Below are 72,089 nucleotides of genomic sequence, written 5' to 3' on the forward strand. Positions count from 1 at the left end.
AAGCATAAACAGCCACTAAATTAGGGTCAACGTCTATAAAGTCTATTGTAACAAACACCACCATTTATACATTGGGGTGCAAAGGAATAGTAGATATATGAGATTATTATATTTTGGTTTATTTGTTTATTAAAAGATTAATATTTTGTCAGATAAAATATGCCTTTTAGCATCAGTGCCTAAATTGCAATTTATGTTTTTAAAAGAGGGAGCTCAATGAACTCCCATTGACGAAGTCCAAGATTAATACCACATGCATTGGATGAAAATTAATTATTTAATCCTAGAAGTTCCACAACCTTCCCATCCATCCAAGAACTCGAGTAACGATTCTATAATGAACAGATTTTTCCAGATTCACCTTCATAACAATACCACCAAAAGAATCAATAGTAAGTATACAAAAACAGAAAATAAAAAATAATAACCGAAAAATAATAACTTTAACGAAAAATAGAAAATACAAACAATGTTTCAACCCTTAATGTTTGTTGGTCACAAAATTTTGTAAGTGGGATTCTCATAGGTCTTCTCAAACAATCCTGAATATCTGAAAATGATTTAAAAAGAGAGGTTAGAAATAGAACTTGATATACATACATTCCAACGATCTGAAAATGAATTAGAAAAAGAAACTGAGATAAAAAAATATACCCAAATAAATACCTACCAGATTAGGTTTAGGCCACAGCATGACGAAAAGGAGGTGGGGAGGCAGCAGGAAATCAGATCTCTACAGTCAACTTACATCCATCATTTTGACGTCGAGCATCCATCTTCTTCCATGGAGGTGCGTCGGCTTAGCTCGAAAGGGAGAGAGAGAACGAGATCCAAGCAAAAATGGTTGCCAGTACCAGATCTGGTAGCCGGAGGCGTCGTTGAAATCAGATCATTAGATCTAGCCCTACTAGTGAGGACGAGAAGGAGAGAGCACTCTGAGAGAGGAGGGGAACCGAGAATTATGGTTGGTTTCCAAAGATACAGATTATCAATTGTTCTTGTTTTATACAAAGAGAAACTACAACACACGTATTTCAAGACTACCAGAGCCGTTCATTTGATATTTTTATTATTACTTTTTAGAGAAAATGAGCCTTTTAAAAGAAAGTTTTAAACTCCAACCAAAAAATAAAAATTAGAAATTAAAAAAAAAATTCTAAAAAGATAAAGCAAGAGAAGAGACAGAGAGAAGCAGGGAAACTTTTTGCCAGGTTTAAGAGTGAATCAAACTCCCATAAAACAACTTATGAATCCAGTAAACAAATCTCTCGTGGACTCAGCCTTTCACATCCCAACAACTTTAAAACTCAGAGAGCGACAAAAACACAGAGGACTACATGCATATTGTTGACGACATGCGGATGAGAGGCTGCTGATCTAGAGGACGACATGCAACCGCTTGGGGTGTTGGGAGAAAAACTGTAGAAGCTTTTACGAGAAGAGGAATCCGGAAAGTGATATGAAAAGCAGTGAAGGTGAAATGTTGTTTCTTACTTTACTTGTATGCTCCAGTCCATACTTGGTAATAAAAAAAATTTGAGAAACACACAGCCACAAGGTTGGATTTAGAGAGAGCGTTACAATGACTTGGTTTCAACAGTATGAAATCAATAATTATATCTACAGCATCTTTTGTATTCCAATTTGTATGCAACATCAAATCGGTTTGACTATAAAAGTTGTCAGGGCAGGCTCCATAATCCATATAGACACCAGTAAAAGTTAATAATTTCCAAAAAATATGTTTTTTTTTTGTCAAATATCTGCTGGGCACCGTTTTTCAGTGTAAAAAATGTAAAATGCACCAATGTTTTTTCACGGTGACAACTTTCTTCAAATATGCACGATTTGGGAATAGTGTCTCAAGGACGGTGTCCCATAGCTCTATTTTTAGTAGTGTGGACTTAATACGTTTATGTAATATTAAAACGTCATTGTACTAACCTTGTGAAGACATCCTTCAACGCACAGCAAGCACTAGAACAGCAGCGAGCACACCAAGACACCTAGAACTTGAGGAAGGTTTTCTGCACACTCACCATGACTGTATTACTCGAATTTATGGGGAGTTCTCTAAGTATATGTTTCAGTGGTGTATGCAAAGACCTTCCTTTGGTATTTATACTCCTAAAACGCTAGTGCATATTCCCATAATCATGCACTATAATTCTTTATTGTACAAGGATACAAGCTACCAAATCTCAGTCCTAATAGGATAGTATCAAGAGCCCTTATTCTCCAATTATAACGGAATATATACTTTACTTGGAGTCCAAGTTATAGCTTATAACTAAATCCTAATCGTACTTACATTCCACATCAATCCTTATTAAATATATTGACCTATTTGCCATTGGATTAGAGTCTTACATCCAACACTACTGACTGTAGCATGAGACTTTCAGAAAGGGAAAAGTGAAAATATCACAACTGCTTGCATGATCACTTTAGTGCGTGCGTAACATTTAGTGAACAAATTGAGACTATGTACAATACAGACAAGTAGGAAAATAGAAAGAGTGAACTATGCGTCTAGAGTAGCTGGTTTAATTTGTTCATCAAATTATGTGCCAACATATTTATCACTACATTAAAAAAAAGTTCAAATGAACTCAATTAGGATTCATTATCAAATTAAGTAACGACATCACTTAGTGCATGTGTAAAATTTGGTGAATAAATTGAGTGTCTCTAATCGTCATATACTTGTGTGTGTGTGTGTGGTGGTGGAGTGGGGGGGGGGGGGGTGGTGGGGGATGGAGTGTACGCATGTTCTTGGACGACTTTTATTTCATATGAACGGTTCAATGAAATTTGGGATCATATATTTTGATTTGATTTTAAAGCAAAAACAATGTGCACCAGCTAATTGTGCAGAGAGATTAAGACTTCCAATATACAATATGTAAAACAAGGACCTAAGTAGCAGGTAATGTTTTATAGTGCATGATGGTAATCAAGTGCAGCACAGCAATGAGATCGAAGACCTCATTGACCACGCCAAAGCTAGCTGAGTTCCAAATGATATAAAAGCTCAGCCGCAGTGTTTGTTACTAGCTTAGTGTGGGTACGTATATGTAGTGGGTCTTCACGTGCTAAGGCACCCTTCTCTACCTAAACCTTTACGCAAATGGGACCAATCCATCTTAATTTGCTTTGGCATGCATATGTATGTATGTATACGTCGGTTACAACCTCTTTCCCGTACATCATTATGACGCATGAAAATTTTCTAGGGAAATTAGCTATAATAGAAGGATTTTATATTTATAACCTTAACTTTGGGTCACATAACAAACTTAAACCTCATCTTTCAAACATTGTAATGCCATACATCAACTTACGAATTAGTTATTACGTCAGATATTCATTAGTAAATCCATTTGTTTGATCGTTAAGTGATGATTTGGCAAAAATAAAATCCACATTTATGCTCATGTGAATGTCAAAATTTTACCATATGGAAAATCTATTAAGAAAAAAAAAATCAATTTAAAAAGAAAAAAAAAATAAAAACAAAAAATCAATAAAAGTAAAAAACATAAAATTCAAAAATTTTCCACTCTTTCTTGAGCTCGAGCTATCGTAGAAGACTTTCCCCTATTAGAGTATCAGTATGAAACCTGATTAAGGGTTAGCTAAAATGTTGAATGAATTCTTGTTTGGAATTGTCTCGGTAGTGTGCTAGAAAGAATCCCTTTCCTCGTAGGATAAGTCTTTTGGTACTGCATTGTGTGAAGGATTTAGATTCTGCATAGATTGGTTTTATACAATTGTAGTATGATAAGGTTTGTTCCACACGAGTTCTAATAAGAGAATGAGTTGGATTAATACTATATATAACCTCATTCACTACTCTTGCAAATACGATGCTCATCTTGCACTGAATACCTATTGTTCAGAGAGCACTTTTGTTTTGTAGAGAGGAGAAGATTGATTGGTTGTGAAGCTGCTATGGCTTCTTTGAGTTTGAATTCTGCAGGTATGTTCACCGCAATCTTTGTTCTTGGTTATAGTCTTATTGCATGGTTTGTTTTGGAGTGTAGGTAATTCAATTGACATGTCAATGATTTGTGATTAAGTTCTTACATGTGGGATCAAAGCAGAGGTTGAACATTGTCATTGAGGTCAATGTTTTATACGAGAATCTGAAACAAAAGCTAAGAAAACTTAAAGTCTGTCAAACCCAGAAACGCATAACCTTGTTCTTAAATATAGGAAGAACGAGACCGTTTAAACTCGTTTAAACTTTGTTTTGAATATAGGTAGAAACGACATCGTTTAATAAAAAAAAAAAAAAAAGAAAAAAAAAAAAGGGTTTTGACATATAGCCGTTATAACTTTTAAACGTTTCAATCGTTATGTTTTCTGGGCTTGTTTCTGTGATTGTATTGATTCCAACACTCTATGCTTCTGGGTTTTCTTGATCAATCTTATTCACGTTTTGGATTAAGATTATTACATCTTTCGATTGTTCCAAAAAGGTATGTTTATTACTTTAAACTCAAATTTAGGTTAAAATTATTTTGAATTAAAGAATGCCATGTATCTGCATATAATTCAGATTTAGATTAGGATCTTGTTTATTCGAATTAGGGATATCAAAAATAGTAAACTAAATTGACTATTAAGTCAAGTTTTTGCTGCTGTTTTATATTGAGTTTATTGAATTTTTTACTCTTGATATATGTATGGTGTGATATGACACAAATATGTACATTTGAACGTGATTCTTGGATGCAATCTTTTGTGAGTTATTTGCTCTATGTATGGTTATCTTTGTTAAGATATGAGACCATGTGTATGACAAAATTGACTCACGATGAGGATTACATGGTGAAATAGATAGAAATCATGAATCCCAAAAGATTCAAAGTGTTGATTTCATTGTTGTCTTCTATAGTTTCACTAAAAACAATGAATTTGGCTGTTGTGCCTATACTCACTGGTGGAAGCAATTACAGAAAGTGGAGAAGGGAAATTGAATTGCTTTTGACAATGAATGAGTATGACATAACACTGGAAACACCACAGCTTGCACCTCTTACTGATAAGAGTACAAAGGCTGAGAAGTTACAGTTTGAAAAATGGATAAGATAACAAAGTGGCATTGTTAATTTTGGAAAGTGGGATGACTGACACTGTGCGTGGATGCATCAAAAGGTGTGATCTTGCAAGGGACTATTTCAAAGCCATTGAGAACAAGTTCAAGGAATCATAAAAGGCTGAAATTGCTCAGTGTATGACTCTTCTCATAACTTACAAGTTTGAAGGGGGTAGTTCAATAAGAGATCATATTATGAAGATGACAAATGCGGCTGAAAAACTCAATTCATTAGACATGAATATTTTTGAAAAACAGTTGATGTTTATGATCCTGCAAGCACTTCCTTTGAAGTTTAGTCAACTGAAAGTCTCCTACAATGCTCAAGATAAGTCATGGTCAGTGGATGAGCTTATATCTTAGTGTGTTCAAGAGGAAAATCGACAGAAGATGGACAAAGGAAAAGAAGTTGAGGCTGTCAACTTTGTGCAGACATCAAGGAAGAATGACTTCAATGCAAATTCTAGTAAAACTTCTAAACCTAAATACCCTAATAAATCTTATGTGCCTGCTAAGAATTTAGAAACTAAAAATTAAAGAATTTTAAGGTGGGTACGTATATGTAGTGGGTCTAACAATTTTAAGGTCAAAACTAAAAACATAGAAAAGGTTAAGTGTCACCATTGTAAAACTAAAGGTCATTATAGAAAGGATTGTGAAATATTTCAGGAATGGCTGAGGGCTAAAGGTAGGACTAATGTATATGTCTATGAGGAATCAAATCTCATTGAAATTCCTGCAAATTCTTAGTGGTTTGATACTGGTGCATTTGTGCATATAACAAATTCACTACATGGTTTTGAGAAACAAAAACAAGCAAATTCATATAATGTTTATGTTTGTGAGGGAACCAGAGTCATAGTTGAGTCTATAGGAAGGGTAAAACTTAAGTTGTCTTTTGGTTTTGTGTTAGAATTGTCCAATGTGTTGTATGTGCTTGCAATGAGGAGAAACCTACTGTCTGCATCTAAGTTAGTAAATGAAGGTATCACTTTCATAGGTAATAAAGAATGTATGAAATTTTTCAGTAAAGGGTCTTTAATAGGAAAAGTTGTTTTACATGATCACTTGTGGAAAATGCAGTGCACGGTATTGAACAATGAGTTAAGTATTTTGAACACAATTGCCAAAAGAATGCCTAATTTTGACAATTCTTATATGTTATGGCATAAAAGACTAGGACACATTTTCAAGCATAGGATCATGCAGTTGTCAAAGTTGAGTTTTATACCTATTTTGAATTCTGACAGTGCATCTGAGTGCATTGATTACATGAAAGGAAAAACCACCAATATTAGGAAAATGGATGCTAATAGAAGCAAACACTTACTTGAGATTATACACATAGATGTTTGTGGACCTTTTCCTGTTAAAACCATTTGTGGAAATTCATATTTTGTGAGTTTTATAGGTGATTACTCCAGACATGATCACATATTTTTTTATAAAAGAAAAATAAGCAGTCCTTGAATATTTCAAGATTTTAAAATTGAAGTAGAAAAACAACTAAACCTTGTAATTAAGATTGTTAGAGCAGATAGGGGAGGGGAATATTTTGATAGGCACACAGAGGTAGGGCAACAGAAGGGTCCTTTTGCACAATTTCTTGAGCAGCAAGATATTGTGGCCAATACACTACTCCAGGCACACCCCAACAGAATGGAGTAGCAGAGAGAAGAAATCGAACCTTGATAGGAATGGTTAGGAGTCTTATTTCTAGTTCAAAGCTACCTGGTTTCTTGTGGGGAGAAGCATTGAAGACATCTAACTATGTGTTGAACCGGGTACCTACAAAGTCACTACCAAGGACACCTTTTGAGCTATGGACTGGTAGAACACCAAGTTTTGATCATTTTCATGTTTGGGATTGCAACGCAGAAGCTAGGTTTTACAATCCAAATGAGAAGAAACTTGATTCTAGAACCAGTTCATGCTACTTTGTGGGATATTTTGAAAAATCTAAGGCCTTCAAGTTTTATTGTCCTCAAGCAAAGACAAGAATCCAAGAGACTCATAATGCAGTTTTCTTAGAAGACCAAGATGTATCAGATCTAGTTCATGACACTTTTGAGTTTGAAGAATATGAACAACTTGATGGTTCAATTCCAATGGAGTAATCACATCTCAGTGCTACCAAGAAATCATGTAGAGGGAGATGATTTTGATGAAGAGATAACACTCAATATAGGTGCTGATATGCAAGTTGGACATGAGTATACTTCTTATGCACAAGATATATCTCTTAATGCTCAAAGTTCTCATATTGAGATAGATACTGGCCTTGTAAGTGATCAATTGAATATAAGGAAGTCTAGTAGAGTTAAAAAAACCAGTTGTTTCAGCTGATTATGTTTATCTCCAAGAAGCAGAATTTGACATAGGGGACATTAATGATCCTGTTACCTACCAGCAAGCAATTTAGTGTCCTTAAGTTGCATTATGGAAGAAAGCAATGGAGGAAGAGCTAGATTCCATGTTCAAAAATAAGGTTTGGACACTTGTGAACTCCACTTCTGCTACAAAACCAATTGGTTGCAAGTGGGTTTACAAAACTAAAAAGGATGCTATAGGGAGAATAGAGAGATATAAGGCACAGTTGGTAGCCAAGGGCTTCACTCAAAGAGAAGGGATTAACTACAATGACACATTTTCATCAGTGTCTTCCAAAGACTTTATGAGAATCATCATGGCTTTGACATCTCATTTTGATCTGGAACTACACCAGATGGATGTCAAAACTGCCTTTTTGAATAATGATCTAGAGGAGGACATATACATGGTGCAACCTCCTGGATTTAATGAAAGGGGAAAGAAAACATGATTTGCAAATTGAATAAGTCAATCTATGGACTTAAACAGACATCAAGGCAGTGGTTTCTCAAGTTTGATCAGGTGGTAACAGCTCATAGTTTTGTTGAAAAGAAGATGGATGATTGCATCTATTTAAAGCACATGGGATCGAAGTTCATCTTTATGGTGTTGTATGTGGATGACATTTTGTTTACAATTTCAAATACCCAATTGCTTAAAGAAACCAAGATTGTTTTAAGTACTCACTTTGAAATGAAGGATTTAGGGGAAGCACATTATGTTTTAGGGATTGAGATAACAAGAGACAGAAAAAGAAAGCTTCTAGGACTATCTTAGAAAGGTTATATTGAAAAAGTATTGAATAGATTCAACATAGAGAAATGCAATAAGGCAGATGTTCCAGTTAATAAAGGTGACCAGTTTACAAGAGATCAGTGTCCAAAGAATGACAATGAGGTCGAGTTAATGAAGTTGAAGCCTTATGCCTCATTGGTTGGAAGCATTATGTATGCTAATATTTGTAGAAGGCCGGACTTAGCATTCATTGTTGGAATGTTAAGAAGGTTTCAATCAAATCCAGGAGAATCTCACTGGTTGGTTGCAAATAAGGTATTGAGGTATATGCAAAGAACAAAGGGTTATCATTTAGTTTATGGCAGAGATGATAATTTGGAGTTGATTGGGTTTACAAATTCAAACCTTGTTGGGGATGTAGATGAGAGGAAATCAACTGGGGGTTACATCTTTATGCTAAATGGTGGTGCTATCTCCTTGAAGAGTGCTAAGCAAACAAGAGTATCCACTTCTACAATGAAGGCTAAATTTGTTGTATGTTTTGAAGTAATGAAACAGGCAGTGTGGTTGAGAAATTTTGTTGCTGAGATGAGAATTGTTGACTCAGTTAAAAAGCTTTTGAAGATGTTTTGTGACAATAATGCTGTTGCGTTTTTCTCCAAGAACAATAAAAGAACTTCGGCTTCAAGATTAATGGATGTGAAGTTTCTTAAAGTTAGAGAGATGGTGAAGAAATGAGAGATCGAAATTTTGTATTTGTCTACTGAGAAAATGATTGCAGATCCCTTTACTAAAGCTTTGCCAAACAATGTTTTTATGGTACATGTTACAAGAATGGGAGTTCTGGAATCTTTTAATGAGTGAGAGTGAGCAATAATCAGATTTGGGATTGTTTTGAAACTGCAATGCAATTTGTGTTGCTACAGTTGAAGGTTTCTTTAGTTTAGTTAGTTATGACATGCTGGTATTATGTTTATTAGTTTTCTAGCTTAGCTTTTGTTTTGGTATTCAATTTTTCCATTTTAGTGATTGATTGTTTCAGAAAACTAGTTTTGTAGTGAATAAATAGTTTGAGTTTGCTAGTAAATCAATTTGTGATTTTACTGAGGTATATTTTGGAACTATTTGGAATACTATTCTGTTTTGAATGATTTCTTCTCTGATTATTGGTTGAGATTTTAACTATAATTAAGTTAAGATTGGCTTAAAAGAGTGGGAGTAATGAAGTGTTGGCATTACTGAAATCATTGTTCGCATAAGTACAAGATGCAAGTTTTGATATGTTGTGATTTTGGGATAAAGTTTGAAATTGTTCAGATGAAGTCCTTGAGTTCCATATTTTGAATTGCATAGGTAAATTTGAATGCAAAATTTAAAAGTGTTATTGTTTTAGACTTATTCATTTAGTTAATCATTGTGGTTCATACTCAAGTGAGAGAATGTTAGAGTACGAGTATGAAACATGATTGACGGTTAGCTAAAATGTTGAATGAATTCTTGTTTGGTATTGTCTCGGTAGTGTGCTAGAATGAATCATTTTCCTTGTAAGATTATAAGTATTTTGGTATTGCATTGTGTGAAGGATTTGGATTCTGCACAGATTGGTTTTATACAATTGTAGTATGATAAGGTTTGTTCCACACGAGTTCTAATAGGAGAATGAGTTGGATTAATACTATATATAACCTCATTCACTGCTCTTGCCAAAACGCTGCTCATCTTGCACTGAATACCTATTGTTCAGAGAGCACTTTTGTTTTGTAGAGACGAGAAGATTGATTGGTTGTGAAGCTGCTATGGCTTCTTTGAGTTCAAATTCTGCAAGTATGTTCACAACAATCTTTGTTCTTGGTTAGTCTTATTGCTTGGTTTGTTTTGGAGTGTAGGTAATTCAATTGACATGTCAATGATCTGTGATCAAGTTTTTACATCCCCATCACCAGCAGCAACAGCATCATTGAGACAAGTAATCAACCAGAGACAATGTCGTCATGACTCATGAGCTAACCTTACTTCTCCCCTAGCATAGCAGAACACCCTCACCCTTCGCTCAGCTCTAACTTAAAGCAGTTCTCCTTAGCCCATAGTACGGCTTAACAACTCATCAATTTCTTTAAGCTCGAGTGCTCCAGCTGTGCGCTACCTTCGTGACATCAATAACCCCAACTCGTCAAGTGCCACGCATTTTAAGGAAATTTGGGCCTTACCTCAACTTCTGGTGCACCAATGTTGCCCTCTGATTCTACTTGGGACTTAGCATGCTCGTGGTATCTAAGTTGGACCTCTCCATAGGCAATTAAACCCACGCTTCCTACCTTTTATGCTCTAACTGTTGGTATTCAGACCATCTTCATCATTAATAAAACTAGAATAAAAATGAGAGAAAGAAAGAGATTTGAGTAAGAGGCACCAGCAGGGCAAACAGAAATAGAGAGCAAAGAGCTAGTTTTTCACACATATTTTTCTGATTTGGATTAAATGTCCCAATACATGGGACAACTGCTAAGGTAATTGGGCAACCCTTTACAAAAGATCGAAGCCATACATGTGGCAATAGATTAGAGAACCAAAGCATTTCAAATTACATAAAAGGACATCAAAGTTAAACAGCAAAAACAGAAGCAAATGATTAACTTTAACACTCCCTCTTAATGTTTTGTTGCTTCATTCCCAAAAGTTCTCTTAGGTAGATGAATTTGTCCTTTGGTAATGCCTTGGTGAAGATATCAACAACTTGATATTTTATCCTGTAGTATACCACATCCACTTCTTGTCTTCCATAACACCTCTGATGTAGTGATACTTTAGAGCAATATGTTTTGATTTTCCATGACATATAAGATTCTTGCTCATGGAAATAGCTAACTTGTTGTCACAAAGGATATGAGTTGCTGATTCTTGTTTCTCACCAAAGTCTTGCATAATTCTTCTCAACCACATTACTTGAGAAGTTGCAATTGAAGCCGACACATGCTCAGCCTCTGCCGTTGATAGTGCAATTGATTTATGCTTCTTAAACGCCCAAGAGAATACACCAGTCTCTAGTGTAAAGGTATAACTAGATGTGCTTTTCGAGTCTTCCACGCTACCTCCTCAATCACTATCACAGAATCCAAACAATTTTGGCTCAACATTCCTTTCATACATAATACCAATGTCAAGTGTACCTTGTATGTATCTTAGGATCCTCTTTATAGCTCCATAGTGAATGAGAGTGGGCTTATGCATAAATCTAGACAACAAGCTTGCAGCATACATAATATTGGGTCTAGTCCCTGTCAAATACAACAAACCCCCAACTAAGCTTCTACACACATATTCACCATTATCACCACTACCATCTTCTCTTTGAAACTTTTCATTCACAACTAGCTGTGTTGCAACAGACTTGCAACCAACCATTTTGATTTTTTCTAGAAGTGTTTTTGCATACTTCTTTTGAGTAATAAAGATACCATCATTTGATTGAATGATACCAATTCCCAAAAAATAATGCAACATGCCTAGGTCACTCATCTCATATTTCCTCATCATGTCATTCTTGAAATTCAAGATCATGCTATCACTACTTCCAGTATAAACCAAATAATCAACATATAAGGAAACAATAAGGATATCTGAAGTACCTTCGGTTTTGACATAGAGGGAAGATTCATTCTCACTTCTTTGAAATCTCCTTTCATTGAAATATGAGTCGATCTCTCCATACCATGCTCTCAGAGCTTGTTTTAGGCCATAAAATGCCTTCTCAAGCTTGTACACCTTGTGCTCTTGTCCTCTAAGAACAAATCCTTGAGGTTGATCAATGAACACATCTTCTTTTAAGACTCTATTTAGGAAAGCGGACTTGACATCAAGTTGGTGTAGAAACCACCCCTTCAGAGCAGCTACAGAAATAAGGCCTCTGATTGTTTCATGCCTAGCTACCGGTGCAAAGGTTTCTTGGAAGTCAATCTTGGGTTTCTGAGAATAACCATTTGCTACCAATCTAGCTTTGTTCCTTTGAATGGAACCATCTTGATTGAGCTTAGTCTTATAAATCCACTTCACTCCAATGACGAAATTGTCACAAGGTCTGTCCACTAGTTTTCATGTCTTGTTTTTCACAATAACATTGATCACCTCTTACTATGTCTTTTGTTTCACTACATCATCAAAGTTTTTTGGTTCTACAACACAAAAATTGTAGCTTTCATAGACTTCATTTAAGCTTCTTAACCAAACCGGCATTGAACTTGGACTCGAAGGTGTGGGAGAGTGAACTTGAGGACTGTTTTCAGATGGATATTATGGACTATTTCCTCTCGGATGGTTGCTTGATTCCAATCCCAAGAAGATTTCTCACTAAAGAGAACATCTCTACAAACCACAACTTTCTTCTTTTCTAAATTCTAGAGCCTGTACCCTTTTGTGTGTGAAGCATAGCCTACGAAAATGCATCATTCACTTGACTCATCAAGTTTTTGTCTTAGTTCTTTCGGAACATAAGCAAAGTAGATTGACCTAAACACTCTCAAGTGATTCACAGAAGGCTTTCTTCCACTCCATGCCTCATGTCTTACCTTCAACTGCCAATGTCGGATGCCTATTCATCAAGTAGATCGTTGTATTAACTGCCTCACCCCACAAATATTAAGGCATTCCCTCATTATGCAACATTGCCTTAGCCATTTCAACTATGGTTCTGTTTTTTCTTTCATATACTCAATTTTGTTGTGGAGTGTAATTGACAGTTTGCTACCTTTCCAAGCCAATATCTTGACAAAACTTATCAAATTCTATGGATGTGTACTCTCCTCCTCTGTCACTTCTAAGAACTTTGATTAGATAACCAGATTGTCACTCAACCATAGCTTGAAGCTTCTTGAAGATTGGGAACACTTTTGATTTCTATCTTAGAAGGTATAGCTAAGTCATTCTGGAATAATCATCCACGAAGATTAGGAAATACTTGTTTCCCACTTGAGTAGAGGTCTTCATGGGTCTGTCAACATCTGTATGAATAAATTCCAATGAAGCTTTTGCTCTCCAAGCTTTACCATGTGGAAATGAATCTCTATGATGCTTCCCAAATGCACAACCTTCATAGATTTCTTCATTTTCTTGGATACTCGGCAACCCAGGCACCATTTCTTTTTCTTGTAGCTTATTGAGACTTTGAAAATTCAAGTGGCTAAGCCTTTTATGCCATAGCTTTGAATCTTCTTGCACTTCCATCATGAGTGCAGATTGAGTTGCATACTCAATTACAAGAGGAAAGCTTTTACTCTTCCTTATCTCAATCTTGGCCAAGAGTTGTTCATGATTCCTCCTATCATATATCTTGCAAGTATTGTCTAAAAAATACAAGTAATAGCGATGCTTAATGAGTTGTCCAAGACTTAGCAAATTTTTCTTCAAATAAGGAACTAACATGACATCCTTGATGAACATATTTTTGTATGCATGTCAATAGTACCTCTTCCTAATGTATGTACTAGCTGCCCGTTACATCTTTACTCAGGTTGGGTTTGTAGTGTCATTGTTATGGAGAATGTTCTTGTTCATCGTCATATGATTACTACAGTCGCTGTCCAGAAACAAAACTTTATCTTCTTCTTAGATGGTTGTGTCATGACCAACATAAAACATATTGGTCTCTTCACCTTTTGCTTCGGTGTAATGAGCTAGCTGATTATCCTTGTAGGTACAATCCTTTTGCATATGCCCAAATCTGTTACACTTGTGGCATTTCACTTTTCCCTTGAACCAACATTCACCGAAATAGGCTTTGTCACAAATTTTGCACTTTGAAGTTTACGAACTCTTCTCAACCTTTTTCTTCTCTTCAAAATTACCATTTCCTTCCCACTTTTTGTTTTTGCCTTTCCAATTCTTGTAGGACTTGGCCTTGCTTTGACTCGAACTAGCTTCAGTTTTTGGATTCACTATAAGCATTTGGAAAGCATTTTCTACATCATTGTTGTCATGCCTGAATAGTCTTTGAGCAAAACCTTTGAGTGAACCAATCAATTCTTCAACACTCAAAGTTGACAAATCCTTAGTCTTTTCTATGATTGAAACTATGTTGTCGTACTTTCTTGGCAAGCTGATTAGATACTTCTGAACTATTCTCTCATCAAACAAGGTTTCACATAGCTTTTCATTTAATTAATAATCTCAGACAATCTACTCAGGTAATCATCTAGCAATTCATCATCTTTCATTCTTATGTACTTAAAATCTCTTCTTAAAGATTGAAGTTTGATTGCCCTTACCTTAGTAGAGCCTTTGTAAACTTTCTCCAGCACATCCAAGCTGATTTGGCACTTGTCTCATTCAGGATTCTTGGAAAAATTTCATCTGAGATAGCATGTTGAATGACCCCAAGAGCTTTTGCATCTCTCTTGATGTTTTCCTTCAGTTCCCTTGTTTGAGCCTCTGTCAAAGCCACTATACTTAGGAGTACCATATAGCCATCTTCAATCAAGCTCCACAAATCATGAGATACAAAAATTGTTCTCAACTTTGTCCTCAAGAAGTCATAATTCACTCCACTGAATATAGGAGTTCGGATCTCTCCACTGCTACTTGAACCAACCATGAATTTGAAAATTTTGATTCTAGGGTTTCACTTAGAATTTTCCCCCTTTTGAGAATCAAAAAACGCTCCACTCTTTGATTAGATTGGCTTTGATACCACATGTTGATATTCAGACCATCTTCATCATTAATATAACTAGAATAAAAATGAGGGAAGGATGGAGATTTGAGTAAAAGGCATCAACAGGGCAAACAAAAATAGAGAGAATGACTTTATATAATTCTCAATCCACTAGTGTAAGAAAATGTGAAGCAGAGAGCTATTTTTTCACACATAGATATTTTTCTGATTTAGATTAAATGTCCCAGTACATGGGACAGCTGCTAAGGTAATTGGACAGCCCTTTACAAAAGATCTAAGCCATACATGTGGAAATAGATTAGAGAACCAAAACATTTCAAATTACAAAGGACATCAAAGTTAGACAGCAAAAATAGAAGCAAAGGATTAACTTTAACACTGAGGACCTCTTCACATTTTTGCTGGGAATTGGGCGAGGGAATGGGTTGATGTAAGGCATAAATTGAAAATATATATTTTTATTAGTTTCAAACATTTATAGATAATAATTTTTGTTAGTTTCTTGTCCACGCTGCCCAGCTAAATGTCCATATCGGCAAAAATGTGGTCTTATATTTGCCACGAAATTAATTAATAGCTAAATTGATAGAAAATTTAACGCATGTCTAACTTTGCAACAAATGACATGAATGATAAGGGATATATAGAAGGATGATAATTTCTAAAGTATCGTTGTTTATATGTCATATATAACATAACAGTAATGTATTGAGATAAAATTGTTACGATCTCGATCGATAACCCTGAGAAATGCAGATAGTATATTGAGATGATATTATAACATAACAGTTATATCCATAATGATGTCTATTTGTACCATTATATGATTATTGTTGATATTGTTCAAGCAGGAGGATAACAATGGGTTGCTCGCAGACACAATAAGAATGATTCGCAAAGGTAGAACAAACTCAGATTGGCAGAAGATCGAACTGGAACGAGTCGAGATCGAGTCCAACAGTAATGTATTGAGATAATATTGTTACGATCTCGATCGATTACCCTGAGATAATGCAGATAGTACATTGAGATGATATTATATCATAACAGTACATCCATAATGATGTCTATTTGTACCATTATTTAATTATTGTTGATATTGTTCAAGCAAGAGGATAACAATGGGTTGCTTTCAGACACAACAAGAATGATTCACAAAGGTAGAACAAACTCAGATTGGCAAAATATCGAATTGGAACGAGTTGAGATCGAGTCCAACTCTGCGAGAGAGTGAGATTTGCAGAGAGATCGAGTTTGACTCATGTGACTTTAGATACGGCGGTTCGCAATGTCCCACTCTTGGAAATAGGGAAAAGGAAAGTTAGAATTTGTGGTGACGCTTAGATCTGGGGTTGTCATGACACTCGTTGAAGCTGATTTTGATGCAGAAAAGAGAATGGAAAAGAAGCAGAGCGAAAAAAGAAAAACAAAGGAGAGAGAGTGAGTTGTAGAGCAAATGAGTTGATGAAGGCGGCACAGAGGATTTATATGGAAGGGTTTTGCAGACATTTCACATCTTAAAAAATTCTATTTCAGCTAATCAACTTAAGTGTTTTGCCATTTAGTATTAATTCCTCGTTCCCTTTCGTGTAAATTCCCCTGCAACGAATTAAAAACTTGCGGGGCCCTATCTATTTCCCTCTCTCGAGCCCCGAAGAAAACCCCCTCCCCTTCGGACTCCACATCTCTTTTGACTCTATATATGTGGGCACCTGATATCTATGAGGGCTTTTGACTGATAGAAAGCATCCCTCTTTTGTCCCTCCTGACCCCCAAAAAATAACAATTGAAAAAGTTGTTCTTGCCGCGTCGGAGACATCTTTATCTGATTACAGTCTAGTAATATTCTTTTTCACTTGTAAGTGAGAGGTCTTAGGTTTAATTTTCGTCAAAAGCAAATTTGAATCACATTAATACTAACTTATTATGAGGCTAAACCTACTCCGTTTTTCTCCCCCTTAGTGTAGATAAATCATTTGTTCAAAAACCAACTTAAGTGTTTTTATTCCAGCACCTCCTCTTTTTTATTTTTTTATTTTTTTATTTTTAAGGCCTATCCTTGAATCGAAGTTGGCCTATTAGGGCACTTCTGGACACTTCAATTGTAATGTTAAATAAACATGACAGCTATTTTACTATATATATTTTTAATGCAACAATATACTTGCAGCAGAGGGTGGGGAATGGACTCAATCACAATGAGCAAACTATAATAATTTGGTTCAAATTATCATTAGGTTGTAGTAATTAGTGATCAAATAAGAGTTCCTATTTGTAGCTGGTACCATATACATCCCTTAAATTTTTGAAAGATTGTAGCCATGTTTGGAAGCAACAAGACGTGGAAGTAGCAAAGGAGAAGCAAGTTTGGAGGAAACCAATGGAGGGGGGATTTAAATGGCTTTGACATGGAGCTTGGAAGAACATGAATAAAATGGGTGGGATAGTGGTGGTTCAGAGTGAGAGATGGGAGAGGCATTTTATTTATACAATGGTATTCTACTCTAAGAGGAAAGTGATGGGGATGTTTTTCTTTAAGTGGAGGGAGATTTGGTCAGGTAACATTAATGGGTTAGCCAGTAATTAGGTATCGAATTCAATACAAATATAATATGAAATTGACATGTGAGCCGAACATCTCACTTACAAATGAAAAAATATCACTAGACTATAATACTGGTTGGTTAGAGAGGGCAATTTAGTTCAACATAGTATTTGAAAATTTTGGATATAAGTTTTCACACACTAACACTTTATTTAGTTAGTTTTTTCATAAGGAGGTATTTATAGGAAAATAAAGTACAAAGCTAAACCAATAATTAGAAACAAAATCAATCTTAATTAGATTAGTAAAACTAAACTGAAATGGGAAAGGAACTTAATTTATAAATAAAACTTTTATGAAAATATAAAAATATAAAATTTATTCATGACTTGATTCATCTTCTACGTTAAAGTTTATCAATATTTAAATTTAATTAATATCTCTGCAAGGCAAATCTTAAAAAAAAAAAGAACATGGCTTATTATATTTCGAAGAACAGTCATCAAGAATCCTCATATATCATGAATACATACAACCTTTTTGGTAGCATACAACTGGGATTCGTAATACGCTCAAAGTAATACATATCCACTTACCGTTATGTTTACCTTATTTTGTTTTCCCATTTAGTACTATTAATAGCTTTATAAGGTAAGGTGATACAAATCTTTAGTGACAAAGAAGTGAAGGTAATTTCAAGGAACATAACCACCGTGACCACCACCTTCACCACCCCCACCTCCTCCTCCATGCGCTCCACCATAGCCGCTGCCGCCACCAGAACCTCCACCACCACCACCACCACCTGCATAGCCACCGCCACCACCACCACCAACTCCACCTCCAGCTCCTCCACCGCTCCCATATCCTCCTCCACTTGCTCCTCCAGCAGCATAACCTCCTCCAGCACCACCACCATGCCCACCACCACCGCCATATCCTCCACCATGTTCTCCACCAGCGCCATAACCTCCACCTGCACCACCACCTTCTCCTCCTCCATAACCACCGCCATGCTCTCCAGCATATCCGGATCCTCCGCCACCACCGGCACCTCCTCCTCCACCACCACCAGCCCCATGTTCTCCACCAGCACCGTAGCCAGCCCCACCACCTTCACCACCCCCACTTCCATACCCTCCTGCACCCCCGACACCATATGCACCACCACCACCACTGCCTCCACCGCCGCCACCACCATGTCCACCAGCATGTCCGTAGGCAACACCACCGCCTTCTCCACCACCACTACCACCTCCATATCCAGCAGCACCATGCTCTCCTACAGCTCCATAGCCACCACCACTTCCTGCACCTCCTCCGCCACCATAACCTCCAGCACCGCCGCCATACCCTGATCCAGCACCGCCCCCAATGCCATGGCCTGCCCCATAGTTGATAGCAGGCACGTGGACTGGCTCTTCATAATTTAGGAGTGTTCTAGCTGCAGAACATATCCCCATACCCAATAACACAAAGAAAACATAAGTACGAGCATTTTGAGTAGTCATTGGAATAAAGCAGCTGAATGAACAACAATGGAGTACAATGCAAGAGAAGAGAGGGCAGGTATATATAGGAATGGGATAGGGTCTTATAGCGCGTCTCTGCTGAGCACAGGGTGGTTGAAGCACATGCAGATCGAGAGAATTTGGGGTGACCTAAAGAAGGTGGTCCAATATAAATTATAGACACTCACTACACTAGCAGACCGGCCCATTAGTATCGTTTGCTGTCTCCCATATACATTTATATGTTCACTCAATCAAGCATTTTTGTTAAGCTGAAGATTGTATAGGGACCTAATTTCCTTATCTAGCTACCTTCAAAAAATAAAAATTTCCTTATCTATATATATGAGATACTTTGGATGCGATCTCTAGTCCCTAACACTCTTTGACTAAAACCTTAATGGTATTCAAAATTTGATCAAAGTCCCTTAACTTTGTACACCTCATTAATATTTATATTTTTATAGTTTTGACATTAATTGTTTGATATTTTATGAGTTTTATAATCCTATAAATTTAAAATCCATCATTATAATAGTATTATAAACGGCTACAATAAAAAATTCAAACATTTTGATTGAATAAATGGATAAAAACTATGCAATAATAGGAAATAATAAATGGCAAAATAATATATCCCTAGTGTTAAAAAAATTGGTACATTTAAAAAAAAAATTTGGTACATTTCACATATAACAAAGTGGTACATTAATAAAGAAGAATGGGTACATTATAAATAAATTAGGGTCCAAATAAAAGTTTAAAAAATTATGAGTACAAATGAAATTTTAAAATATATGGGAGCAAAAAGAAATTAATACATGGGTACAAATAAAAACTAAAAAGAAAATACTACAAATTTAAAAAAAGGTTGCAAATTAAAAGTTGGTACAAACTAAAAATATAAATATATGATACAAAGTTTAGCCATAAAACATAAATATGCCATATGTAATTTTTCTATCATTGATTAATTATACAATGTCACGTGACGATAAATACATGGGCACAAATACAAATAAAACTTTAAAAAATATGGGCACAAAAAGAAATTAATATGTGGGTACAAATTAAAACTGAAAAGAAAATTGGTACAAATTAAAAAAGGTTTGCAAATTAAAAATGGGTACAAACTAAAAACAAAAATATAAGATAAAAAATTTAGTCATAAATATAAATATACTAATTGGAACATTTTTAACACTAAGGGAATATATTTAAAAATAAAAAGTATTTATTATTGAAATAATTAATGATGTTATTAATACCCAAGGACCTTGATCAAAAATTGAAAAGGAATATGATTTTAATCAATGGAGTAGCAAAAAGAGGGATGAGAACCTAATTTCTCCTATATATATATATATATATATATATATCCAGCTAATTCATTGAAACCCTTTTCAAACCAATATACATGCTAAAACTGAAATATGGCATGAAATTGGCTATAAGTATCAACAGAATATTTGTGTGTTATTTTTAAAGCCATGTTTGAAATATGGCCGTGTATTCGACAACTTGATTGCTAATGTGGTTACGGAAGAAGAATAGAATTAGCTGAAATGAATCAAGCTAGCTTAAGCGCTAAGTAACAGCTTAACAATCATAATTAACAAAACCTGATGTTGGAATCGGACCTGCTAACAAGGTTTACCGATCGAAGCGTATTTAGATTTACTTTTAGTTGTGACCCTAACAACTTGTTCGTAGATGGCATGCAATGATGTAAAACAACGACCTAAGTAGCAGGTAAAGTTATACATACAGTGCATGGTGGTGAGCAAGTGCAGCACAGCAATGAGATCGAAGATATCGTTGACCTTGTCTGAGCTAGCTAGCTGAGCTCGATCCAAATGACACAAAAGCTGTGCCGCATTATTTGTTTTTGTTACTAGCTAGCTTAATTAGCTTAGATAGTGTGTGCACCTAAATCTCACTGTAGAATTGATGGATGGGACCAATCCATCTCACTTTGCTTGGCTAGTGGAGCCTTTATATATTCTTCACGCTTGTGGCTTATTATTAGATTGGTAATTGGTTACAGCCTTCTTTGCCCTACATCATTCTGACGCATGAAGATCTTCTAGATATAGAAATGTCAGCAGTATTCAAACGCTAACTAGTTAATAATTTAACACAACGCTAAATACTTATTTCGGCCTTCTCCACAATAAAATCTCAAGATTGGAACCATTCGTTGAAAAATAAAATAAAATAAAAAGGAACCGTTCAGTTTTTAAATCATCATTCATAGATCGTCTTTATAAAAAAAACACACTCAAACTTGAAATCGCTTAGTTGTTTAGCTATTATTGTGATCATTTCATGGTTTATCCACAACATTATATACGCCAATTTATCAAGTCACAATTTGCAGAGGGGGCGTTGAGGGGGAGCGAAAGGTGTAGTCGTACAAGACCTCAAATTTGAAGGGGCCCCTAAATATTTGTCATCTAACATCATGTAATAATGTTCTATATTTAAAAAAATTGCTTTTATTAGCACTTTAAATTGCATTGTGCACTCCTTATAAGAGTATTTTTTTTTTCTTCCGAAATATAAAAGCTCTAATCTTAAGTGTCAATAATAATACCCTGAAATGCGGCAGTTTCTTAATTATATTATATAATAACGCTATACATTCAAGTGAAACTTTAAAGTTAGAGGTTGGATGTTTTTTTTTTTCATGTTTGGTTGTTTAAGATAAATCTGCTTTTGATTATTTAGCGAAGATTATGTTTGTAACTCTTTTTACTTATCATTAAGGATATTTATAAATATGCAACTAGTGAGTGCTAAAGTTTGTTTTTATTTTTTATTTTTTGAACAAATGATATTATCTACGCTAAGAGGCTGGGGGAGTGGGCTAACAATAATGTGATTCAAATTCACAGTTGGCGAGAATTGAATATAAGACATTTCACTTACAAGTGAAGAGAAATACCACTAGACCGTAGTACTAAGTGACTTTGTTTTAATTGAAGTGAATGTTTTCTAGTATCAATATATTGTCATACTTTTTTAAAACTTAAAACTATCTTAAGGAGGGCCCCTTTTACAAATTTCGCACAGAGCTCCTAAAATTTCATAGACTGCCCTAACAATTTGATAACTAAACGGCTTCTGATTTCTATGAATTTTTGCAGATTTCATCTTTCAATGATAACCTAAAAAATTGTCGGTTCCTATTATGAGAAATATTGTGAAGTGAACCCCAACTATCGTGCAAGTGCCATTATGTTAAGTTACTAAATGATTATGGCTTGAATGCTCGTGCGGAAATATATAATATAATTAAGCTTATTTTTCTTTTGATTAAGGAATATAAGTTTCTTTTAATTGGAAATTTGTGCAAGAGTAATTAAAACAAGAGTAATGCTATATTCATCATATTTTTCATACTATATTATGTCTTCATTCTCATCAGATGGATTGTTTGCTTGATTAACATCAAAAGAAAAATATCATTGGAATTGACATGTGGATTACTTTATTGATAATAGTTCTTTGATGAAAGACAAATATTTAAATATTCTGTACAAAATTTCTGATATTGCCTTGCACCGAATCTATGTTGAATATGAATTGGTGTGGAGTCTTGCTTCAGAACACTTCCCAGTAAAGTCTGCTACTTGGCTTGTTACCTGAACTTACAAACTAATTTCATTTCAGAACTTTAAAGAAAAAATTAGAGCTTTATTAAAAAAAACTTAACAAAACAAATTTAATGAAAAACACATAATAAACTTTTATTAAATAATAAGGGCACAAGCTAAAAGAGACATGCCAAACAATTAAAGCCCAACCGCTGGAAGCCAGCCCAGCGAGCAAACCCCAAAAATAAATTTCCAGCCCATGCCCCAAACGGTAGCCAACTTTTCTTACCCATTTCTGTCAGAATTCAAAGTTTCAGTTTACTTACCAAAAAAGAAAATACAATCAAATAGTATGCATTTCTTACATTAACGCTAAAAATTAGGAGGTCAACAAAAACCAGTAGGTTAACCTTTGGTGGCTCGCGATATAAAACTAGATTATGAGTAAAAGGATTTAAGTGGTTCACTTTTAAAAATTGGGTTACATCCACTGTGGTGGTTATATATATTTGATGTGGATTACAATAGCTTTGAAGACAATGTAATGGAATTTTGTTCTTGTGAATCCGACTGCTTATTAGGGGTACTCTGCCCTTTTATATAGAACCTAAGTGAGCCACAGAAGTCCTGGGCTCTTATTTATCTCACCACCTTGTCATTTAATACATCGAAGGTGTAAAGACAACCTATAAGTTATTTCTTCATTATCGACTTGACACGTGGAGAGGAAGTGACATTTACATAGAGCTACCTGTATGATTTTTTGGGTCAACGTGTAATGAGTGCAGCTTTCATTAGAGAGTGGTTAAAAGTACTTTACTCGAGTGTTAGGTTTGACATTATCTATGTCCCTTCAAAAACTTATGTTCGTGTCAAGTTTACCAACTGTCTTTAGTTGTCAGAAAGTACTTTTAAGTTTTTCTCTCGTTTCTTCTTATTAATAGACAACCCAGGGCTATGAGTGGTCTTTTGAGGGCAGTCGTCTTTCATTCTCATAGTGGTGCTCTGTCATCGAGATTCTTTGGGTCAACTTGTGTTGGAGATATGCCTTGAAAGTCAATCTTGAGAAGAAGCCTTTCAGGATAATGTCATAATGATTCATTATGGCTAATACAACCAACGGGTAAGACCAATAATTATGACTATCTCAATTAATCAGTACACGTCCAAATAATGAATCCACAGATAATGGATTCATGAAGAAACCAATCTAAAGAGATTATACTACAGAGACCTTCTATCTATGACCATAATGTCCTAAAAGGTTCCTGGTCATATGATTGTCAAGGGGTACTGACAATCTAGATATGCCAATCTATATTATATTTGCTTCAATATGAAGGATAGCTAGTCTCAAATCATTCGTGTAGAGACACCAGGGAAGTATGTAAGTACTCATCGATGCAATGAGTTCATTGAACACAATAAAACGAGAGTACTTGCATGGATTTCTACATACATGTCAAGCAAGTAACTTTACAAGTCGGAATAATGCAAGTGATCCTTTAACCTGAGACATCATAGTTATCTTGAGGATATGTTATTGATAAATTGACAGTGAGACATGACCAAATTCCATCTTGGATGTGTTCTTTGCATTGTTGGGGGTTGCTAACTTATTCTCAGAGACATATGCATGTACAACATGGAATCAATAAACTCAGTATGATAGCAAAAATACTACAAGATATGATTTGGGATCTTTGGTCGAAGAATCGAGCGTAATAAAGGAAGGCATTCTTATACGTCTCAATTGAATCATATAAATTAGGATAATCACATTAGGGGTTTAACATAAAGTAACAATACCCTAATAGTGTGATTGAGAGTGTTGACTCAGAGAAAGATTGAATTACATTGTAATTCTAACTGAATAGGTTCTCAGGTCAATTCTACATTAGCTTGAGTAGCCATGACACATGGTTAGATGCCACTCATGGCTTGTGGGTCCCTCTTGATGATTAAATACGTAGTTGTCAATATAAGGGAGAATTAACAATATGTTTGAATTCACTAAGTGATAGTATAAGTACTAATCAACTATACTAACATCAATCACCTCACTGTCTCTCTAATGAGAACCTAAAATGATTATACGCTAATACAATTAAAGAACTAGTCTTCTCTTATCTCTTGGGTTATTTCAATCATCCATCTCACTAAACTGATGGATCTAGATCTTTAGAGACTTTTGTAGCTCAAGGGTGGAGGAAGCTAAGAGGAGGGAGTTCAAGGAGCAAAGAAGTTAGTGGAACTCTTGAATTGGATCAAAGTCTAGATCCAAATTCCTCTATTTGTTTTTCAACACAACTCTTTGTCACACTAAATCGAAAACTATGTTTTTGGAAAGGGGTTTGCATGAATATAGCTTTAATTTTTATTGCTTCTGTTGCAAATTTATGTTAATTTTGATTGTACGTGTTTCCTAGTTACTAGAAATCCCTTGTTAAATCTTTTTATTTCCTTTCAAGTTGCGATCTCAATGCCTTGATCTTCTTATCCTTTAGTGGGCTCGTTCTGGGCCCTTCTTTTCAGGAACTATATATTACTTTAATAAGTTTAGAAGGACCCTGCTTTAACATTGCTATTTGCAATGGTTTTTCTGAGGGTCTCAGTGCTAGGTTTGTCGTGTTTATCATCGTTAGTGATAAATCTGCTTCGGCACACTCTTATTTCTAGTGGTCTCTTATGGTAACCGTATAGGGGTTTACAATCATTGATGCTTTGTGCGAATCATCTCCAGATCGTGAAATTGTTCACTAAAAATATGTACCCATCTTACCTCTTTTACTAGACCTGGCATTTATGTTGTGTTTTCTGTGTTCGTGTCGTTTCGTGTCATACTCGATATCTTAACGGGTCGTGTTGTGTAACACCTGTTAAAATAAACGGGTAAAATGACCCTACCTGAAATTGACTCGATAATATTAACAGGTAATATGACCAGACTCGTTACCCGTTACCCGTTAAGAAAAATATATTTCAAACCAATAAATAATCAAACAAAAAACATAATACTAAATAAGTATACACATACCATATTGTTAAATCCAAAACATAAAAACGCATCCCCATCCTAGGCTTCCCAAAATCCATATCCTCTTCCTTTTTTAACCTCTAAATTACCTCCCAACAATGAATCTAAATCAACATCATCAGGCAATTCTAAGTACAGTAAAACTTTGTTCTTGTGGAGATCGATTAAAGCAGTAACGGAATTTAAAATGAAAAAGCAGTAATTGAACTTATTCAGGAAATATTTTTCATCCAAGTAAATAGCCAAATTAAGAGGCAAAGTAAAATTTTCATCCAAGTACATACAACGGGTATCTAAATACACATACATGAAACAACAGCGAAAACCACCATAAATACAAAAAAACAGAATTGGATTTGCTTACAGGAATGGCAAAGTCCCGAAACTCTTTCGCTGCGAACTCAACATTTGGGCTTACAGTTCCCAGCAGATGATGAGCCACTCCGACATTTTATATGCACCAACCCATTTCCACAATCAAAATTCCCAATTGAAATTTTGTTTCTTTTTCAAAAACAAAATAAAAAAGTGAGTGGGTGGAAGAAGGTGAGGACCTTTTTGTTCATGCAAAGGGACCTTGTTGGTGAGAACAACATCCAAGCCACTGTAGACTTGCATAGAATCAGCGTTGATGGCCTCCACAATGAAGTGGGATGCCAAGTAAATTGCGGAGACGTAGAGACGACCAGAGATGGCAAGGATGATTCCGTCCACTGCATGAGGGAGAAGAAAAGAGAGACTGAGAGTGGCTACCTGAAGAGCTATACATACGGCAGGAGAAAAGGGCTAGGAAAAACAGATGGCAGGATCGGGAAAAAGGGTTACAGGAGTGGGGAGAAAGAAAGGGATTAGGGCTTTTGTTTTGATCAAATGGTAAAATTGAAAAATATTGGAATAGAGAAGGGGGTTTTTCATCCGAAAAGTTCTAATAAAATAAGTGAAATAGAATCCAACGATACAGATTTACTTTCATTTATCTTACGGCTGTTATTTAAGTAAAGTCTTTAATAGTTTTTTAATTAATGTAGAAATGTAACAAATATAGAAAAAAAAAAATATAAACGCTCGTAATGACAAGCTTTACAACTTTCATGAGGAGCTTAACTTCGAAATTCGCCACTATAATCATATAAATCATATATCAAAATTTAACCGTTGATTGTTACATTTACGCTTCATAGTTCTCATCAAATTTTGTTTTTGTTTTTTTAGATTTTCTTTTTGAAAACATGATCTATTAGAGGATGCAGGAAGATTAACGGTTTGGATCGTTGATATTATATTCAGAGTTTTACGGTTAGTGAAAATATTGCTTGATGTTTATAAAGTTTCTACAAACTATATGACATCGACTCATATTTCAGTTCGTAAATATCGAAATGTGATATCAAAGATCTGAACTGTTCATCTTCTTACATCTACTAGATGATCATGTTTTCAAAAAGGAAAATAAAAAATTAAATTCAGTAAGAAGAATAAGCGTAAATGACAATCGACGGTTAAATATAAATTTAAGATTTATGGATTATAGTGTTGGATTTCGAAGCTGACTGCTTCATGAAAGTTGTAAAGCTTGTTACTATGAGTGATTATATATATATTTTTTAACATTTTTTACACTTCTACAATAATTATTATTAATTTTATTAATTTTTCCCTCAAATAAAAAACATTATTCATGAGGGTTTGGAGGATTTTAAAAATCTAAACGATAATGTAAGTGTAACCATTATCTACTCGTGGAGGAATAATGATGAATCATGAGTGTTTATATATTCTTTCACATTGTTCATACTTGTATGTATGTCTTCTTAGTTCTTGCCTATACAAATACTATCCTAGTTTATTTTAATTTTGGACAACAACATGTTAAGTAAAATTTATCCTAGTAATGATAATAAGGACCTCTCATAATAAAAATAAATAATGACTAAAACTTAACTTATATAGAATAATAATACAAAACTATACATTTAATATAGAATATATTGTATATATTAATATGGCTATTGTATTTTATAATAAATCTTTTAGTAATTAAACTTTAAAATTATCAAAATAATTTTTTTCTTAACGGGTCGAAACGGGTTAGCCATGTGTTACCCGTGTGTATACTCCTTAAGAACCCGTTATTAACAGGTCACCTTATAATGATCTGATTAGTTGTCGTGTCAGAAACTGCCGGGTCTATCTTCAACTTGTTCGTTGTAAAAAAACACTCTTATTGCTTTTGTTAAAAAAAATTTGTGGGAATTCCCTACCTTGAATTAATCCATGCTTCTACTCATCTATCAATCTCTTCCTTCACAACCCATTTTCACCATTAGCAGATGCATGATGAATGAATTGCTTATGAGCTATGACACACCTTGCCATTTAGCATGAATCTTGGACTAGGGATAGGCAATGGTTATGGTGAGGGGATAACCGTGGTTATTTATCCATAACTGTTTAAGCCATTCTGCGTAACCATTACCCGATGGGCATAAACGGGTATACCCATACCCATAACCGTTTATAAATGGTTAACTACACCCATAATTGTGTACTCATTTAATCATAACTGCATGCTTGTTTACCCAATTTTTTAACCTGTTTACCCGTTTTTTAACAAGTTGAAAATTAAAAAAGAAATTTGTAATAATTTTATATTTATGACAATTGAACGTAGTAATATGTAAATTAAACATGCGTTTGTCTATTTCAGACCTTTAAGTCCTCGTACCATTCAGGAAATTGAAATAATAATTTACGGATGATATTTTTAGCTATTATTAATGAAGGTAATATAATATATTTTTTTAAGGATTAATTAGGTGCTTAACAGAAGACCTCATTACTTGAGCATGTATATTCAAATTGTATAATTGTATTACTTGAGCAAGCAATGCATATGTATGGGTGAGAATTGCAGTTTTGATGTAAAGTAGCAACCAATAGCTTTCAACACCTATTTAGGTAAACTAAACCTTTCACTGAAACATCAAATGGTGCCGATATACAATTTCTATTTGAGAAATGGATCGATTAAAACATCAAATATTCTATATAATGACTTCTCAAACATCAGGCAACTTTCATGTTGGTTGTTTTGATAGAGTAGTGTTGATTGCCTCTTTTTGTTGTTCATTATCCATGAACTTGGTATGAATGATTCCAAACAGATAGTATATTGTCCAGTTTAAACTGGGATCTAGTATTTAACTAGTACGAGCAATTTCGTTTGTCTTATTCTTTCTGTAGTCTGAGTCTTGATTACTCAAATTCAACATGTTGGCTAGAATGGACAGCTGAAGAAGTTGTACCGACGACTAGAAGTGGGCATCAAAACTACGAAACTGTTTTGGCGGAGATGAAAGAGAGGGGGCATCGATGACAGAGAGAGGAGCCGCGATGAGAGGTCGTCGAATAGGTTTTAGGGTTCTCAATTTTTTTTTTTAACACAAATATTAAAGCAAATGGTTAAATGGGTTCACAACGAGTAAACAGTTACCCATAATCCTATGCGATTATCCATATTCGTGGGTATTTTGCCCATTCCTGTTTTGGACTTATAATCTAAAGTTATTCTCCTTAATTATAGAAAACTCTTGAATTAAGAATCAAGTATCGTCAAAAGAAAAGCAAATCATAGAATTTTAATATGAAAAAAAGGGTAAATTACATTTTACCCTATCAAGTTTGTAGTCGATTTCAATTCTTGACAACATCTTTAAAACATTTCAATTTCATACATTTACGTATTCTTTTATTTCAATTTCATACATCTGTTAAAAAATTCATTAAGTGAACCGTTAAGTGATGACGTGACTACTAAATTTGTGCTACGTGGCGAAAACAATAATTTTTATGCATTTAAAATATTATAATAATTTATCTTATTAAAAAAAAAAAAAAAAAAAGAAACCCATCTTCTTCCCCGAGCACACCCATCCCACCCCACCCCACATGCAAAACCCCTCCCCCCACCCTTGCAACCCTCCTCCCCCTCACCCCACAAACCATCCAGAAACTCATCTCCCACCCTACCCACAAACACCTGCACACCAAATTCGAAAATCCGATCCCAAATCAAAACCCCACCCACAAACACCTGCACACTAGCGTATTGGGAAGCTTCTAGGGCTTCTTCAAGATCGAGCTGCGACGCGACTTCACAGCCAATGCGGTCAGCGACGACGAGGCTCGCATGGGTGACATCGTGCATAACGATTTTATCCTCCCAGGACATGGCGTTCGGTGCCCGAGGGTGGGTTTTGGGTTTTGTGGGGGGGGGGGGGGGGTGGGGTGGGGTTTGCAGGTGGGGTGGTGTGGGATGGGTGTGCTCGGGAAGAAGATGGTTTTTATTTATTTATTTATTTATTTTTTAATAGGATAAATTATTATAATATTTATTTTAAATGCATAAATTTTTTTTGCCACATGACAAAAATTTGGCAGCCACGTCATCACTTAACGATTTATTTAACGGATTTTCTAAAGGATGTATGAAATTGAAATAAAATGATAAGTAAATGTATGAAATTGAAATGTTTTAAAGATGTTATAAGAAATTGAATTCGACCCCAAACTTGAGAGGGTAAAATGTAATTTACCCAAAAAAAAAAAACCACTCTTTGTAACACACTTATATTTATTCATCGCCGATTCTATATGATTCATTCAATCCAATGATTTAGAAATAAAAAATATTAGAAGCCAAAAAAATTGTGAAAGGCACTCAGTACTATGGTCTGGTAGTATTTCTCTTCACTTGTAAATGAGAGGTCCTAGGTTTGAATCTCGTGGATGGCGAATTCGATACCAAATTAGGTTGCCCATTATGTGGTTTAACCAAACTCCCCTTCCGTTTAATGTAAAATATATCGTTGTACTAAAAAAAAGTGTGAAAATCACTTTACAATTAATATTTCCAATCCGTCAGTGCAATGGCCTAGGAAGTTCCAATGCAAAGCAAGTGACGATATTTTCTATTTGGGTAAATTACATTTTACCACTTTAAGTTTGGGTGCAATTACAATTTCATACAACATCTTTGAAACATTTCATTCATATACATTACTTATTGTTTTATTTCAATATGATACAACCAGTAATCAAACCGTTAGTTTGACCGTTATATGATGATGTGTCAAATACAAAAGTCTATATTTTTATTGATGTGGCAGTCAACTTTATCCATCTAAAATTAAAAACAATTTACATATAAAAAATTGGGCCCACTCCCTACTAACCTATCCATCCTCACCCTTCTTTCCCAACTCGAATTGTCTCTCAAATCTCTCCCTCCCTCCCTTCTTCATCTCTTTATTAGTGATCCATGACTTTGGTTAAACCACACAATGGTCAGCCTGATTTGATATCGAATTCGTTATCAACGATAGCGAAGAGGAATACCACCAGACCGTAATAGGTTTTGATTTTGAAAAATGAAACATGTGGATACATCAACTATTGAGATCTGGATCGAGAAAAGTTAAATTTATTTGAGATAACCTTAGCCACTGGTTACTATATTAAGAGGTACGTTAATTTATTGGATCTTGTCATGTATGTTAGTAATGTTAAATTTTTGAAATCCCAAGCATGATTCTCAAGAGAGAGAGCAATTTTACTTCAAAATATTCTAGGTCATCTCCAATTGAACTTTTGATTCAAGATGTTATATCTAGTTGCCACTTAGTGTTACGGTTTAGTAATATTCCTCTCTATGTGTAAGTAAAAAGTCTTAGGTTTAATTCTCGCCAAAGACGAATTCCACCCAAATTACTAGGGCTAGCCCATTATGAGGCTTAGCCTACTCACACTCCTCTTATGTAGATTTGTATGTATTAAAAATAAAAAACATTATAAATATATATATATATATATATATAGCAATACATACTAAAATTCATGAAATCTATTCTTTTCACACTTACTCACATCTTGATTATTTTTTATCTTGTATATGTAGGCTGAATAAACAAAAATAAAAGGTCCTTTTAATGATCCAACACTTAAATTGATGGAAAACGTTACAATTCATGTGTAGGAAGTTAATTAGGGTGTGATATAATTTGTGCTTTTAAAAAGGGTGCTCATTTATTTATTCTATTGTATTTGAACAATTCTTCACTTATTAATAAATGTCATAATCATATTACTTTGTCATTATCATAGAAAAGTGAAAAAAAAAAATTCACTTTTTCACTGCAAAAATTAGTTGATAATAAAATAATATTGTGACACATAACAAGTAATAGTTGAAATTTAACAATTTATTTCCCTAGTCCGTTATTTTTAAAATACTACATAAATACCAAAATTTGAAACTCTCGTATTTACAATCCCATAGCAGTTCAATGTGTTGCTTACATAGTTTTAAAGGCAATTACGTTTTTATTTTATTTTTATAATGACTCATACTTTTACTTTATGCCTTATAAGTATCGATCCCCATGTCTTAAACTTCAACTCCATTAAATAGATCATTCTTTTAGAAATAAAAAGTTACTCATTCTTTGAAGCATGGCCGAAATAAACATCTTTCCAATTGTGGTAGTTTTGTTTTTGGTGGGTAGCACATTTCCAACATTGGAGGCAACAGATTATAAGGTTTTGGCTAAGTGCAAAAAACATTTCTCCATAAAGTATGCATGGGATGCATACAACTACATTTTCCACGGACGACCGATTAGTGACAAAAGTTGTCGGGCTATTGTGGCGGTGGGAAAAAAATGTCATGATACTTTTTTGAGCTGGACTCTTGAGGGGAGCTCTGAAATCAGAAGATCTAAGGCTTTGGCAAGGGGTAACCAACTTTGGAATCATTGTGTTCTCAGTACTATCGCACCTGCTTCTTCTTCCTATTAGAAGATGAACTATATTGCTCCCTAGCTAAACATGTGTGGAATATTTCATGAGTTTGAATAAAATTTCATTGCATTAAAATGACTTCACCATATTACTTTAACTTCTAATGCATTAATATTTTTTGTTGGTAAAATGAACGATAAAAAATATTAAAACAACTTCCTCGATAATTTTGAAAAATTCGAGCAATGTTACCCCAAATTGATCAATTTATACTTTTTAACCCTTATCCACATTTCATATGCCATTGTTGCAATAACAATCCCTACTGATATATCTTGGTTATTTTTGTAGAAACTTGTATTTTTCGTCTCAGTTTTCAATGTAAGCAACTATTTTCTGTTTTATGGCTACTCATGAGATTGTGACCATTTTTGTGATTATCATTATAGTCTTCGTAGCTATTTGTAAATCTACGTTGAAAAGAGGAAACATCTATCGACCAAAATTCTTGCAAAACGACAATGAATTATATAAAAGCACAAGCTTTATCATTCATCACTTTGACTTTATATTATAGAGATAATATATTATGAATAAGTCCAAAGGACTTAAGGTATGGAACAATGTCTTAAACGATGTTAGGACATAGAGACTTGTATCCAATGTCACTTAGCCCTCAAACAAAGTTTGGAAAGTCAATTAGACATTGATATCCGGAATAGCCAGTAAAATATCCCATAAATGTTAGGATGGCCTCGTGCTATGCGTCTTGGACACATGGTGAATATATGAGTGCTTGTCTATTGAGCGAGTTAACTGATTATTGACTGCCGAACAAGTTTAAATGTATGGACGCTTACCACATGTCAAAGACTCAAATGTGACAAAGCGTTTGGTTGTAGTATGCAAATAGATCTCATCCTTGAGGCATTATATTTATAGATGTGAATTATGATTTCACCTAAAGGCCCTCAATGATTCGTTGGGTCCTATAGTGTGTTGTTTGGTTTTACGTGTACAAGTATGAAGGTACATGAATGCGCAATGAGAAACCTAAGCGCAAAGTACTTGTTCATCAAGCTATATTTGTGATAGCTGCTTTAACATGATATGCATAATGGTGATTATAGATATTTACATGTGATTTGATATTATTCCATATCACGTAATCTTGAACGAGATATGGAAGAACCGAATTGCATTTTAACAACAATCAAGCTTGGAAATAGTATCATGATTAGTTTGTGTATGCTTTTACTCATTTGGGTAGCCATGAAATGTCTTTAGGTGTCGCTCATGGTTTGTGGAGTTAATTAATTAATTATTTAATTTTATTGTCAGATTTAGTTACAACCTAAGAGGTCACACACCTATAGTAGTTCTTGCAACATTAACTAGGATGATGATTAGATATAAGTTGTTGTTAATTATATTGAATTTATGATTTAGACCAATTTGACATGTTTTAATTTAATTGGTCTATCGAAAGAACTGATGCTTTAAGTCCCCTTGGACGTGAAGGAGATTCAAAGCCAAAAGAATATGTGTAAGCCATCATTTTCACTGCCATCAAGAAGAACAAAGTCTACTTTGGACCGATGAATGAGAATGCCTTCACAATGCGGAAGGAGTACTTATCTAATCTGTCGTTGTTGTCCAAGCTGATCAACAGAGAAGACTTGTACCAATACTTAGCATTGTTGGAATGCACAGTCAGTACAACTCTTGTTTGAGAAGACTCGGAGAAGCAGAAGACAGTGTACTTATGTGTCTAAATCTCTTCTCAAATCAGAGATAAGAAATCGAAAGATGAAGAAGCTCATTCTCGTGTAGGCAACACAATAGCTAGAAAACTCCAACCATACTTCCAGTCGTTCCATATTACATACGTGACTGAGTACCCAATCCGATCTATATATCTTGCACTGTTTGGATGTATCATGAAATTGTCTATCGGCCCAAGACTTCGATCAAATCTTCATATTCTTTTTTATGTACATTATGTTTGACAAATATCTTATCCATGCATAGCTTTTTTTTTTTTTTTTTTTTTTTTTTTTTTTTAAATTCTAATTTTTATGTTAGAAGTAATATTTTACACTAAATACTAAACGTAGGAGGGTATTAAATTAAAAATTACAGTGGGTTGAAAAAGAAAGCCTTAACCGTTAGAGCAACCACCACTTGCCATTCGAGCTTTTTTTCTTTTTAAAAAACTTGAGAATATATAATAACTGAATTTAAAATAAAAATAAAAATATATATACTCAGAAAAAAAAAAAATTTTGTCTACATTCTATATGGTTCAAACCCATAACATGTACATGTTAACATTTATTTTTTTCGAATGAATGTGTGCCCCTTTACCGTGGGATCTTTAATATTAATTTGACGTTCAATTTTATGGAGATATATTTTTAGTAGAACGATGGTTACTTGTTAAGAAGGAAAATTAGTGAGGATCAGATTATTACTAGAATATGAATAAATATGATTATTTTCTGTCAGTATAATTAAGAGTCATCTACTTATAAAGATATTATTATGAACGAAAAGAAAGACAAAATCCGATGAATTGTTACATCACAACCACGCTAAGAGATGTGAATATGACTAGTGTCAGAAAGAAAACAAAATGTGTACGGATAGGCAAAGAGGTTTTGCCTCTTTTGACCAAAACTTTCTTTGTGATACAACTGTGAATTAAAAAAAAAAAAAAAAAAAAAAAAAAAAGATGTTATATATAGATATACATATTAAAATTCGTATGGCTCTGTTAAAAACTCAGCAGCGGTTGCGGGATTTTTCATAAGGAATGAAAACGGAGAACCGGTGATTGCTAGAGCCAAATGCGAAACTACCATCAATGTCGTAGAATGTCTTGTGCTCAGGGATGCCCTTTGGATTGCGAGGAGTAGAGGCTTTTGGAAGATCTTGGTGAAGGGTGACTCAAAACTTGTTATTGATGCGGTGCAGGGCATGAGTAGTGTTCCTTGGCGGGTGATGAATATAATTGAGGACAACAAGAATATTGCCAGGTCCCTTGAATGTATCTCTTGGGTTCATGTGTTCCGTGAAATAAATTTTGTGGCGGATGCTATCACATCAAGAATATTAATAAATTTCATAATCATATTATTTTGTCATTATCATGTAAAAGTAAAAATAGTTATCACATTTTCACTGCAAAAAATTAGTTGTTAATGAAGTAATATTGTGGCACATAACAAGTTGTTTGTGATAGTTAAAATTTAAATAATTCATTTCACCAGTTAGTTATTTTTATCACACCACAACAATACCAAGATTTGAAACTCTAATATTTACAATTTCATAGCAGTTCAATATGTTGCTTACATAGAGTTAAAGGCAAATGCGTTTTTTATTTTAGAATGACTTGTACTTTCACTTCATGCCTTATAAGTATAGAGCCCCATGCCTTAAACTTCAACTCCATCAAATAGATCATTCTTTGAGAAAATCAAAAGTTACTCATTCTTTGAAGCATGGCCAGAATAAACATCTTTTGGAATTATGGTAAATTTATTTATTTATTTATTTTTTGTGAGTAACAAATTTCCAATATTAGAGGCAACAGATGGCAAGGTTTTGGCTAAGTGGAAAAAACATTTCTCCATAAAGTATGCTTGAGATGCATACAACTATATTTTCAATGGACGGACAATTAGTAACAAAACTTGTCGAAAAAAAAATGTTATGAAATAAGAAGATCTAAGGCTTTGGCAAGGGTTCAAAACCTTTGGAATCATTGTGTTCTAAATAGCATCACGCCTGTATCTTCTTCCTGTTAGAAGATGAACTATATTGTTCCCTAGCTAAATATGTGTGGAATATTTTATGAGTTTGAATAAACTTTTAATGCATTTTTAATGCATTAAAATGACTTCATGTTATTACTTTATCTTTTAGCACATTATTTCTTTAACTTCTAACACATTATTACTTTAACTTCCTCGCCAATTTTGAAAAATTGAGCAATATTACCTCAAATAGATCAATTTATACATTTTAAACTTTAACTAGGTTTTATATTCTGTTATTGCAACAACAATCCAATTGATGTATCCTTTTTTTTATTTTTTATTTTTTATTTTTATTTTTATTTTTTAAGAAACTTATATTTTTCGTCTCAGTTTTGAATGTAAGCAACTATTTTCGGTTTTGTGTCCACTCTTGAGATCGCGACCATTCTTGTCACTATCATTATAATCTTTTTAGCTATTCTTAAATCTAAGTTGAGAATGACGAAACATCTATCAACCAAAATTCTTGCAGAATGACAATGAAATAGGTTTATGAAAGATTTGTTCGACTTGTGCGCTAAAAGTCTTTTTTAGTTTTAGATATATAACTACTCTATATTAGTTAATTATATAAAAGCGCAAGTTTTATTCGTTCATGCGTTTGACTTTATATTATAGAGATAATATACTATGAATGAGTCCATAGGACCTATGGTATGGAAAAGATTTCTTAAACGAGGTTAAGGATGAGAGACTTGTATTCCATACAAGATCATAGGAGTAGGAGATAAAGGAACTTATTATTTGCAATGCATGGGTGAGACTTCGATTACAGAACAATGGAACATTGCTAGGCTTAAGCTATACTACCCTTAGACGCACCTTCCAAACTACACGCGGTTTGATTCCTTTCCCTAGATATGTAGGCCGTCCATTCCAGACTCAATCGCAACGCTGCCATCTACGCGAAGACAAGTCCATGGAGAACTGATTTTCTAACGCCCCACAATAGGCTTATCGTCAAAGATGATGCCTAATCTAATTCCTGTATTGTATCATCATTTCTTAGAACAACACATGTGATTTGATTCTCCTTCTCGGAGATATGTAGGTAATCCTTCATAGATTCAATGACACCCTATTGTCAAACAACCCTATTTCCTTTTTCAATAAAAGATTTTGAAGTTTGTTTATCTTATGCTCAATGTTTGTTTCTTTCCTTTTTTCAGCGATGCATATACCTCACTCGCTCGAACAAAGCACAAACTTTGAAAACTTACGTGATTGCAAGTTTAAAAGTTCAAGGTAACACTGTCAGATGAGTCTCTTTTAGCCCATTCCATATTGTTTTGTCACCAGCTTGAAAGGTTTGAGTCGTAATAAGTACGGTTCCGCAAGCTACGAGCACGAGCACATGGCACCCTGACTCGGAAGTCCAATGTACCATTTGGTCTTTGGGAAAGATTACGCAACTAGTAAAGTTGTGGGTTATATCAGTCAAACCTAGGCTCTACGCTATTCAAGGCAATTATCGAAAGGCAGATCCAGAAATCATCTGAAGGTGGCTTTGAACTCTGACCCCAAGTACAACTACTTCTATCTCGGATCAACATACTCAATTAAGTGTGTTCTACAACACCATGTGGTTAGCAGGTCCGAAAGGGGCATCCAGACTAGGCATCCATGAGAGAACTTTATTTCGCAGAGGCTCCGATATGCTAAAATTCTTTAGCCAAGTTAACCAAGGTAGTCCGATCAGAAACGCTCAGGTCCGACACATAAGGTCTGACAAAAAGATTCTAAAAGTATTTTCAACCCATATGCAAGCGACCAAGTCTCTAAAGAACTTTTGTTTAAGATTCATTGGGGACGGACATGCAATTGGAGCTAAGGATGAAATCCTATCTTAGCATCGTGTTGCAAACCTTAAATTCCCTGGCCCAAGAAACGAGGCATGACAAGAAACAAAAAATATTTTTTCATAGTTATTTCAGGTACAATACAAGTTTTTCTCATCCTTAGTTCGATATATGCATTTGAATCCGAAACGTCTCCATTACTCCAGAATTGAGCCAAATTTGCGCACTGCCGTTAATGGTTTAGATGCACAAATCTGAGTAACCTATCAAATAGAAAACAATCGTGAGTAAGCCTAAGACCGGAGAAGGGATATGTTGGCCAAAGGCTCTCTGACAGTCAAGTTAGTAAGCAACTATAAGCCTCAAGCAGTGGGTAAGAGAATCAGAGTGCAGATACTGGGTTACCAAAGATGAAGCTTAGAATGATGTATTTATACCAACCAGGAGAGACCTTTTTAGGATAGAATCCTTGTTCTAAGCCAAGACAATCCTAGAGGATATCTAGAAGTAAATATTACATCATCTTTAGGAGTATGATTACTTGTGGTACACACTAATAACTAGATTGTAGGAACTCCAAGACTTATCAAAATCTGGCTTATTCTATACCGAAGCAGATCCCTTGTCTTGTGGAACAAGTATGGTCATTCTAGCGAAGTCACTCAAACTTAGCCCATTGCCCCAGAACAGAGTGATGGTGGAACCACTGCTTCGTTAATCCAGCTCTACTCAGAGCCGTTGAGTCCATGACTAGACTTCTGAGGTAACTATATCCCAATCAGCCTTACTCAACCTTAGAAAATCATAGTCCCACATGTTTCATTTCTTTGCCTATTAAGGGCTAGAGTTAGTTCTCTATAAATAGGATGTTATGTAATTCTTTAAGAATAATTTAGTCACTATATAGTCTTCTGGTTTGCAATCATCATGACATTCTTTCTTTTCAATTAATAAATTTATATCCTTTCTTTTTATATTGATATACGTATTCTGATTTTTAACTCCAATTCTACATCAGTTATCCTATTTGATTTTATTCGTGCTATCAATGTGTGGTAACAATTTGGGATTTTGGGGGTTTCAATTCATTATGGTCCTAATTTAGGTGAAACTGTGGCCACATAGTCAATCCGCTTTGTTTCCATGTCAAAAATATAGAGTTGCTTCATTAGTTTAATAGGTGTGGAGCAATAATACAAACAAAACCATATTCTACTAAGTGTGGTTGATTGTATGAATCTTAGAACGTTGTTGCACTCGATTTTGCGCCAAGTCTTATGTTAGTTCAAAGTATTCCATGTCTTTTCTTAGAGTCTATTTCCAAATGTTCCTACATCTTTCTCTACCCTTTTGCCATAAGCCTCTACCATAACATGAAGCAAAATGATTGCAAGCGTAATTACTTGAAGAACCAAAGTTTCTGGAATATACCAGTTTGATAGAAGTACCAAAGGATAACTTGATTTAACATTGAATTGATAATGATGTGTTAAAATGATAATATCAACCATTCATTTACAACTCTGTTGTGCAACTCAAAAGCTTAGCAAATTAAAAGGAAATTGAAATGACATGAATCCACATTAATTGAAAGGCAACTTAAACTTTTGATTTTTATAATAGAATTAAACGTTTTCGAGGCAGAAATAGCCTCAAATGGCTAAAATTCCACTTAAATTACATAAAAGTTGTGAGTTTAAACTATGATGTCGTTCCCTTTTTCGAAAAGGTATCATGGGCCCAAATTAGAGCTCGGACTCCAAATTTGTAAATTCCCACTGCGTCATCTTGTCTTTTGACTGTCCATTTCCTCTTCAATCCATTCAAGCCTTTGTTTTACATTAGCCCCATCTCATTATCGCATATTCTAACTGGAGCATTTGTAGGTCTTCGGTTTACATGTCTAAACCACCTTAACTGTTTTTTTCTCTTCTTATCTTCAATTGTGGCTACTCCTATTTTACCTCAAATATCCTCATTCTTAATCCTGCCTTTTGTCGTGCGACCACCTATCCCACAATGCAATTCTCATTTCTGCTGCAGTCTTTTTTTGCATTTGTTGATGCTTGATTGCCAATATTTTGTGCGCTAAAGCATTGCTAGCTTTATAGTCGTCCTATAAAATTCATCATTGAGCTTTAGTGGCATAAGTCTGTCGCACAACACATTCGATGCACTCTTTCACTTCATCCATCTAGCTAGCTTGTATTCTATGGTTGAGATCTCCATCCATTTCTTTTGCACTATAGATCCAAGATAACAAAATGGTTTACTCTTCGGTACTTCCTGATCTCCAATCCTCACCTCTATCTTATTTGAACCTCCATCCCACTGAACTTGCACTCTATATACCCTGTCTTTGACCTACTTAAGCGAAAACCTTTAAATTCCAACACTTCACGCCAAATGTTAAGCTCCATATTTAATCTCTTATGCGTTTCATCTATCAACACTATATCATGTGCAAAAAGCATACAACAAATGATATTATCTTGAATATATCAGGTTAACTCGTTCATTACCAATGCACAAAGGTATGACTTAAAGATGAGCCTTGGTGTAACCGTATGGTTATGAGAAATCTTTCAATTTGTCCTTTATGAGTTTTTATTGCAGTCTTTACTCCATCATACATATCCTTCATTGCCTAGATATATGTTGCTCATAATCTTTTTTCTATAGAATCCTCCAAATAATTTATCTTGGGACCCTATTATACGTATTTTTTCCAAATCTATAAAGACCATGTGCAAATCTTTTTGCATATCACTATATCGTTCCATCGATCTCTCGAAAAGATAGATTGCCTCCATACGTGTCTATTGCCTAAGTCTATGCTCATTTACTTTCTTCCAAGCTTCATTATATGCCTCATTAACTTAATAACTTTATAGCTCATGCAACTTTGTATGCCACCCTTATTCTTCTAGATAGGCACCAAAGTGCTTTTCCACCCCTCATTTGCCATTTTCTTCTCTTTCAAAATCTTCTTGAAAATGTTCAACATATTAATGTTTAGGCATCGTAATTCTTAAATGGCCCCCCTAAATAGCTTTGGGATTAGCCAAGCTCATAGGCATGAGCCTATTGGGTGTTTACTTTAAGTTACAAGATATCTTAAAGTTCAAAATTGGTCCAAATGACCCATTAACCTATTTTGGCCGAAACTTGTTGAGGGAGATCGCTTTTTGTCATGACACAAAAACTTCTATATATTCACTCATCCACTCATCTCTCTATAAGTGATGCATGCCTTTCAAAAATTAAAGCAACCAGAATAAAAGAAAAGCTTTTTCTTAGAGAGAAGTTCATGCTCCATCAGGCTTGAAATTGAGGGTGAAAATCCATCTCCTTCTCCACTCTTTCTATTAGGCAAAGAGTGCACTAACTTCCACTCTTTCTCTAGGTCCATTATTCATCTCGAATATTAAAATTCATAAAAAAAAGGATGTTATATGTAGATGTACATACTAAAATTCGTAAAATCCATTCATTTCACAGTTATTCATATCTTGATTATTTTTTATATATGTATTCTGAATAAACAAAAAGAAAATATATCTTAACGATCATGTTAAATTCATGGAAAATGCTACATTCCACGTGTAAGAAGTTAACTAAGGGCATGATATAATATTTGTGCTAAAATAAGTTTCTAAAAAGGGTTCTTATTTACTTATTTGATTGTATTTGAACAATTCTTCACTTATTAATAAATTTCATAACCATTTGTCATTATCATATAAAAGTAAAAATATTTTTCACATTTTCACTGCAAAAATTAGTCGGTAATGAAGTAATATTGTGACACATAGCATGTATTTTGTGATAGTTGAAATTTAAGTAATTTATTTCCCCAATCCATTATTTTTATCACACCACATAAATACCAAAATTTCAATTTACATAATTTTAAAGGCAAATGCATTTTTTATTTTAGAATGACTCGTATATTCACTTCATGCCTTATAAGTATAGAGCCCCATGCCTTAAACTTCAACACCACCAAATAGATCATTCTTTGAGAAAATAAAAAGTTACTCTTCTTTGAAGCATGGACGGAATATACATATTTGGGATTATGGTAATTTTGGTTTTGGTGAGCAACAAATTTCCAATATTGGAGGAAATTGATGGCAAGGTTTTGGCTGAGTGCAAAAAATATTTTTGCACAAAGTATGCTTGGGATACATACAACTACATTTTCTATGGACGGGCGATTAGTGACAAAAGTTGTTGGGGTATTGTGGCATTGGGAAAAAAATGTCAGGATACTTTTTTGAACTGGACCCTTGAGGGGAGCTCTAGAATCAGAAGACCTAAGGCTTTGGCAAGGGGTCAACAACTTTGGAATCATTGTGTTCTATCTAGCATCGCACATGTTTCTTCTTCCTATTAGAAGATGAACTATATTGCTTCCTAGCTAAATATGTGTGAAACATTTCATGAGTTTGAATAAAATTTCAATGAATTGACTTCACCTTATTACTTAAGTTCTAACACATTAATATTTTTGCTGGTAGTATGAACATTAGTAAATAATAAAACAACTTCCTTGCCAATTTTGAAAAATTGTGTAGTATCCTTGTTATTTTCTTAGAAACTTATATTTTTGGTCTCAGTTTTGAATGTAAGCAGATATTTTTAGTTTTATGGGTACTCATGAGATCACAACCATTCTTGTCACTATCATGATAGTCTTCTTTGCTATTCTTAAATCTAAGTTGAGAATGATGAAACATATATCGACCAAAGTTCTTGCAGAACGACAATGAAGTGGGTTTATGAAAGATTTGTTGGAGTTGTGCCCCCCAAGTCATTTTAAATATTAAATATTATATAACTACTTTATATTAGTTAATTATATGTTATTCATTCTTGAGTTTGACTCTATATTATAGAGATAATATTCTATGAATGAGTCCATAGGAATTAAGGTATGGACAATTTTTCTTGAACGAGGTTAGAGCAGAGAGACTTATATTCCATCATCACCTAGCCCTTAAACAAAGTTCCTAGTCATTTGGAAAGTCAACTGGATATTGATTGTCTCGAAATACCGGTTTATTATCGCATAAGGGTTAGCATGGTCTTGTGCTATGCACGTTAGATATATGGTGGATATATAGGTTCTTGTCTATTAAACAAGTTAATTGATTATTGACTAATGAAGAAGTTTAAACGTATGGATGCTTACCACATGCCAAAGACTCAATTGTGACAAAGCTTCTGGTTGCAGTACTCAAATAGTTCTTATACTTGAGGCATCATAGAATCTTATATTTATAGATATGAACTTTGGTTCCACCTCAAGGCCCTTTGTGCTTTGCAGGGCCCCATAGTGTGGTGTTTGGCTTTATACACATAGTATTTGTTGATTAAGCTATGTTTGTGAAATTCGGTACTAAGCGGAATCTCCTGCAAATAAAAATTTAACTTTGCACAGTAGACTAGTCAAATGAGCTAGTCAACTAGTTACAAGTTAGGTAGTGATACAAAGTGCAATTGTAGGAGTAAAACCTAATTGGCCAATAGGTTCAACTAATCAGAGTCTGTCCAGATTAGTTTGACGACAATAATCCATATGCTTGAACACATGTACATATCAGTTCATTATACAAACAACAATGACAAAGCAATTATGAATTAAAACATGATGGATTGACTAGTCAAGCTCACCATTCAACTAAGTACAAATTCGTATCAGTTAAACAAATGTAAATCTATGAATCAAACTTAGTTCACTACAAGTTATCCTAGTCAACACCAATCCAGTTCATTGCTCATAATATGCAGTGTAAACTTTGAAATCAACTGTACTAACTAGTCAAACCTACTAGTCAATTGAGTACAGATTGTTAGGTGCCCACAAGCATATAAACCAAGCAAACTTATAAAGTTAAGACAGTATGATCTTTAGTTATGTTTTAGCCTTGATTCTTGAGTTATGTTTACTTGGTTAACAACGTGTCAATACTAGTAAACTCTACAATGCTTTTCTCTAGCAATGGTTATTTGTTCATAAAGAATGCTATGTATAGTATTCAACACAAAGAAGTTTTTTGGCCTGAAAAAACCACCTCTGGGTTAAAAAACCAAGGACTCTCCACTGAGTCCAATCCACGAGTATAATCAAGGTTCATACAAAGACCACACAAGCTCAATTCCTAGATCCATATCTACGTAGCAGTTTTACCCTTGTGCAACCTTACCTTACACAAGATGGATTCCTTCGGTCTTCACAAAATGGCAGCTCCTTCTGAGCTCTTCACCTTGTGGCATCGAAATAGTGTCGTCTCCAGTCTTCACAAAATGGCAGCTCCTCCTGAATTCTTCACCTTGTGGCATCGAGACCAGTACACAAACTATGCATAAGATGATATGACAATGATATGCAAATTTGGATTCGATGTCTAGTCAGTTTCACCAGTCAAACACTTGAAAGATGAAACCGATGAGAATCCAAAACAGGCAAGTTCACATATTTGAAACTTGGAAAAACTTGACCTAAAACAGAAATCAAAATCACAAAAACAATGCTACCCTAATATGCAATGATATGGGTATTTAGTGCATAAGTGTGATTTTGTGGGTATGGTTTTCAAGTAAGAACACAATAGGTAGCTTAAAGCTGAAATCAACTCTTTTCTAAAATGTAAAACTCCTAGCCAAAACAAATGAGAATATAAAACAAATTTAAGCAAGCAAATTCAAGGATAGGTTTAGAATTATTCAGTGAATAACATTACCTATAAGATATGCTTGATGCTCGTATGAGATCTGATATAGAGATGAAAATAAAACACTCAAAAACTTTTCCAATCTCAAACCTTAGCAACAAATGAGCCCTAGAATGGCTTTATAAAGAGGGATGCGTTTTAGACAAGAAGAGGGGATGAAAAGTGACACGTCATGTGTAAAATCAATCTGGAAAGATCTAGGGCTAAAAATGCATTTTCGAGAAAAAATGTCAGATGGCCCATGTGGGCTATCTTAATTTGCATGCCTAGACAGCTGGATAACAGATGAAATTTCTAACTAGACAACTACACTAAACAAAAGGAATTTGGAAAAATAAGCTTGATATGCAAATGCAAATGTATGATTCAAAACCTTTTGTAGTGTATAAGGCTGGTGCTTTGACAAGTTCAATCCCAGTAGAAATCTCAGATCAACATCGTATCCTAACTCGAAATTATGAGCCTGTGTGGTAATATTTGCAATTTTTGACAAGGGAAGGCAAACATTAAACCTAGAACTTAATAGTTTGTAATAAAGTCTTTAATATGAGATGCATAATGGTGATTATAGGTATCTATATGTGATTTCTTATTATTTCATATTACATAAATCTTGGACAAGATATGGAAAAACCGAATTGAATTGTAACTAAAATCAAGGTTCGAAAGAGTATCACGATTAGTTCGCGTACACTTCTACTAATCTAGCCATCAAATGTTCTTAGGTGTCACTCATGGTTTTTAAAGTTAATTAATTCATTATTTAATTTCACTGTTGGGTTTAGTTAGAACTTAAGAGGACACACTACTATGGTAGTTCTAGCAAAATTAACTAGTATGATGATTATTAATTATTAATTTTAATTACATTGATTTATTAGGCTAAATTGACATGTTTTAATTAAATATGTTTTGGATTGGTCGTTATAACATCAGGTTATGGTTTGGTGCCTGTACATTTTGTTTATAATTTTAAATTTTCCTTCATGTTATAAAATCGACGGTGTGTGCAGTGGAATAAATAAATAAGACACAAAATTTACGAGGTTCCTCTACAATCAGTGTGACTGGAATACGTCATCGGAGCAGCAGTGATGCTTTCATTTATAATCTGAAGTAATAAGATTACAAAGATAACTCTCTCTATTCTCTCCTCTCTTTTTCTTCTCTCTGCCATGAGCCTTGTGGCTTCTCTCTTCTTCCTCTCTTCTTCCTCTCTTCTTCCTTATTTCTTTTCTCTCTTTTCAGCTATATGTCTATCTATGTATCTTTGCTCTCCTTCTCATCCATTTTATAAACAAGGCTTTAGACAAAGTTGTGATGGGATGAACAGTGAACTGGTAGTGAAATAGGTGATCATCCACAATGAATGGCCTGTGAATTACAACACTTCATATTTAATAAAATGGGGCTTCCTCATCCCTCTTATTTCTTAAAGTTGGCCTTGTCTGAGCAATGAGATCGAAGATATCGTTGAACTTGTCTGAGCTAGCTAGCTGCGCTCGATCCAAAAGACACAAAACCTGTGCCGCATTATTTGTTTTTGTTACTAGCTAGCTTAATTAGCTTAGGTAGTGTGTGCACCTAAATCTCACTGTAGAACTGATGGATGGGACCAATCCATCTCACTTTGCTTGGAGCCTTTATATATTCTTCACGCTTGTGGCTTATTATTAGAATGGTAATTGGTTACAGCCTTCTTTGCCTAACATCATTCTGACGCATGAAGATCTTTTGGATATAGAAATATCAATAGCATTCAAACGCTAACTAGTTAATAATTTAACACAACGCTAAATACTTATTTCGGCCTTCTCCACAATAAAATCTCAAGATTGGAACCATTCGGAAAAAAGAAAAAGAAAAAGAGAACCGTTCAGTTTTTAAATCATCATTCATAGATCATCTTTATAAAAAAAAAAAAAAAAACACACTCAAACTTGAAATCGCTTAGTTGTTTAGCTATTATTGTGAACATTTCATTGTTTATCCACAACATTATATTCGTCAATTTATCAAGTCACAATTTGCAGAGGGGGCGTTGAGGGGGAGCGAAGGGTGCAGTCACACAGGGTCTCTAAATTTTTGCCATCTAACATGATGTAATAATGTTCTATATTTAAAAGAATTGCTTTTATTAGCACTTTAAACCGCATTGTGCACTCCTTATAAGAGTTTTTTTTTTTTGTTTCTAAATACAAAAACTTGGAGTACAATGAGATATTTTGAGTGTCAATAATAACATCCTGAAATGCGGCAGTTTCTTACTTTTATTATATAATAACGTTATACACTCAAGTGAAACTTTAAAGTTAGAGGTTTGATTTTTTTTTTCTTCATGTTTGGTTGTTTAAGATAAATCTGCTTTTGATTATTTAGTGAATGATAAGTTTGTAGCTCTTTTTACTTATCATTAAGGATTTTTATAAATATGCAATCAGTGAGTGCTAAATTTTGTTTTTATTTTTTATTTTTTGAACAAACGATATTATCTATGATAAGAGGCTGGGGGAGTGGGCTAACAATAACGTGATTTAAATTAACCTTTGGCAAGAATTGAATATAAGATATCTCACTTAAAAGTGAAGAGGAATACCACTAGACTGTAGTACTAAGTGACTTTGTTTTAATTTAAGTGAATGTTTTCTAGTATCAATATATTGTCATACTTTTTTAAAACTTAAAACTATCTTAAGGAGGGTCTCTTTTATAAATTTCGCACAGAGCTCCCAAAATCTCATAGACGGCCCTGACAATTTGATAACTAAACGGCTTCTGATTTCTATGAATTTTTGCAAATTTCATCTTTTAGTAATAACCTAAAAAATTATTAGTTCCTATTATGAGAAATATTGTGAAGTGAACCCCAACTATCGTGCAATTGCCATTATGTTAAGTTACTAAATGATTATGGCTTGAATGCTCATGCGGAAATATACAATATAATTAAGCTTATTTTTCTTTTGATTAAGGAATATAAGTTTCTTTTAATTGGCAATTTCTGCAAGCGTAATTAAAAGAAGAGTAACGCTATACTTATCATATTTTTCATACTATATTATGTCTTCATTCTCATCAGATGGATTGTTTGCTTGATTAACATCAAAGGAAAAATATCATTGGAATTGACATGTGGATTACTTTATTGATAATAGTTCTTTGATGAAAGACAAATATTTAAATATTCTGTACAAAATTTCTGATATTGCCTTGCACCGAATCTCTGTTGAATATGGATTGGTGTGGAGTCCTGCTTCAGAACACTTCCCAGTAAAGTCTGCTACTTGGCTTGTTACCTGAGCTTACACACTAATTTCATTTCAGAACTTTAAAGAAAAATATTAGAGAGCTTTATTAAAAAAAACTTAACAATACAAATTTAATGAGAAACACATAATAAACTTTTATTAAATCATAAGGGCACAAGCGAAAAGAGAACATGCCAAACAATTAAAGCCCAACCGCTCGAAGCTAGCCCAGCGAGCAAACCCTAAAAATAAATTTCCAGCCCATGCCCAAACGGTACCAACTTTTCTTACCCATTTCTGTCAGAATTCAAAGTTTCAGTTTACTTACCAAAAAATTGCCATTGCCTCCCCATACAAATTTAAGTTAAAAAATCAAATTTTAGTAAAAGCCCACATACAAATTTAAGTTAAAAATCAAATTTTAGTAAAAGCCCAAATTAAGCCTTCTCGAGGACTAGACAAACCCTTCTTCTTCTATCTTCTGCTCGTAATAATACTCGGAGCATAAATGTCTCAGTACGAAAAATGCTCAACCAGGTAAGCCACAGAAGTCCTAGGCTCTTATTTATCTCACCACCCTGTCATTTAAAACATCGAACGTGTAAAGACAACCTATAAGCTATTTCTTCATTATCTACTCGACACGTGGAGAGGAAGTGGCATTTACACAGAGCCACTTGCATGATTTTTCGGGTTAATGCGTAATGAGTGCAGCTTTTGTTAAAGAGTGGTTAAAAGTACGTACTTTACTCAAGTGCTAGGTTTGACAGTATTTATGTCCCTTCAAAAACTTATGTTCATGTCAGGTTTACCAATTGTCTTGAGTTGTCAGAAAGTACTTTTAAGTTTTTCTCTCGTTTCTTTTTATTAATAGACAACCTAAGGCTATGAGTGGTCGTTTAAGGGCGGTCATCTTTCATTCTCATAGTGGTGCTCTGTCATCAAAATTCTTTGGCTCAACTTGTGTTGGAGATATGCCTTGAAAGTCAATCTTGAGAAGAAGCCTTTCAAAATAATGTCATAATGATTCATTATGGCTAATACAACCAGCGGGGAAGACCAATAATTATGACTATCTCAATTAATCAGTACACGTCCAAATAGTGAATCCACAGACAATGGATTCATGAAGAAACCAATCTAAAGAGATTATACTACTGAGAACTTCTTTCTTTGACCATAATGTCCTAAAGGGTTCCTGTCATAGGATTGTCAAGGGGGTACTGACAATCTAGATATGCCAGTCTATATTATATCTGCTTCAATACGAAGGATAGCTAGCCTTAAATCATTCATGTAGAGGCACTAGGGAAGTATGTAAGTACTCATCAATGCAATGAGTTCATTGAACACAATAAAATGAGAGTACTTGCATGGATTTCTACATACATGTCAACAAGTAACTTTACAAGGCGGAATAATGCAAGTGATCCTTTAACCTGAGACATTATAGTTGTCTTAAGGATATGTTATTGATAAATTGACAATGAGACATGACCAAATTCCATCTTGGATATGTTCTTTGCATTGTTGGGGGTTGCTAACTTATTCTCAGAGACATTTGAATGTACAACATGGAATCAATAAACTCAGTATGATAGCAAAAATACTAGAAGATATGATTCGGGATCTTCGGTTGAAGAATCGAGCGGAATAAAGGAAGGCATTCTTATACGTCTCAATTCAATCATATAAATTAGGATAATCACATTAGGGGTTTGACATAAAGTGTGATTGAGAGTGTTGGCTCGGAGAAAGATTGAATTACATTGTAATTCTAACTGAATAGGTTCTCAGGTCAATTCTACATTGCTTGAGTAGCCATGACACATGGTTAGATGCCACTCATGGCTTGTGGGTCTCTCTTGATGATTAATTACGTAGTTGTCAATATAAGGGAGAATTAACAATATGTTTGAATTCACTAAGTGATAGTATGAGTACTAATCAATTGTACTAACATCAATCACCTCACTGTCTCGCTAATGAGAACCTAAAACGATTATATGCCTACCTTTAAAGAAGTAGTCTTCTCTTATCTCTTGGGTTGTTTCAATCATCCATCTCACTAAACTGATGGGTCTAGATTTTTAGAGGCTATCCACTTTTGCAGCTCAAGGAGAACCAAGAAATTTCAAGGTGGAGGAAGCTAAGAGGAGGGAGTTTAAGGAGCAAAGAAGTTAGTGGAACTCTTGAATTGGATCAAAGTCTAGATCCAAATTCCTCTATTTGTTTTTCAATACAACTCTTTGTCACAGTAAAACAAAAACTATGTTTCTGGAAAGGGGTTTGCATGAATATAGCTTTAATTTTTATTGCTTCCGTTGCAAATGTATGTTAATTTTGATTGTACATGTTTGCTAGTTACTAGAAATCCCTTGTTAAATCTCTTTATTTCCCTTCAACTTGCGATCTCACTGCCTTGATCTTCTTATCCTTTAGTGGGGTCATTCTGGGCCATTCCTTTCAGGAACTATATAGTATTTTAATAAGTTAGAAGGACCCTACTTTAACATTGCTATTTGCAATGGTTTTTGTGAGGGTCTCAGTGCTAGGTTTGTCGTGTTTATTATCATTAGTGATAAATAACCGTATAGGGATTTACAATCATTGTGCGAATCATCTCCGGATCATGAAATTGCTCCCTAAAAGCATGTACCCATCTGACCTCTTCTACTTGTTCGTGGTAACAAAACACTCTTATTGCTTCTATTAAAAAAAAAAAAAAATTGTGGGAATTCCCTACCTTGACTTAATCCATGCTTCTACTCATCTATCAATCTCTTCCTTCACAACCCATTTTTTCACCATTAGCAGATGCATGATGAATGAATTGTTTATGAGCTATGACACACCTTAACATTTAGCATGAATCTTGGACTAGGTATGGGCAACGGTTATGGTAAGTGGATAACCGTGGTTATCTATCCATAACTGTTTAAACCTTTTTGCGTAACCATTACCCAATGGGTAATTGCATAAACGAGTATACTCATACCCATAACCATTTATAAATGGTTAACCGCACCCATAACTGTGTACCCATTTAATCGTAACTGCATGCTTGTTTACCCAATTTTTTTACCTGTTTACCTGATTTTTAACAAGTTGAAAATTAAAAAAGAAATTTGTAATAATTTTATATTTATGACAATTGAACGTAGTAATATCTAAATTAAACATGCATTTGTCTATTTCAGACCTTTAAGTCCTTATACCATTCAGGAAATTGAAATAATAGTTTATGGATGATATTTTAGCCATTATCAATGAAGGTAATATAATATATTTTTTAAGAATTAATTTGGTGCTTAACAGAAGTCCTCTCATTACTTGAGCATGTATATTCAAATTTTATAATTGTATTACTTGAGCAAGCAATGCATATGTATGGGCGAGAATTGCAGTTTTGATGTAAAGTAGCAACCAATAGTTTTCAACACCTATTTAGGTAAACTAAACTTGGTATGAATGATTCCAAACAGATAGTATATTGTCCAGTTTAAACTGGGATCTAGTATTTAACTAGTATGAGCAATTTCGTTTGTCTTATTCGTTCCGTAGTCTGAGTCTTGATTACTCAAATGCAAGATGTTGACTAGAATGTACAGCTGAAGAAGTTGTACCGACGACTAGAAGTGGGCATCAAAACTACGAAACAGTTTTGGCGGGGATGAAAGAGAGGGGGCATCGATGACAGAGAGAGGAGCCGTGATGAGAGAGCTCGTCGAATAGGTTTTAGGGTTCTCATATATATATATATATATATATATATATATATATTCCAGCGTGCGAAAATTTGTTTTGATGCAATGTTTTGAACATCTTTTTGTAAAACATGTTTTGCAGATTTGCAATCAACACGAACTAAAATTTTTTGATTTAATAAATCATCTTGAAACTTGCTAATACATAATACAATTGATAAAATCTCTTTTTTAATAGTACTATAGTTACTTTGAGCCGGATTCCAAATTCCTGAATGGAAACGAACAATTTGTTCAGGCGATTCGGAAGAAGTTTTCTGTTTGAGGATACCTCCATAACCGATATCAGAAGCGTCAGTTTCGACTATTTTGAGAGAGTCGGGAGTTGGAATGCCAAGGCAAGGCAAAGTTTTGACATGATTTTTTATCTGTTTGACAATGGAAGTATGATTTTGGGACCATGATGGAGGATTCTCCTTGAGACGATCAAACAAAGGTTTACATTGTTGACGAAGATGAGGATAAAACTCCGAAACATAATTGAGAGATCCAAGGAATCGCTGAAGCTGGGTTTTATCAATAATTTGGTCTGGAAATTTATCAGCAAACTGGATGACTCGATCAATTGGTTGAATGGTAGACCTGTAAATATGGTAACCTAAAAATCTAACTTTGGTTTGGAATAACTTAATCTTAGATGCCGAGACGACTAACCCATTAGACCTAATGATCCTAGCAAATGCATGCAAATGTTTCCAATGCTCATCTATTGATTTTGAGAAAATTAATACATCATCAATATAAACAATCGAAAAATGGCTGTATTGATTAAAAATCTCATTCATGATATTTTGAAATTCACTTGGTGCGTTTTTCAAACCAAAAGGCATTACATTCCACTCATAGTGTCCGAAAGGAGTCACAAAAACAGTTTTGTACTTATCAGATTCATGAATTTGAATTTTCCAAAAGCCTGATTTCATGTCAAATTTGGAAAAAACAGTTGCTTGAGAAAGTCTTTTTATCAAATCTCTTTTGTTGGGGATTGGATATCGGATCCATTCTAAAACATCATTCAAAGGTTTGTAGTTAATAACTAATCGTGGAACGCCGCGTTCTAATTCTGCATTTTTCTGGACGTAAAAAGCAGGGCAAGACCATGGAGATTTGCTTTTACGGATAATTCCTTTTTCTAAAAGTTGATTAATTTCGGTTTTGCAAAACTCTAAAACTTCTTGATTCATTTGAATCGGTCGTGCTTTTGTGGGGATTTTTGACTCAATAAAATCTTTAATATAGGGTAGTTTAACAATATGCTGTTTTCTATGCCAAAAAACATTTGGAAGATCGGAACAAATTTCTTTAGTAAGCTTATCAGAAAACTGGCAAATAGCATCTAATAAAGATTTGTTTGTTAACTGTTCTTCAATTCTTTTGTGAAGAATTTCTTCTTGTAAAAAAGCAATTTGTTGGGATTTTGCAGTAATCTGATTGAGAGTTTTTGAAACACTATCCTTTTGAAGTTGTTTTAACTTTTTAAGATCTGTTTCCATGCAAAATTCAAAAGTAATTTTTTGGCCAAAAACCTTAGTAGAAATGTAGTTATGATGAACTTTGAAAGGATAAATTAATGCAATGAAAGGGAGTCCCAAAATGACTGGGTCAGAAATATTCTTGATCAAAACAAATGGAGTTTTAAAACAAACATTTTGTTGACAAACGAGAGCCTTGGGAATTTCATAGTTTAATTTCATTGGGGATTGATTTGCAGCGCTAAGTGTTTCCGTAGACTTGTGAAAATATTTAGTAGGTATTAACCCTTCTTGAATGCAATTTAAATCTGCACCTGAATCAATTAAAGCGATGGTTTCTAAATTGAAATCTTCGATTACTATCGTAACTTTAGAATACCATTTTCGAATTCTTATTTTGTCTAAAAAACTTAAAACAAAATCTTTTGAAGAAGAAGATTTAGTTGAGTGAGCGTCGGAATCGGAGTTTGAGGAAGAATTACCTAGTTCTTCCACGAGCGCTTGCTTTCGTACTCTACTGAGTTGTGAACGAATTTCTGTATTTTCAGATTTTAAAATTTTAATTTCGGATTTGATTTGATTAATTTCTTTTTGTAAATCCTTGATGGTTAAATCCTTTTTTGGTTTATTAAACCGTTCCAAAGTGGTGCTGAGAGAAATCTTTTGCGAAGAAGTTTGACTAATGCCAGGTTCATGAGAAGAAATCAAAATTTTGAGTTTTTTCAAATAAAAAGATTTCAAATCAGGGTCATCGACTTTACTAATTAGTTCTATTAAAAACTCTTCTTGTTCTTCTTGCTTATTAAGCACTGAGATTTTATTACAACAAGTGTCCGTGCATCCAAACTTAATGTTTGGCGAGGAGACGTCGCTAGAACTGCTAGAGTCGGAGAAATCAGGATTTTTATCAGAGTGACTAGAGTCGGTATTTCTAATTTCTAAAGCCTGAATAAGTTGAACCTTCTCTTCTTCAGAGATTTTTAGTTGGTTAATAACCTTTTTAATTTTACATTTATTTGCATAATGACCAAATTTGCCACATTTGTAACATTTTCCCTTTTTATTTTGAAAATCCTTGTTAGGCTTTCGAAAAGGGTTTTTGTTTAGAGATGGTTTTTCATAAAAGTTATTTGTTTGAAAAGGTTTGTTGGAAGATCTTTTGTTTTTATAAAATCTGGATTGATACTTAGAAAATTTGCTGGTTTGTTGGGCTTTTTTCTTTTTACTCGAAGGAGCAATCGGAGGTAAACCATATTGTTCACAAAATGTTCCAAGTTCGTATTTAGCAATAGATTTATCTTTATTAACTTGTTTTGAAATATTCATGTCAATACACATTTTCAATCCTTCCTTTTGCATAACATTAATTATGTTACCATAAGTAAGGGTATGATAAGGTATGACACCTTCTTCGTTTACTAAAACATTTCGAATTTTGTGAGCAAAAAGATTTGGTAAACCATTGATAAATTTTTCTTTCCAAAAGGGTTGATTACTATCTTCCCGAAGCATAACTCTGGATATGAAAACATCTTTATACCATCTGAAATCACTTAAGGTTGGACACCTTAAATTACTCAGTTGGTCGTGAATACGACTGGTAACGTTGCTAGGTGTTCCTATAAAGTATTCTATCATCGTATAAAGTAAAGTATTTACTCCGTCGGGTATTCCCTGTCCTATTGTTTCGTCAAAGATAGGAAGTCCTTCCTCATCTTTTTTGACCGCAAAGCGTATTTCATCCCTGGACTGAGAAGTTAAGTGCTTCTCCCACCAAGAATGAAGCATTCTAGTGAAGCCAGTGACGAGGAGATCAACGATTTGTGTCTGTGTAAAATTGTGATTTGAAATATAGCTATTAGCAACCATGGACATGTGTTGAAGTTTATTCAAAAGTTCTTGTTCTGATAATCCATCTATATTCCATTCATAGAGTTTGTCGGCAGAGACTGAAAATTGATTTTGAATATTTTTTTCTTCAAATTGAAGGTCAGGAGGGGTTGGCCTGGGATACCAGTTTTTTGTAAGAGAAGTAGGGTTAACCTGATGAGTACGAATACGTTTTAAATCAAGAGTTGGTTGAAGGTCAATGTGTTGAAAAGCATTTTCAATTTTTTGAATAGCAGAACTAGTTTCCGTGTCCTGAGAAGAATCTGGACCAGATGTGTTTTCTTCTTCGACAGAAACATCATTGTTTTGCAAAACGTTAACAACTTTCTCTTTTTTGAGCTCAGTGAGCATATGATCAATTTTTTGTAAAGTAGTCATAGAGTTTAAAGCAGTAGAGCTTGAAGAAGTATTAGTAAAATTTATTAAAGGTTTTTCTTTTGGAGAAGAAATTGGTTGAGACAATTTGTCGATTTTGGTTTCAATTTTGTCTAACTGTTTTCCAATGGTGTGAAGACTTTGGTTTGTAAAATTGTTCTGTTCGATGACAGGTTTAAAACCAGAATCTTCTTTTGGAATTTTGAAAGGAGTTGCGGGGATGTTGGTATTACCAGTGGAAATTAAAATAGTTTCTTTGGGAGGATGACTGGAAGAAATCAAAGTTTTGTCTTCCTTAACCCAATTTTCTTTGGTAACAACCGTAACTTTATTTTTGGTTTCATAATGTTTGTCAATAAAATCAAAGAAAGATATTTCAAATTGGTATTGTTCTACAAAAGCTTTCCATTCAGCATAAATGGCTAGCTTTTCATCATCACAATACTTTTTTCTAAAAATATTTCTTCTGGGGATGTTTTCCTCAGAAGCGATGTCAGCCTTAAGCTTCCTCCATCGGATTTTATGTGGTTTGTTTAAAACAAGTAATTGGTGATTCACCGATGCTGTTTCAAAATCAGAAGCAGTTGGAGAAGTGGGTTCTTCTTGGTTTGGAGGATGATAAACAGGATGTGCAACTTGTGAAGAAGTGTCGACAGACTTTAATTTGAGCAAATCATTGATTAAATCTTGTTGTGCAGTTTCCTGCTCTTTTAATTTTTTATTTACTAAAGATTTGATCAAATCTTGATCTCGACCCAGTCTATCAGTTGACGTGGATCCAGAAAAAGACTGTCTGCTAGGAGCAAAAGATTTGTGTGAATGTACTGATTCACAAGATTGCCTTGCTGGTCGATCAAAATTAATTTTTACAGTGCCATCAAAATATTGTTCGATGTTGTCGAGATTAACAAGGCTGTTTTGAACGGAAACCGGTTTACTTTCGTTGATTAAACACCAATCTGAAGGGAGACTGATGTCTGACCACCTAATGGTTCTTGGTACCCTTATGTTTGCATTTTCTTGGGTTGTTTGGATCAGAAGAGTGTGGTCGCGAGGACTTTTGTTCAAAGCTTGAAAATTCATATTTGTGCCAGTGACTTTGTAATAAATTCTAAAAATAAGTGCCAAAGGCTGTGTTCCTTCCAGGACTTGGTACCCAGAGGTTTTGATGTTGAGAGTAAGAGCTTTTAAAACATGTGGATCTGAAAGACTTATTATGAGATCGGGAAAACAATCAAAATGGATAGGTCCGTTGTAAAGGCTAGATTCGATCATTCCTAGTATACTATCATTGAAATCAGTAAATCTAGCGTCGCGTAGACATAAAAGGATAGAAGTGTTAAGACCTTTTCGAGTTAATGGTTTAATTGCGATTTGAACTAAACCAATATGAAGATAATTATGACCATTTTTGCGATGCGCTTTGATTTGTTCCGGAGAAAATAATTGACAAGTCTCATGTTCTTTGCTAAGAGCATAAGCCTTCTCAACTGTTTTGACGTGATGTTCTGATTTAAAAGAGGTCAAGGACCATTTTTTCTTGTAAATATTTTGGGTTGAAACCTTTGGAATGTTCCACTCAGAAAAATCAATACTTTCGTCTGTTTGAAAATCCAATTTTTGTTCTTCATTGACAATGTCAGGTATAGTTCCTAAGTTGGATCTAGAGCTAGTGCTGGCCATTGAATTAGATCTAAATAATCTACTCATGATGCACACAAAAACAAATATGCTATATGCAAGACTTAAAAGATTCACCTTCCTCGTATGTCTAAACTCTTCCCCCGCTCATGCGCTTCGCTCATGCCTCTCCTGGGACTTAATGTTTGGACCACGCCTTACTGTTTGGCTGGAAGAAAGAAGAACTGAGGACTGACGATTAAGAAATGCAGATAGAATATAAGAATGTATGAATCAGAAATAGATCAAATAGATACTAATGCAATTACCAACCACTTGGCTCTGATACCAAATGGGGCGGAACTAACAACAGCAGGCGGCAAAGCCATCCATAGAATTTAGAGTGCGGAAGTAAAACATATAGAAACAGAGTAGCATATCAATATATTGAATTAAAAAGAACTCAGGTTGATTGAAAAGAAATATCCATGGATGACTGATAATAACATGAAAAGAAAGGATTAAATTAATCATAGAAGATAATTCCATGAAATGAATGAATTAAATGTAATGATGCAAATATATTTTGAAAATAAGTTTTATTGAAAACTTACTGCAATGCAGATTTCAAACAGATGTTGCCTAATGGCAGATGTTACAAGTAAACAAGGAAGTGGAGCTCGCAGGCATCCTGAATAGTATATATGTATTACAAGTGTTTAGAAAATAATCTCTGTCCTTTGCGGATGAGCAGAGAGGTATCTTGCTGAGTTATTCAGTTCTAAAAAACCCGTGTGCCTCTTCTGAAGATGAGCTCCTCTTTTATAGAGGGAAGAGAATGATTGAAGAATGCAATTTTTATCCGGGAATCCCGCTGGCATGAGAGGAAAACTGGCAAAGCTGGCAAACTGATGATTCTTTACTGTGGCATCACGTTGTTACTTTTACAAAAGCTGAATGAATAGTGACCTTTTTGTCTTTCACTGTTGATGATGCCTTTACTGTGGAATCACATTGTTACTTTTACAAAAGCAAAATGAATAGTGACTTTTTTGTTTTTCACTATTGAAGAATAGTGCCTTGTCTTTTGCGGAAGAAATGATAGCAGCTATGTTGATTGGCTGACACAATCACATGGGCAAATAAAGCAGTTCAAAATTCGAACGGATCTTGAGCATCTTGAAGGTCCACTTGATCATCCCAATTGGCGGGAGGCTGAGACCCTGCATCAGAAGCGTCAGAGTCCGAGTCGGAACCTTTCTTTTTCTGGAGCATTGCTGCTTCAACCATGAGCTGTTGGGCCAAGTCCAGGAGCTGGGTAGTCTTTGAAGATTTTTCTTTCTTCGAGCTAGAGGATTTGGCTGACTTGGATTTTCCTTTGAGGGAGGAGGATGGACTAATGTCTGATAAATATTGAACTGGTTCTTGAGCTTTCGGGAGTTCAGGAAATTGCTGAGAGCCTGGCAAGGCCTGCGAAGAAGATGCAGTAATTGCTGGGGTTGAACTCTGGGGAAATTCTGCACGAACTAGATCAATAATCTTCTGGTGGTTGAATTTGTCCCACCATTTTACCCACCGGGCCCTGAAAATTCCTTCATTGTCTAACTGGAAATTCCATTTTAAGATCCATGGAACTTTGTATTTGGCCATGAATAAAGAGAATAAGGAAACCCTGCTGTCAAAACGGCTGCGGTCAAAACCGGTCTTGAAACTATTGTTTAGGGCTTGACGAAGGTCATTAGGGACAAGGGAAATATTTGGGCCATGAGTAGCCCACCAGTCTGGAAACCATGCTGGGAATCTCAATCTGAAACTTTTATCAAAGGTTACGAACCATGAATGACTAAAATCTTCCGTCTGGTGAAGAAAAATATTAGTCCAAGCTTGAATGTAATCATAATAATTATAATTGTTGTTTGGGATGAGAACATGCTGGGTGTGAAGGGGTTTGGTATGATAAAGGGGAAGACCCCAATCTTGCTCAATGAGAAATTTTCCAATATGAAGTGAATGATATAAAATTTTATTTTGGTGAGTGGTGCTGTAGATTGGCTTAATAGCAATGCTTTCGGTCTCAGAGAGAATGGTCTGGTAGTATTTGAGGCTTTTGTATGGTGCTGCTGGGAGATAGTGAGAATTTGGGGGCAAAAGCAGTTTAGCAATACGTTCTGGAGGTTGATTTTTATCAATGTCAAGAGGTATGCAAAAAAGTTTTTCAGTAGTGGGGTTTTGGATATATGGAGAAGTTTTAGCATAGCTAGGTGTTTTAGGTTGTGAAGGTGTTGGAGAACGTACTGAAGAGTAAGGATCATAAAGGGTAGCTAATGCTGTTTGGTAATTTGGTCGGATATTTCCTACGGTGGATCCTAATGGAGTGAATCTATTTGTAATGGCGAGGGTCGATGAAGAGTCGGGAATAGACTCTTGTTTTACTGGTGCTGGGGTTTGGGAAAGGGTGGCTGGGAGCCTTCGCTGCTGAGTAGGATTAGTACTTATTATTCCCCTGCAAAAATTCTCTGGTTAGAAAATCTGGTATGCAATATATATAAATTTTAAATTTTACAAGTATTAAAGCAAATGGTTAAATGGGTACGCAATTGTAACAGCGGGTATTACCCCTAATCACCTATTTATGCTTTACGGGTAAACAGTTACCTATAATTGTAACCGTCAATTTTAAACGGGTAGATAACCATGATTATCCATATTCACGGGTATTTTGCCCATCCTTATCTTGGACTGATAAACTAAAATTATTCTCCAAACTCTTGAATTAAGGATCAAGTAACATCAAAAGAAAACCAAATCATAGAATTTTAATATGAAAAAAAAAATCACTCTTTGTAGTCTCTTACACACTTATATTTATTCATTGCCGATTCTATATGATTCACTCAATCTAATGATTTAGAAATAAAAATAAGAATATTAGAAGCCAAAAAATGTGTGAAAGCCACTCAGTACTATGATCTGGTGATATTTCTCTTTACTTGTATGTGAGAGGTCTTGAGTTTGAATCTCGTGGACGAGGAATTCGATATCTAATTAGGTTGCCCGTTATGTGGTTTAACCAAACTCCCTTTCTATTTAATGTAAAATATATCGTTTCATTAAAAAAAACAAAGTGAAAATCACTTTACGTTTAATATTTCCGATCCATTAGTGCCATTGCCTAGGAAATTCCAATGCAAAGCAAGTGACGATATTTTCTATTTTTCTTTAACAAAACTAAGTGAGATGACGAAATCAAACATTTGAAACAGTCATTTGGAGATTATTAATAATAAATCAACATTGTTGAATTTATCCCTTCAAAATTCATACAAGATTAGAATAATGAATTCGAGTCTAAATAATATAGTTAATCCGACACAGAAAATGGGGCCTAAAGGCTGCACCCGCACCCGCAATGCACTCCGGAGAAACTGGTGGACATGTAGACAGGACAGCCAATTAGCCCCAAAACGTTGTCTTTTGAAGCTTTAGACCGGCTTTAAAATTCAAAAGTCGTCCCTCTTCTTCTAGAGAATGCAGGAAACAACATCAGCTTGGGAAGTTGAATACTTTAGTAGTACTACCATTGCTGGCTGGACATGATTGGTCGAGTCAGCTTCCTTTCTCTGGTCCGTCGCATTGGATCAATACCATCCCCTCCCCAACTTTATTGAGGAAATTGTTGCAAACGTGTGCGTATGTCTGTCGCGATCTGCAGGCACGGAATTGGAGGTCCCATGAAACGAGTTTCGAAATGAAAGTTTTGACGCGGGGACAACACAAACCAATGAGATGACTTTTTTGAAACTACCAATGAGATGACTTTGAGTATAACAAAATATGAAATCCGACCATATCAAGATCACCACCCCGTCACGTGTACGGTGGGGGCATCGACCACATGAGTTATTCACCTTCGCCCCAGGCCTTAAGAAAATTTTTGTGTGTCGAGCATGTTGTCTAGTATATCAAGTGTTATACATAATCGTTCAGATTTTTTTTATTATTTTTATAGTTTAAAACTAATTGTATTATTACATTTGTTGTACCAAGCTCTGTTTTCTGAATACTAAAGAATCTGATAAGGCTTTGGTCTTCAATACTTTAGTATTTAGGTGAAAATATTCAAAGTCAATCATCTCTTATCATAAACATTTTATTTATAATGTAAGTTTCTCTTGTGAGAATAGAAACATGTGAAGTGATTAAAGCATGTATTTGTGAGTGGGCGGTGGTAGCCTGTGGATTATAGATTAAGGGGGCCTTCGATAAGTAAAATTCATAAGCGATTGAAGTTAGCTGCATGCGAAAAGCTTAATATATATATATATATATATATATATTTTTTTTTTCTTTCTTTTTTTGAAGTACATTATGTCCGACAAATATCTCATCCAAGCTTATCTTCTTTTATTGTAGCGATATTTTACACTACACGTTAAAAGAGAGAGGGTTAAATTTGAAATACAGTAATTTGAAGAAAAAAAAAATCTTTAATTGTCAAAGCAATCCAGCACATGTCATGCGAGCTTTTCTTCTTTTTTACAAAATTTGATATTATATGATAACTGTATTTTACAAAAAGATAAAAGAACCCTTAACCTACATTCTTTATTGCTCAAACCAATAACATGTAGATTTTGACATTTGTTTTTTCGAATGAATGTGTGTACCTCTACCGTGTATCTCAACTATTAACTTTGGCATTCAATCTTATGAAGATACATGTATAATTTAGAAGAAAGATAATTATTCATTAAGGAGAAGGGAAATGTGAGGGTTGAACTCATAATGGGATATGCATAAACATGATTATATTTGACACTACGATAAAGAATCATCTGCTTATAAAGATATTGTTATAGACAAGAAAAACATAATCTTATGAATTGTTACGCATTGACCGTGATAAGATATGTGAATATGACTAGTGTTGGGAAGAAAAGAAAATATGTATGGATAGGTAAAGTGGTTCTGTGTGTTTTGACCAAAACTTTCTTTGTGATACAACTGTAAATTCGTCATTTTCTTTTGGATTTAAATATCTCTAAAATAATATGGGATAGTCACCCCATAGAATAAACAATAGCCATTAGTTTAATAACATTGTCAAATGAAATTATGAGTCTAAATCTCAATATTTATTGAATTAAAAAACATTTTATAGAAATAATATGAATTTGTCTCATTAACTTGATAATTAGGCATAGGCGGTTAAACTTGAGAACAGTAAACCAAAAACATTACTCCAACAACAGAGTCCAATATTAATATATATATATATATACACACACACACACATATACATATATTATGTATGATAGTTCGACATTGGAAATAATGCCTTACATTTGGATTCAACCCTTGCAAGTGATTCCAATGTAGGATTAGAAACTATACTGTGTTTTTATTTTTATCCTTTAACGCAACAAATTTGCGTATAGGTTTTTTTTTTTTTTTTTTTTTTTTTTTTTTTTTTTGAGAATATGTATGATATTCATTAATACGTACAATCAATGAGGATATTGGGTGCATACAGTGGGCCTTGATAAAACCTTGCTGAGAATTTCAACCTGGTCGAAAGGAAAAAGAGTGTCTCGCACCAAACAAATTAGGAATTATTATCCTCAAAGAGAAAATCCACAATTATATCAAGAGGTTCTTCAAACCAAAGAATAGGATTATCACAACTCAGATTCATTCGTGCTATTCTGTGCGCCACTTTATTCGTCACCCTACCGTTAAAACCAACTTTCCATTGGGGCAATGCCTGAATCATCGAGCGAGTATCATTTAGAATATTTCCAAAGGACGAGTGATCAGGTTGACCATCATCCTATTGAAGAGCTACCATCATAAGTAACGCATTGCCCTTCGAAAACCAAGGCTTGTAATTGCTTCTCCTTGACCAGCCAAGCAGCATCCCTAGTTGCCATAATCTCGGCCAGCAGAGGGGAAGGAATAGCATCATGCCTCTTTGCCAAGGCCGCCACAAAATCACCCCTATCATTCCGAATCACCACCCCAACACCACCAATACTTCTATTTTCATCCCAAGCTGCATCAAAATTACACTTGTACCATCCTTCTCCCGGCTTCGTCCAATTTTGAGAAACCTTACAGCTGCATTTTTAATTTTTTTTTCCATGCCAGTGTTTGAATTCTTTCATCTAACTAATTGCCCGACCAATTAGTTCCATCAGTTTGAGTGCCTTTCCTTGCCACAAAAAGGAGTTCTTTTCTTTCCACATACTCCAAAGAAGAATAAAGAATAAGTCGAAACTATCTCTTGACAACTCACTTGCAAGTTTAGCTATCCAATCCATCATATTCTTCATTGTGTTCGTTCGGCATTGTAGCCCCCACGGACAAGACAACCACACTGACCCCACTCTCGGACAATTTCGCATCAAATGCACTAAAGTTTCATTTTCTCCATTACAAAACATGCACACAGCGTCCATGGTGATTTTCTATGGAAGGCCTTGTGGAGGGCTCGAGTACGTGAGAAAGTGAAGATTTGTGTTTGGCGGATTTGTTGGAATGCCTTACCAACCAGCGATAACCTAAGCTCAATATCACTACCTCAACTTCATCAACGGGATTGTGCAATTTTTTTAAGACAAGAAAAACAAATAAAGTCTTGTTGGGTAACATTTTGTTTTAAACCTTAGTTTTTTACTTATGTTCTTATAGACGGAAATTTGTTCAATACTATGTAGTACTGATTAATATGGGATTGAATGATACGTAACATCAAGATATAAATCTAATGGCTGAATACTTGTAATGGCGGAAATCAAATCTAATGGCTGAATACTTGTAGCATTGAATGATACGTAACATTAAGACACCCCCCTTGTAGATGGACGAAAAACATATTGAGAAATTGAAGAATAGAGGGAGGAGCGAGGATAATAAAACAAAATGCATAAATTAAGCAAAACTCAATGAAAAAGAAACTAAAAAAAACTTTTTTAGCCATTATTCTTTGCACCGTTTTATGTACATTTCTTTCATTTATTCCTCCATATATTCAATATTTCTCTATTTTTCAAAATTAAATAAACTAAACTAAAAACTAAAAAGTAATATGTTACTAAATTGGTCCAACTTTTCTTGTCTTAACATGATCTTAAGTAAATTAGCACAAGGCAAGCTGTTCGCAAACATCAAGCTATAAATCGATCCGAATAGTTATAGGATACAAATACACACTTCACACTCAAGTAAACTTCACACACAAAAAATTTATCAAACAGTTGATGAACATTTGTTAAGAAAAGAGAGAAAAAGACTCAACATAGAGACTGATGGCACAAATCTACAAATGGAAAATTGGGGTCCGTTCAGTAGACCAAACTAGAAGCAAATCCACTAGCAATTATTCAAGTACAATGATCTATCAACAACACGATAGTGATGCCTCATGTCTAAAGATTAATTTGCATCATTGCAACGATCGATTACTTATTGATGATGAGTCAACATTATATTATGTATTTTATCGTAATCTTAGTTTATTTTGATTAATATTTTGGAAAAAAAATTGATACTTTGAATTTTATTTTCAATATAGGACTTTCAACTTCCCACGAGGCAAAATGTGATCAAATGGATGAATTTTAAAGTAATTTGAATTGGAGGACGTTCGTGAGTCGCTTGGCTTGATCGCGTCAAAATATCAGATTTTTCTACCAAGTTTTTATTTTCTGGCGATAAAATAAAGAAGCAGTGTGCGGTGCTGGAAAAGTGACGTTTTGGGCGTAATTGTGAATTTTGGAGTCCAAGATGGCCTATTTTGGATTTGGGCCCTTTTGGACATATGTTCAGATTGTTTTGGTCTTTAAAACAAGCTATCATGATCCAGATTTGGAGGAGATTTAGGTCTAAAATGTGGCTGGAGAGATTCATGGCAGATTCTCCTAGTTAATTTGGGATTTTGTTTCCTAGTTATTTTATTTTATTATGTTTCCTAGTTTTATTCTAAGACCTTTTCTAGGTAGGATTTTATCTTGTAGTAGTATAAATAAGGCTATTTAGCCATTAGGGTTCTCTACGCACTACTTTGGGGATCAATTTGGTGAACGTTGCTAGGCTTTGAGGATTTGTACTTTTCTTTCAAGCTGTTGTTATCTATCCATGTACTTTATAGTACTTTGTTTTATGATTGTTCGTAACTAATTTCTTTTGCTAGGGTGAGGCCACGAGCCTTAGCGAAAATATGTAGATTCTTTTCAATTTACTTATGATATTATGCATGCATGTTGTGAATTATTAATCACCGTATTTAAACTATCTAGGTGTCTTAGTGATTCGCGACCATTAGGATATTTAGAAGGGTAATTTGATGCAATTTTGGTCGGAAGGTTCCCTGAAATTGGCGATGGTTTCTTGTGGTTAATAATTGTAATTTCACTTAAGATGAACACCACGTCTTAAGGGTTGAATGCATTTTCAAAGGGTTTAGGAAAACCTAACCTTCAAAATATGCATGGGTAATTCTTAAATAATTGGAAGAACTACGTAAGATTGTTAAGGTGACGGCGGAACCCTAGTGCTTTTTTACAATTTGATTTTTGAAAACCGTTTTATTTTAGTTTATTTTAACTTTGCCGATTTCTTTAATATTTTTAATTAAATTCGTTTTTATTATTTTGTTACAAAATCAACCTTTTTCAAACCTTGTTTTAAATAGCTAATCAAGAATTAGTTTAAATACAAATTATTCATTCAATCCTTGTAGAAAACGACTTTACTTAAGCTGTTTATACTACAATTACCTTATTCTCTTACAAGCATTTTAAAGTATTTTTATCCCTAATTTTGTAGATGGTAAAAATCCTATCAATTGACATAATTGTGTATCGCATATACATACACATAATGATGCGTACATGATCGTGTGTAGTGAACTCAATGCAACTATGGATCTTTTTTTGTGTTACCAAAAGATGACATGAGATGAAATATCATAGTTATAATATTTATTAGTCTGTTCGGTTCATCAACGCTAATTGACAATCATATGACTGGAACATTTAGAATATATGTCATTTGGGATAGGTCTCAACAATATAAATCTTTTACCTATATTCTTGTGCCCTTATACTGTTATATTGTATCCAAATAATGAACAATAATATTTACCTATTTAAAATTAGAAGTCTTAATACGTGAGATGTATTTCCAAATTTATTATCAAATAATTGGCTTTAAAGGTAGATTCATTTAAAAGATTAGAAATAGTTCTAACCTTTATTGATTAAAACCTAATGGATTGCACATCAAAGAAGTTGAGATGAACACAAAATGATGAAATAATTAATTTGATTAATTGGATAACGACTGAAATTTAGGGAAATAGTTTGAATATAAATGATAAATGTTAAGGAGATTATCTTAAAAGTGGGACTCTCCATGGACTATCTATCACCTTATTTTTTGGCATAATATTTTATTATGTTGACACGAAAATTGATGTTAAACTGTGAGATGTCAAATAGTTCATGAAAAAAATCTTACTTTGAGAGAGTCCCCTAAGTATTTCTCTGAATATATTGATGTTTAGACGTTGTAATTCTTAAATGGCCCTCGAAATAGCTTTTGGGATTAGATGGGCTCATAGATATAAACGTATTTGGTGTTTACGTTAAGTTAAAAGATGTCTTAAAGTTCAAAAGTGGTCCAAATGACCGATTAACCTATTTTTGGCCAAAACTTGTTGAGGGAAAGGGTTTTCTGTCTTGGCAGAAACTTCTATATATTTAATCATCCACTCATCTCTTTATTAGTGATCCATGAGTTTGGTTAAGCCACACAATGGTCAGCCTAATTTGGTATCGAATTCGCTATTCACGAGATTCAAACCTAAGACCTTTCACTTCTAAGTGAAGAGGAATACTACCCGACCATAATAGGTTTTGATTTTGAAAAAAGAAACATGTGGATACATCAACCATTGAGATCTGGATCGAGAAAGGTTAAATTTATTTGAGATAACCTTAGCCACTGGTTACTACATTAAGAGGTACGTTAATTTATTGGATCTTGTCATGTATGTTAGTAAATGTTAAAATTTTGAAATCCCAAGCATGATTCTCAAGAGAGAGAGCAATTTTACTTCAAAATATTCTAGGTCATCTCCAATTGAACTTTTGATTCAAGATGTTATATCTAGTTGCCACTTAGCGTTATGGTTTAGTGATATTCCTCTTTATGTGTAAGTAAAAGGTCTCATTGTGAGGCCTAGCCTACTCGCACTCCTCTTATGTAGATTCGTATGTCTTAAAAATAGAAAATAATATATATATATATATAGCAATACATACTAAAATTCGTGAAATCTATTCATTTCACACTTATTCACATCTTGATTATTTTTTTTATCTTGTATATGTAGGCTGAATAAACAAAAATAAAAGGTCTTTTTAATGATCCAACACTTAAATTGACGGAAAACGTTACAGTCCATGTGTATGAAGTTAATTAGGGTGTGATATAATTTGTGCTAAAATGAGTTTCTAAAAGGGGTGCTCATTTATTTATTCTATTGTATTTGAACAATTCTTCACTTATTAATAAATGTCATAATCATATTACTTTGTCATTATCATATAAAAGTAAAAACAATTTTCACGTTTTCACTGCAAAAATTAGTCGATAATAAAATAATATTGTGACACATAACAAGTAATAGTTGAAATTTAACAATTTATTTCTCTAGTCCGTTATTTTTAACATGCTACATAAATACCAAAATTTGAAACTCTCGTATTTACAATCCCATAGCAGTTAAATGTGTTGCTTACATAGTTTTAAAGGCAATTGCGTTTTTATTTTATTTTTATAATGACTCATACTTTTACTTTATGCCTTATAAGTATCGATCCCCATGTCTTAAACTTCAACTCCATTAAATAGATCATTCTTTTAGAAATAAAAATTTACTCATTCTTTGAAGCATGGCCGAAATAAACATCTTTCCAATTGTGGTAGTTTTGTTTTTGGTGGGTAGCACATTTCCAACATTGGAGGCAACAGATTACAAGGTTTTGGCTGAGTGCAAAAAACATTTCTCCATAAAGTATGCATGGGATGCATACAACTACATTTTCCACGGACGACCGATTAGTGACAAAAGTTGTCGGGCTATTGTGGCGGTGGGAAAAAAATGTCATGATACTTTTTTGAGCTGGACTCTTGAGGGGAGCTCTGAAATCAGAAGATCTAAGGCTTTGGCAACGGGTAAACAACTTTGGAATCATTGTGTTCTCACTACTATCGCACCTGCTTCTTCTTCCTATTAGAAGATGAACTATATTGCTCCCTAGCTAAATATGTGTGGAATATTTCATGAATTTGAATAAAATTTCAATGCATTAAAATGACTTCATCGTATTACTTTAACTTCTAATGCATTAATATTTTTTGTTGGTAAAATGAACAATAAAAAATATTAAAACAACTTCCTCGCCAATTTTGAAAAATCGAGCAATATTACCCCAAATAGATCAATTTATACTTTTTAACCCTTATCCACATTTCATATGCCATTAGTTTCATAGAATGCATATCCTATCAAATTAGTTTCATAGAGTATATGCAAACATATTTGACGGTTGGATCGTTGAAATTAGTTTCATAGAATGCATATCCTATCAAATTGATAGATTTAACAAACACTTAAGAGTTAATGTTATACTTCCATTAAGTATAAAATAAGATTCATCCACCAGTGTAAATATTTTAAATTGAAGATCAAATTCATTCATTGCATTCTTACAGGGTCGAGGAGTGTAGCTGTAAGAAAATCATCAAAACTGGAGCTAAAATAACAATTAAATTGTGATTTTTCGTTTATAACCATCAAAAACTTTTGTTCAGTTACCTAATCTCTAAATGTTTTTTTTTTTTGGCAATTTTTTACATATGCGATCTTGTAGTATCTATAAACAAGTTTGATGGTTAGATCATGGAAACTAGTTTCGTAGAATGCACATTTCCGTTAAATTTGCCTAATTTTGAAGTGGGAAAAGTAATTTGTACTAAATTTTTATTTATGTTTTTCAAGTATTTGATTAGACAATATTTAGTTTGTGTGATGACATTTTCATTGTACAATTATCTTTTTACTTCTTTATTGCATATTTTACATGGGTTATTATCTATTAAACCAATCAATTATTTATTTAATTTTTAAAAACGTATTCTATTTAAATACATATTATTTATTTATTTATTAAACCAAACAATTATTATTTTTTTTTTTAAAACGTAACAAAAATTTTTTTTTTTTGGGGGGGGGGGTGAATTTAAAATTTTGGGAGGGAATTTTGGGGCGATTTTTGCCACCATTTTTTTTTTTCAGTCGGCTATAACTTATAGTAATGAAAATTTTTTGTCGGTTTTTATTTTAAAAAAATGTTTCTGTCGGTTTTAACCGACAGTAATGAAAATTTTCCAAAATAAAACCCCTCCATCTCTTCCTTGCGTCGGTACCTTCTCCATTCCCCCTTCCTTCCCCCTTTTCTCTTATCCTCATTTCTTTCTCCTTTTCTTCTCCCCTTCTCGTTCTTGCTTCAATTACCATGGATGAACAATTCGAGAAGCAACCTAAGACATTTGGTGGTAGATGAAATTTTCTGGTTCAAGACCTTAATGTTATAATGAAGCATGGGGTGTCTAACCAGTCTGCACAAATTTTCGGTTTGTCTTTTCTTTTCTTTTCCAAATATATTTATCTGTCTTTCCAATTCACTGGAATTTGCAGAGAAATTCGTTGTTTTGCTTTGTTTCCCTGTTCTAATTCATTGTTTGGCTTTGATTTCAGATTTGCAGGCGCATTTCGAAGAGATTTGACCCGTTTTCTGAATGAATCTCAGCTCGTTAATTCATGAGTGTCAGGGAGACAAGCTCTGAAATTATATCATTTCGTCTATTTTTGGCTGTAGATTTGCAATTTGTGTAGCCTTAAAGGCCAAGCACAGCAAGATTTCCCAGAAAAGGCAGAACTTTCATCTGCAACTTCAGAATTGTAGCTGGTTATAGTATCAAAGTACGATTTATCAAACTTTATTGTTTCCAACTTCTGCCATTGGAGCTGAATGAACTTTTCGAACATTGCTTGGACAGATGGATTTCAATATTTTTTTTATTATTAATATATTTTCTGTCGGTTTTATTCGATATAGAATGCTCTTATTTAAAATTCTCTATCGGTTATATCCGACATAAGTTCTGTCAGTTTTAGAGAATGCTCTATCGATTATATCTGACACAATTTATGTCGGTTTTAGAGTATTTTCTATAGGAAAATTCATTTCCTGGCGCTGGCAATTCTGTCACTTATTATATCCGCCACTGCATCCATTTTCTGTCGAATTTTGCATAATATCCCACAGTAATATATGTTTCTTGTCGATTATGATAGCGACACTAATAAATGGTTTTGTAGTAGTGCTATTTGTAAATCTACGTTGAAAAGAGGAAACATCTATCGACCAAAATTCTTGCAAAACGAAAATGAATTATATAAAATGACAAGTTTTATCATTCATGACTTTGACTTTATATTATAAAGATAATATACTATGAATAAGTCCATAGGACTTAACGTATGGAACAATGTCTTAAACGAGATTAGGATATAGAGACTTGTATCCAATGTCACTTAGCCCTCAAACAAAGTTTGGAAAGTCAATTGGACATTGATATCCAGAATAGCCATTAAAATATCGCATAAAGGTTAGGATGGCCTCATGCTACACGTCTTGGACACATGGTGAATATATGAGTGCTTGTCTATTGAGCAAGTTAACTGATTATTGGATGCCGAACAAGTTTAAATATATGGATGCTTACCACATGTCAAAGACTCAAATGTGACAAAGCGTTTGGTTGTAGTATGCATATAGATCTCATCCTTGAGGCATTATATTTATAGATGTGAATTATGATTTCACCTAAAGGCCCTCAATGATTCATTGTCCTATAATGTGTTGTTTGGTTTTATGTGTATAAGTATGGAGGTACATGAATGCGCAATGAGAAACCTAAGTGCAAAGTACTTGTTCATCAAGCTATATTTGTGATAGCTGCTTTAACATGATATGCATAATGGTTATTATAGATATTTACATGTGATTTGATATTATTCCATATCACGTAATCTTGAACGAGATATGGAAGAACTGAATTGCATTTTAACAACAATCAAGTTTTCTATCCTTATTCTAAGCCAGGAGAATCCTAGAGGATATCTAAAAGTAAATATTACATCCTTTTTAGTAGTATGATTACTTGCGGTACACACTAATCACTAGATTGTAAGAACTCTAAGACTTATCAAGATCTATATTATTCTATACCAGCGTAGATCCCTTGTCTTGCGGAACAAGCATGGTCATTGTAGCGAAGTCGCTCAGACTTCGCCCATTGCCCCAGAACAGAGTGATGGTGGAACCACTGCTTCGTTAGTCTAGCTTTACTCAGAGCCGTTGAGTCCATGAACAGACTTCTGAGGTAAGTGTATCCTAATCTGCCTTACTTCAACCTTATAAAATCATGGTCCCACATGTTTCACTTCTTTGCCTATTAAGGGCTAGAGTTAGTTCTCTATAAATAGGATGTTATGTAATTCTTTAAGAATAATTTAGTGAATATATAGTCTTCTGGTTTGTAATCATCATGACATTCTTTCTTTTCAATTTAATAAACTTATATCCTTTCTTTTTATTTTGACATACGTATTCTGATTTTCAACTCTAATTCTACATCAGTTATCCTATTTGATTTTATTCATGCTATCAATGTGTGGTACCAATCTGGGGTTTTGGGGGTTACAATTCATTATGGTCCTAATTTAAGTGAAACTGTGGCCACATAGTCAATCTGTGGTACCAAATGCAGAGTTGCTCCATTAGTTTAATAGGTGTGGAGCAATAATATCAATAAAACCTTATTCTACTAAGGGCGTGCTTACATAAGGATAATCAG

At 34.2% G+C, this 72,089-nt stretch overlaps 1 protein-coding gene and 1 long non-coding RNA gene across 2 annotated transcripts; both read right to left on the reverse strand.

Annotated features, from left to right (window-relative positions):
• Positions 1 to 324: 324 nt before the first annotated feature.
• LOC125480607 lies at positions 325 to 1,487 on the reverse strand. The gene is made up of 2 exons (XR_007260948.1): positions 671 to 1,487; positions 325 to 550 (listed from the first exon to the last, which is right to left on the reverse strand). It is a non-coding gene; the product is annotated as an uncharacterized LOC125480607 (long non-coding RNA).
• A 16,417-nt stretch (positions 1,488 to 17,904) lies between these two features.
• On the reverse strand, positions 17,905 to 19,070 carry LOC125480596 (glycine-rich cell wall structural protein 1.8-like). The gene has a single exon (XM_048591600.1). It carries the CDS (start codon positions 18,927 to 18,929, stop codon positions 18,114 to 18,116), a length of 816 nt encoding a protein of 271 aa, XP_048447557.1. The 5' UTR covers positions 18,930 to 19,070; the 3' UTR covers positions 17,905 to 18,113.
• Positions 19,071 to 72,089: the final 53,019 nt, after the last annotated feature.

This window comes from the organism of the source record quoted next, unplaced genomic scaffold, assembly GCF_019419815.1.
Source record: "Pyrus x bretschneideri cultivar Hongxiangsu unplaced genomic scaffold, Pyrus_bretschneideri_v1 Contig34, whole genome shotgun sequence".
Classification (NCBI taxonomy): Eukaryota; Viridiplantae; Streptophyta; class Magnoliopsida; order Rosales; family Rosaceae; genus Pyrus; species Pyrus x bretschneideri.

Coding starts and splice junctions, on each gene's coding strand:
- LOC125480596 (XM_048591600.1), bottom strand. CDS start 18,929: ATGACTACTCAAAATGCTCGTACTTATGTTTTCTTTGTGTTATTGGGT.